The 72,089-nt window shown below is 43.0% G+C and overlaps 1 protein-coding gene and 1 pseudogene across 1 annotated transcript; one reads left to right on the top strand and one right to left on the bottom strand.

Moving 5' to 3' along the window:
* Window positions 1-34,644: 34,644 nt before the first annotated feature.
* LOC144581230 (glycogenin-2-like) lies at window positions 34,645-52,508 on the bottom strand (annotated as a pseudogene).
* A 4,610-nt stretch (window positions 52,509-57,118) lies between these two features.
* LOC100407547 (ATP-dependent RNA helicase DDX3Y) lies at window positions 57,119-70,713 on the top strand. Its single transcript, XM_078364270.1, has 17 exons — window positions 57,119-57,214; window positions 59,243-59,303; window positions 61,563-61,610; window positions 63,796-63,910; window positions 65,156-65,311; window positions 65,392-65,491; window positions 66,129-66,264; window positions 66,996-67,081; window positions 67,311-67,409; window positions 67,494-67,654; window positions 68,100-68,244; window positions 68,349-68,493; window positions 68,727-68,908; window positions 68,983-69,100; window positions 69,386-69,539; window positions 69,899-69,999; window positions 70,216-70,713. The coding sequence occupies exons 1-17, from the start codon at window positions 57,179-57,181 to the stop codon at window positions 70,293-70,295; spliced, it is 1,923 nt and encodes a 640-aa protein (XP_078220396.1). The 5' UTR covers window positions 57,119-57,178; the 3' UTR covers window positions 70,296-70,713.
* The last annotated feature ends 1,376 nt before the right edge of the window (window positions 70,714-72,089 follow it).

Genomic DNA, 72,089 nt, shown 5'->3' with positions numbered 1-72,089 from the left:
TCTTCGCATCCATATTTGCATTATGATCACACAGCAATTTACCTTGATTGTCTGCATAATATAAGGACCACCTCCAAGCTAACAATGTCCTTTGCTTTATTTTGAATCTGCCTTCACCATCTATAATTTTTTGGCATACTATGGCTATTTCGATTAAGCGGATGCTCCTTTTTGCTATCCCATACCAGTATTTTTCTTCCATATTTTTTCCATTTATTTTTTGTTTTGTTGGGAGTCTTCCTCTGTCACCCAGGCTCACTGTCACATCGTCTTACCAATCTCAGGTTATCCTCCCACTTCCGCCTCCCGAATATCTGAGTCCACAGGTGTGTGCCACCATGCCCAGCTAAGTTTTTTGCATTTTCTTGAAGAGATGGTGTTTCACCATGTTGCCCAGGCTGGTCTCAAACTCCTGGGCTCAAGCGATCTTCTTGCATCAGCCTCCCAAAGTTCTGGGATTACAGGCACGAGCTACCATGCCAGGCCTGCATATTTTCATTCAAGCCCTTTCTTTTATTGAAGTGTCCACCCTACTCATGTTGTGTTTGTGCGAATGTGTGTGTGTGTGTGTTGTACTTCCTGCATAAATGTCTTCTCTCTGACCTTATTCTCCTTTCCTGTCTCTGGTACCTCACTCTTGCCCAAAAAACTAGAATTTTGCCATAGAAGTTACATTTTCCCCATAGAAACTAGAATCACTTTATTTTTCAAAGTGGAGCATAGAATTCAGGATCTCTTTACTTCACAACCAGCCATAAGACCTGAAAATATTACTGTAGCTCCCCACTGCCTTTCTGGGTAAAAATTAGCTCATCTCCATATTTCTTTTAAACCCAAATGAACTTGTAGAAGTTGACTCAAGTGCATGGTTACTTTAATATTAATTTGGTAAAATTATGCCTAAGCATTTTCATAGAAACACAACTGATTACAGCAGCAAGTATGCACCTTTCACTCTCCTTAATTACAGTTAGATGTTGCATTTCCATCTTTGTGTATTTGCCGCAAGGAAGTGTAGGCTAGGAAGAGGTGTCACCAGTCATTGACTCTGAGAAAGGTCCCTACAGATGCTGCCTGAAAAGCATTTCAATCAAGAGGACGCTGTATCTGGAATTCCAGTGTAAATTCATGCATCCAACACAATCCAGGGGAACAGAGACCCAGGGAGTTTCTCGGAGCTTCTCGGTGGTATCTCAATACTCTTGTGTATCCAGGTAATCAGGTAGACTGTTTCACTTACTAAATTAGGTCCTCTCGTGTTTGATTTCCCTTACTACTAACTCTGTCTATATGAGGCATTTCTCCAAAATTTTTTTGGTCTTCTTCTTCACTTGCACATCAAACATGCAATAAAACAGAAGATCAGTGATAATAAAACATGAATTGTTTATAGAAATGGCCTTTCTGTTATTCCTCAAAGAGATGATCACTCGTAAGAACATTTGTTTGTCTATATCTATCTATCTATCTATTATCTATCTATCTATCTATCTATCTATCTATCTATCTATCGAGACAGGGGCTCACTCTGTATTCTCTTGCCTCAGCTTCTCAAGTAGCTGAGATTACAGGCTCACCTCACCACGCCTGGCTAATTTTTGCATTTTTAGTAGAGACGATGTTTTGCTATGTTGGCCAGGCTGATCTTGAACTCCTGACCTCAAGTGGTCTGCCCATTTCAGCCTCTGAAAGTGGTGGGATTACAGGTGTGAGCCGCCATGCCCAGCCTGCTCATAAGAACATTTCTTGTGTAGGAAATCTCAACTTGATGGTGGCTTCAACCTGTCAAATGGCACCTGGATAAAAATAAATGAAACCTAAGGTCAAAGTCAAGATCGAAGTATTCTGATGGTCAATAGCAGACTCAGAGTTTTCAAAACAAATATAGAGTCAACAGCAAGGGGCTCAAAAGTAAGGAAGCTCACATGCATACCTGCCCCAATTTGGATCCTCTGAGCTGTACTGTAACATAAGGAGGTGAACGCTTTATTCACAAAAATGTTAATAACTTAATTAAGCAAGATATATACAATGTCTGGCACACAGTAATTATTTAAACATCATCATGGCTAAAAAATAATGTTTTCTTTCCAAAAGAAATAATTCAGAATTTCATTTTTTAAAGTTAACTATCTGCTGCATGCTTTCAATTATATGATGTTCTGGAAAGGACAAAACTTTGGAGACAATAAGATCAGGTGTTGATATGGGTTGGTGGAGGAGGGATATAAATAGGTGGAGCACAGAGGATTTTAGGGAAAGTGAAACTATACTGTGTGATAGTGTAGTGTGGGATGCATGTCATGGATTTGCCAAGACTCTCAGAAGGCACAACACCAACTGTGAACTTCAACTGTCGACTTTGGGTCATGATGACGTGTCAGGCCCATGGATTGTAGCAAATGCACCAGTCTAGTGGGAGATGTTGACTGTGGTGGAGGTTGTGCCTGTCTGAGGGCACCGAGTATGTGGATACTCTCTGTACTTTCCATTCGATTTTGCAGTGAACCTAAAACAGCTCTAAAAGTAAAGGTATATTAAAAATAATAATTTGGTGGTTGGGCACAGTGTCTCACGCCTGTAATCCCAGCACTTTAAGGGGCTGAGGTGAGCAGATCACCTGAGGTCAGGAGTTCAAGATGAGCCTGGCCAACATAGCAAAACCCTGTCTCTACTAAAAATAGAAAAAATTACCCAGCCGGGTGGTGTGCACCTGTAGTCCCAGCTACCTGGGAAGCTGAGACAGAAGAATCACTTGAACCCAGGAGGCATAGGTGGAAGTGAGTGAAGGTCATGCCATTGTACTCCAGTCTGGGTGGCAGAATCACCCTACATCTCAAAATGATAATAAAAATATGGCAGAAACATTGCTTGATGCTCATAGTTCAAGGCCAGCCTTGGCAAGATGACGAGACCCCATCTGTAGAGAAAATAGAAAAATTTGCTGGGCATGGTGAAGTGCACCTGTACTCTCAGCTACTCAGGAAGCTGAGGTGGAAGGATTCCTGGAGCTTAGGAGGTCGAGATTTCAGCGAGTCATGATCACAACACTACACTCCATCCTGGGAAACAAAGCAAAATCTCATCGTGAAAGATAAATTACTACTACTACTACTAATAATAATGAACACCTGTAGGAAGCAGTGTCCATCTGGCTATCTTGAATGCTGTGATAAGCAACCTTGTGGCCTTGTTACTCAAGATCCCGCTTCCCTTATCTATTTTCCACATTCTTCTTAATCACGAGGTAATCACGAGACCCACCTACGCCTCATCTCCATGGTTATCCTCTGACGTCAATACTCCAAGTTTTCCCGCCTTTGCTTGCTTATAAGCTGCTGTTTTGTACCTAATAAACGAGACTTGATCAGATCCCTTGACTTGTCTCCATTCTTCGCGTCTCCTGTCTCTCCCATAATCCCCACTTCCTCCCTAGGGTCCGCGTTGCTCGTCCCGCGGGTCGGGACAAACACCTACATGCTTGATGGAAACTTTGATGTATATTAAAAATTCTTGACCAGGCATGGTGGCTCACGCCTGTAATCCTGGCACTTTAGAAGGCTTAGGCAGACAGATTGCTTGAGCCCATAAGTTCAAGACCAGCCTGGGCTAAATGGCAAAACCTCATCTCTACCAAAAAAAAAAAAAAAACCCTACAAAAAATATTTGTGGGTTGTGGTGGTTGCATGTGCCTGGAGTCCCAGGTACTTTGAAGGCTGAGGTGGGAGGATCAGCTGAGCCTGGGAGGTGGAGCTTGCAGTGATCCAAGATCACACCACTGCCCTCCAACCTGGGTGACAGAGCCAGACCCTGTCTTAAGATAGATAAAAGATATCAGTGTTTTAAATCATATGGCAATCAACACCAGGGATTAACATCATTAATTTCAAATTCTTTGTTGATTCTCTCCACACACTCTTGATGTCTGTTGTATGATATACCAACTCTAAGTGTAATGAATACAAGATTTTAAAAAATCTTCTCAATATTTTCATATGAAAAAGAAAGCTATAAAGTAAGTCAACACCTCTTTAAAAAAATCACTCAAATTTTTGAGTAAATTGCTATTTGTGCAAATTGAGCTGTGCTGGCAGCTCAGTCCTGGCTCACTCAAAGTGATGTGCGTGTGAAACAAAGCCTTCCTATATTTGAATGTGCACACTGCAGTCTGATTGACATGCAGATGATATTGTGAAACAAAGCCTTCTGTTGTGAACTGAACGCGAGCCCGGGAATCTCGTCCAGCGAGAGGGTCCCAAACCTGGAAGAGAGCGCGTGCCGGAAAAAAAGAAGATAGAAAAGGCGAGGTGTGGAGGGCTGCATGCGCTATGCTCATGCAGCAATTTTATTTTTGCAATGTCTTTCATTATATACTTTTTTGAAGTTAAATTTGTTTACACCAGATTAACGTACTTAAGTTACAGTAAGCAAGTTACACCCAGTAAGTAAGTTAAGCACAGTAAGTAGGCTACGCCCTGTAAGTAGGTTACTTCCAGTAAGTAAGTTATGCCCAATAGGTCAAGGTAAGTAGATTACAGTCACACCCTGTAAGCTATGGTAAATAAGTTACAGTTACGTCCTGTAAGCTATGGTAATTAAGTTACAGTTACACCCAGTAAGTTATGGTAAGTAAGTTACCAAGTGTAAATACTTAAGTTAATATTTTACAACGAAGGTAACAAGGGTCCAAAACGAACACAATCAACCAATAAACCATAAGGAGCCAAAAGTAGACACAATGCCTTCCAAGTCCTCGTATCCATAAAGTAATGTCTGTTAATTATTTTGGATAACATATAGTTCCTCTCTCGGTTCCTACTTTCCCTCAGCTCGACTCCCCCAACCAGGGATCTGTGTCTGGGCTCAAGCTCACCTTATGGGGAGGCCCATTTCCCAGGGGCCTCACACGGGAGCGATCCCTACAGATTCCCTCAGCCTTCCTGTATTTGAATGTGTACACTGCAGTCTAATTGACATGCAGATGACATTGTGAAACAAAGCCTTCCTGTATGTGAATGTGCACACTGCAGTCTGATCATGCAGATGACATTGTGAAACAAAGCCTTCCTGTTTGTGAATGTGTACACTGCAGTCTGATTGACATACAGATGATATTGTGAAACAAAACCTTCCTGTATTTGAATGTGCACACTGCAGTCTGATTGACATGCAGATAACATTGTGAAGAACAGTACCCATGATGTAACAGGGTATCTCAGAGGTGCAGGGAGGTGGGAGGTTGCGTGGAGGATCACATGTTCACTGAGCTTTAAAGGTGAGATTAAAGTGCAGGTCTGACTGGCTTGCAAGTCCTGTTGTTTGTAATGCCTCAGATGTCACCAAACTGTTCTTTTCTCAAGGTTGGGTCAAGGTTGGACAAGCAGGAGTCTTAATCCTCTGTCTCGATCCCTGCATGCTCTTGTGAGCCAGAAAGAACTGTGCAGAACCCACAGGCAAGGGCTGCCTTGGGTAGGACTGAAGTCACACAGAGCATCGATGCAGCCAGCAGACTTGCAACGGTGGCTGTCACCTGCTCTCCAGCCTCGTCCCAATCCACAGTGTTGACAGCTTTCACGTTCTTTCTTTAAGATCGAGTGCTAACCTGCAGATTTCTCTTGGATTGGGAGCTCGGGCTGTGACTCCTGGTGCTAAACAGAGCACCTCACTGCTGAGAACGAGGAGCTCTCAGTGTGAGGAATAAGAAAATGAAAATCGAGAGACCCTCTCCTGTATCTGAGAAGGGCTTTGGCTAGCACTGTTTCAGAGGCATGTGGAGAATTTAGGGTCAATAAATTCTGTTATTTATCCTGTTGTCCAGACCATTTATTCTTTCTATTTCTATGTTTTTATGTATGTATGTGTGTATCTATCATCTATGTGTGTATGTATGTATCTATCTGTCATCTACATGTGTATGTATGTATCTATCTATCTATGCATCTCTCTATGCATCTCTCCGTATGTCTGTTTTCAGGCTGCTGATAAAGACATACCTGAGACTGGGTAATTTATATGGGAAAAGGGGCTTATTGGACTTACAGTTCCAGGTGGCTGAGAAAGCCTCACAATCATGGCAGAAGGGAAGGAGTAGCAAGTCCACATCTCATGTCTTACATGAATGGCAGCAGGCAGAGAGAGAGCTTGTGCAGGAAAACTCCCCTTTTTAAAGCCATCAGATCTCATGAGAATTATTGACTATCATGAGAACAGTGCAGGAAAGACCTGCCCCCATAATTCAATCACCTCCCCCTAAGTTCCTCCCACAACACATGGGAATTGTGGAACTTACAATTCAAGATGAGATTTGGGTGAGCACACAGCCAAACCATATCACTATCCAGCTAGCTGTCTACCCACTGAGCTACCTACCTATCCACCCATCCATCCATCAATTTCATCTATGTATTCCATCTATCTAAACATTCATCCATGTATTCCATCTGTTTATCTCTGTACCTAGCTACCATCTATCTATCCACCCATGTAATCATTCTCTTCTTTCTTTCTTCTACCTACCTATGTTATCTATCTATCCATGTATCTATCTCATCTATTTTACTTATCTCATCTATCTGTTAATTATCCATTATCCATCTCATCTATCATCTGTCATTCATTCCTCTATCCATCTATATCTATCTCTACCTCTCTATCTAATTAGGTATTTCACCTATTTGTCATCTCTATCTCATCTATCTATCTCTATATCTATCTATTATCTATGTACCTGTATCCATATCTATCTATCTATCTATCTATCTATCTATCATCTATCATCTATCATCTTCTCTCTCTGTCTCTCTCTCTCTCAACCCCCCACACTCTGTGTCTGTCTGTAAAGTTTCATCACTTTTCTAAGCTACTGCGTGGAAGTGACCACGTGAAACAAAGTGACCACGTGAAACACAGTAACCACTACATTGTCAACAGAAGGCCCTGTGTAGAATGTATTTGCAATGAGTTCCCCTTTGTCTCACTCTGGGAAGTGATTGAAGCCATTTGGCGTTTAAGTCAGTTAAACTGCGATTCCATTTGGACTTAATTAACATTTCCATGTAACTCTGCAAAAACAAGTGGCTCTAGATTTCGTCCACAGTGTCAGAAACTCTGGGATATGCATTAGCTAGAAGCAATGATTAACTTAACATTTGCATGGTATAAATAAAACTTGCCATGGGTCATTGTGTGTTTGTGCGTGTGGATTCCAACTATAGTTGTATCATCAATTTTTAAAATGACTCTATCATGCATTTGGGGATGGTTACTCATTCCGTATGATTATGTGATAGCCATCGGTTAAAAGGTTTTCAATATTTAAACAATTTCCCTTAATATTTTAACTCTATAACTGATGATCAGTGAGCTAGAGAATTTTGATTCTGAGTTGATTCCATTGTTTCAAAAGCACCTATTGGAATTATGCTATTTTAAGTGAAAGTTTATTTTTTCATGTGAGTGGAATCTCCACATGCTTTGAAAAAATAAGCTATGATTCATGAGTTTCCCCAAAGCATATTCCCCAAAATTGAAGCTGGGTGTCCACCAAGTATTTTCAAACCCAGGAAGCCATGATAACCAAGGCTTTATTTAATTTTACCAATAACCAAAATAAGTACAGGTAGATGTATTTCTTTGTACACCAAATCCTGCACAGCATGAGTAAAAGCATGAGTCTGTCTGCTAACATGAAATGAATGTAAATAAATCAGATTCACATAGCATATGAAACAGGGAGTTTCAAAGAAAAATTTTTAAATCCCTTTCCACTAAGGTTACCTTATATTTTCACCTATTCGTTTACTTCTCATATCAGTGTTTCACTCCAAATCTGAGAATTCTTTCCTTTACAAAAAAAAGTGCTTCATTTTCTTTTATCTCTGAACCAGCAAGTTTTGTTTTTCAATGAAAGGAAATCTCGAAAATTACTCTCTGTTCATTTTCCTAGGTTTTCCCACCCAGCTGTTTTCTCCGTTGACGTAGATGTGCACATGGAATTCTCCTTCAAAAATTATATTTCATGTGCTGCTCCTGAAGCATTACAGGTGTCTGGTGAGCTGGCAGGAGGTAGTAAGATTTTAACAGCTTTTTACTTTTTCCCTGAATTCATCCAAGTCTCGAATCACACCCATGATAGTTAATTCCCTACTACTTATTCTAAAGATTCATTGAGCAAATCAGGGGAACTTTTATTTTGCTAAAATACTCAGGGTATTTCAGGAATGATAATTATTCCTCCCTTTTCAGCTCTTAAAAACACACAGAAATCCTGTTTACATCATTGGATGCTGGACAAATATGTCCCATGGAAGCTGTAGTAGGTTGAACGGCAACATTTAAAATATAACTTCACATCTTAACCACAGAACCTGGGAATAGGCCCTTATCTGGGTATTTGCAGACGTAATCAGATGGGATCATCTTGGATTATCTGGGTGGGCCCTAACTCCAATGACCACTTTCCTGCTAAGAGGTATCTTCTTGGGGTCACATGCAAAGCAGACACCTTGTTCTTGGTAAACACAGCACACTTGTTTTTTTTTTTTTTTTTTTTTCCATCTTTGGGCTTCTTCTTATGAGTATAACTTTTATAGCCAAGCATCAAAGTGCCCCGATGGCGGTCAAGCATGGTGACTAGTAACTGTAATTACTTTCAAAATTACCATTTTGAAAGGCCAATGTGGGAGGATTACTTGAGGCCAGAAGTTCAAGCCCAGACTGGACAGCACAGCAAGACTGCATCTCTGTTTTTTAAAAAGAGCTCCACTGGGAAAATTCTTCTCTTTCACTTGCTGCCACCATATCCCTCTCAGATCTTTGGCACTCTCGGCTGCATAGAATATAAGCATGCTCCCCTCTCTCTCTTGCTGTTTCTTTGTGAGAAGATCCTAGAAACCTCGCTCACACCCAAAGCCTCACGTAGATTGCAATGTGCCATCTCTTTCCTCTCTTCTTGTACCTTGTTATTACTTCCTAAAAGGACTACAGATGCTGATTCAAACACTGACTAACAGTATAACCCCATTCACTGAAAATCTCTACATTGTAGTTTGTTTTGTTTTGTTTTTGAAATGGAATTTCTCACTCCATCACCCAGGCTGGAGTGCAATGGCACAATCTCAGCTCACTGCAACCTCTGCCTCCCAGGTCAAGCCATTCTCGTGCCTCAGCCTCCTGAGTAGCTGGAATGACAGGTGTGCATCACTATACCCGGCTAATTTTTCAACCTTTAGTAGAGACAGAGTTTCTCCATGTTGGCCAGGCTGGTCTTGAACTCCTTACCTCAAGTGATCCTCCTCCTTGACTTCTCAAAGTGCTGGGATTACAGGCATAAGCCACTGTGCCCGACCTGAAAGTTACAATTATTAACAAGATAAAATGACAGATAGGTCACAGGTATAAAAATCAAGACAAACTCTCTTTTAGCATCCTCAGGTTTTGGTAGACATGTATTCAACTTTTGGTCAAGCGTGGATGCCTATTTTCAGAAAATATTTGGTTGGAGAGGACATGGAGAAGGTAAAGGGGTTGGCGAATGCAGATGGGAAGAATGTTTAATGTCGCTTGGGGAGAGTGGAGGCAAGGCTTGCGATCTAGTCAAGGGTTTTATGAGAGCATCATTAAGCGATGGCATTGGAATCCTTATTCCCTGTCTCCACAGATGTTGAAAGCTGGGGAGAGAGGAAGCTGCATTGTCTTATTAGAATGGAGGCAGCTACAGAGGCGCTTGAGCGATTTCTTCTATGAAAACCAATCAGCAGTGGGATCTTTAGAGCTCTGTGCAAGCTCCCTTCCAACCGTGTATTTCCACAGACGTGTCCCAGGTTATGAAATCAGCCTCAGGACCAGGGTTCCCAATCCCTCTGAGCCCACTTAGACGTGCATTACAGAAAACAACAGTGGTCCTCAACTCTGTCTTTGAAAAATAAATATGGTCCTAATTATACTAATTACCTTTCCAAGCCAGCAGTTTTATCCATTTCACCTTAAGGTCATGTGTTTGGGAAAGGAAAACCCTACATGTGGAAGCCATTTCTCTACAACTTACTAGGTGACCACCGTCTTCATTTCATCAAACCATTTTTCTACAGTAGCCTCATAAAATTCCCAGAGATACCAGGGTGAGGAGTGACCATTTGCTGCTCGGGTCCTCCCTTGGTTGGTTCCATTATAGCCCTTCAAGAATAGAGCCACCAGGCAGTGGCTCACTCCTGTAATCCCAACACTTTGGGAGGCTGAGGTGGGTGCATCAATTGAAGCCAGAAGTTTGAGACCAGACTGGCCAACATGGCAAAACCCCATTCCCACAAAAGATCGAAAAATCACCTGGACGTGGTGGTGCACACCTGTAATCCCAGCTACTTGGGAGGCTGAAACAGGAGAATTGCTTGAACCCAGGAGGTGAAGGTTGCAGTGAGCCAACATCACGTCTCCAACCTGCGTGACAGGGTGAGACTCTGTATTGAAAAAAAGAAAACAAAAGAATAAAGCAAAAGAAGACCTTCACAGTAATCCAACTTCTTTCTCAGAGATGTTGGTCTGAAACAAGGAAACAAGGATGAATCATAGTAAAGTTGATTTATTGGAGGCTGTGATATGATTTAATCACACATGATTTAATCTTCCTGTCTTGTGCCTAGATTCTAAATAGCTTCTGGACCAGCCTGCATCGTTTCAGCTCGCATAATGCCAGGAGCCAAGTGGAAGCTTTCACCATCTCTTACTTTCTTCACTGCAGCATCCTGCTAACTGGTACTGCCTCGGTTCCCAGCCTTATTCTCCTCTAGTGCAAAATCCTCTTGACACTGTGGAAGATGAGAATGTAGACCTGACTGTAGGGAAGAGGAGATGGTAGACCTGACCGTAGGGAAGAGGAGAATGTAGACCTGACCTTAGGGAAGATGAGAATGTAGACCTGACCGTAGGGAAGATGAGAATGTACACCTGACCGTAGGGAAGATGAGAATGTAGACCTGACCGTAGGGAAGAGGAGATGGTAGACCTGACCGTAGGGAAGAGGAGAATGTAGACCTGACCGTAGGGAAGATGAGAATGTACACCTGACCGTAGGGAAGAGGAGATGGTAGACCTGACCGTAGGGAAGAGGAGAATGTAGACCTGACCGTAGGGAAGATGAGATAGTAGACCTGACCGTAGGGAAGATGAGACTGTAGACCTGACCGTAGGGAAGATGAGAATGTAGACCTGACCGTAGAGAAGATGAGAATGTAGACCTGACCGTAGGGAAGAGGAGATTGTAGACCTGACCATAGGGAAGAGGAGAATGTAGACCTGACCATAGGGAAGATGAGAATGTAGACCTGACCGTAGGGAAGATGAGAATGTAGACCTGACCGTAGGGAAGAGGAGATTGTAGACCTGACCATAGGGAAGAGGAGATGGTAGACCTGTCCGTAGGGAAGATGAGAATGTAGACCTGACCGTAGGGAAGATGAGAATGTAGACCTGACCGTAGGGAAGATGAGAATGTAGACCTGACCGTAGGGAAGAGGAGATTGTAGACTTGACCTTAGGGAAGAGGAGATTGTAGACCTGTAGGGAAGATGAGAATGTAGACCTGACCGTAGGGAAGAGGAGAATGTAGACCTGACCTTAGGGAAGAGGAGATGGTAGACCTGACCGTAGAGAAGATTAGACGGTAGACCTGACCCTTAGGGAAGAGGAGATTGTAGACCTGACTGTAGGGAAGATGAGATTGTAGACCTGACCGTAGGGAAGATGAGATTGTAGACCTGACCGTAGGGAAGATGAGATTGTAGACCTGACCGTAGGGAAGATGAGATTGTAGACCTGACCCTGCTGTGCTCCGAGTAGACCCATGTCATGGTTTTCCACTGTTCCTGGAATAAAGCACAAGCTTCTGATCTTGGACTATGAGGTCTGAACCGTCCGCTACCTCTCCACCTTCAGCGTCTGCCACCATTTACCTTATTCTGTGTCTCCCAGCCACGCAGGGTTTCTTACCACTCTTCAGGGTTGCTTCGCCCATTCTGCTGCTGAGCAATGGGCTTGCCCCTTGACATGCATATAAGCCAATGCTAGGACACTGCTTTGGGGGTTTTGGTTTTTGTTGTTGTCGAGACAGGGTCTCACTCTGTCGCCCGGGCTGGAGTGCAGTGGCATCATCTTGGCTCACCACAGCTTCTGCCACAGACTCAAGTAATCCTCCCATCTTAGCCTCCGGAGTAGCTGCGACCACAGGCACACACACCATGCCTGGTTAATTTTTAGATTTTTTGGTAAAGACAGGGTTTTGCTGTTTCCATGTTGGTCTCCAACTCCTGAGTGCAAGCAATCTGCGTAGCCTCCAAAGCACTTGGATTACAGCTGGGAGCCACCATGCCATGCCGTACAGTATGTTTTTTTTTTTTTAACACTTTATTGTGAGGTCAACTGGCAAGGGGACAGGAGGCAGGGCTGAAATCTGTCTCCCTGATCTGGGAGTTAGCTTAAATGTTTATGGGTTAAGAAGTATGTGACTGGGCACAGTGGTTCATGTCTGTAATGATAGCACTTTGGGAGGCCGAGGCACGAGGACTGCTCAAGGCCAGGACTTCAAGACCAACCTGGGCAACATGGCAAAACCACATTCTACAAAAAATGCAAAAGCTAGCCAGGTATGAGGATGTATGCCTGCCGTCCCAGCTACTCAGGGGGCTGATGTGGGAGGATCAATTCAGCCCGGGAGGTCGAGACTGCAGTGCGCCATGATCGCGCCACTGTAATCCAGCCTGGATGAAAGAGCAAGAAACAAAACAGAAAGAAGTATGTGGAAGTGCTGGTGGGGTCAGTTTGAATTAAAGGGCTTTAAAGTCGGCTATTTATAGCAAGGTGTGGAATAGTGGATTTCAGCACAAGCTTCTGAATAGGTTTCTGCAACCTGGTTACGGTCACGCCCAGGTGTTTTTGGTTCCACGTTGCCCAGGCTGGTCTCCAACTCAGGCTCAAACGATTCTCTCACCTCAGACTCCCAAAGTGCTGAGATTACAGCCATGCGCCACATGCCCAATCAATGAAAGTGTTTCCTATTCCATTTTAAGGGAACGCTCTTTCGTTGAAATGCACTATCTTGCTTATTTTTTTTTCCTTTCTTTTGAGATAGGGTCCCACTCTGTCCCCCAGGCTAGAGTACGGTGGTGTATCCATAGCTCACTGTAGCCTCGACCTCCCAGGCTCAAGCCATCTTCCTGCCTCGGCCTTCTGAGTAGCTGGGCCCACAGGCATGAGCCAGGGTGCCTGACTTTGTTCTTCAAAGAAGTATATACTGGAGCTTTCTTAGCATCAGAGGAGTAAAACAAAAAGCAATGACGACAAAAGAAATGTGTGGGGCCAGACGTGCCTTGAACTAGTAAATTTACATGCTAAAGAAAACCACCCAGTCTAGCTGAAGCCAGGATCCCCTAGTGCCGCTGTCTCACCTCCAGACCGACAGTCTCCTGTCATCCAGCCTTCACCTTCCACTGCCTCGCCGGCATTTCCCCTGAGATAGCTCAGTGGCATCTCCAACGCACAGCTTACAACACATAGCTTCCTCCATCAGCTTTCTGCCAGTGGCACCAGCATTCTTCTAGCAGCTAAAGCAAAAAAAAAAAAAAAAAAAAAAGAGAGGCTCATACTTATGACCTATGGCCCCAGCTACTCTGCAGGCTGAGGCAGGTGAGGTACACCTATAGTCTTAGCTATTTGGGAGGCTGAGGTGGGTGAATCGCTTGAGCCCAGGAGGTTAAGGCTGCAGTGAGCTATGATGGTGCCACTGCCCTCCAGTTTGGGTGATAGAGTGGGAACCTGTCTCTAAAAGAAATAAATAATAAAGATAAATAAGTAAAATAAATTTAACAGTTTAATTGAGTAAAGAATGATTCACAAATTGGATAACCCACTGAACCAGAGCAGGTTCAGAGAGACGCCGGCACTGTCTTACGGTGAGAGGAGGTTTCTGGACAAGAAAAGGAAAGTGACAGAAACAGCCACGTTCGTCGCAGCGCACCACTGGCCTTGTCTGAGCATGGTTTGGACAGTTGACTTCCTTCGGACAAAGCTTTGTGATTGGTACAAGAGGAGGTTCCTGCTTACACATCCAGTTAGGTTAGAAACCTTTAGGCAAACCTTAAAATATGTCAGGAGGCAGCTTTAGGCTAAGCTTAATTCAACACATCTTTTGGCGCTCAGCTTAAATAGAGCTCGTACCTTAAACATGACCAGTCGAAGAACAGGGCTGTGCCTGTGTAGTCAGACCTGAAACTTCAGCCGTGTTTTGGAAAACCAGTGACATTTGCCCCGAGTTACCGTGAAGCCTGCAGCTGTGGTCTGGGGTGATATTATCCATGTTCAGGGTGACCTTCATGATGCAGGAGCTCCACTGTTGCACAAGGCCCTGTCATCAGAGAGACCAAAATATATGCCCCTTTAGCAACTAAAACAGGCCCGAGGTTACGGAAAGAAAAGTTATCTACGGCTGAGAGTTCACAGAGAGACTTGCGTGCCAACTTCCTCAATTCCTATGGCTGTAAGAAAAATCTCACTTTCTCTAAACTCCCTAAGAAGTGGAGCTACCAGGCAAATTATCAGACCCTTCTAACTCTTTTGTTTTAAACAGGGTCTCGCTCTATAGCCCAAGCTGGAGTGCAGTGGTGTGATCATGGCTCACTGCAGCCTCGACCTCCTGGGCTCAAGTGATCCTCCCGGGTCAGCCTCCTGAGTACCTGGGACCACAGGTTCATGTCACATGCTCAACTAATTTTTTCATGTGTATTTTTTGTAGAGATGGAGTTTCACCATGTTGCCCAGGCTGTTCTCAAACTCCTGTATTCAAGCGATTTGCCCGCCTCAGACTCCCAAAGTGCTGGGATTACAAGCATAATCTACTGTGCCCGGCACCTTCTAACGCTTGACAACCCAGACCACTATTCCCACAGGGGACCAGCCTTACACACGTTCTTTCCTGATAAGCAACTGCAGCCCTTACTTCAGGTTCAGCAGCGCATAGAGGCTTCACACAAACTGTCTTCACACACGGAGCCAATTTTTTTTTTCTTTTTGGATACGCAGTCCCACTTTGTCACCCAGGCTGGAGTGCAATGGTGGAGTCATAGCTTATCGCAGCCTCGACCTCCCGGGCTCAACCGATTCACCTACCTCAGCCTCCCAAATAGTTGTTACCACGGGCGCGTGCCACCATGCCCAGCTTATTCTTTTATTTTTATTTGTTGTACAGATGAGGTTTCACCCTGTTGCCCAGGCTGGTCTCAAACTCCTGAGCTCAAGTGATCCACCTGCCTTGGCCTCCCAAAGTGCTAGGATTACACAGGCATGAGCCACCATACCCTACTTCATTCTAACGCAAAAACATAGCCCTAAAGTGGACATGGGACATATGTTATGTATATGTTTACCCATCAGGCATGCAGTCAGCTCCCCTCATAAATATGTATAGTTCCCCCCAAACCTGCTGAATATACATGACTCCATTGTGTAATATGATCCCTATGAGGCATGAGGCCCCAGCCACTTCCCTCTTCAGCGAGAGAGAGCACCTTCTGTCTATGCCAGGGACTCTAACTTCGCAGTTTGCAACCTGACCTCACCAATTCAACTCTCCTTTCTATTACACTCTTCGGTCATCCTGGTGGTCTTCTGCAAGACAGCTCTAAACTTTGCTTAAAGCTGCTGTAGGAGAGCAGAATAGGTCACCCCAAAAGATATCACTTTGACACAAGGGTTATTTTGAGCTGAAGACAATTGAGAAACAAGATCTGCTAAAAGAAAACAAAATAAAATCTCGTGGGGGTTTCTTATACAGATTATCATCACCCAGGCGTTATGCTTAGAACCTGTGAAACGGTAATATATACTGGGGGCCCTGGGAACTGCTTAGGGCCAACCTGCCTCCCATTCTATTCAAAGTCACCCCTCTGCTCACTGAGATAGACGCATATGTGATTGCCTCCTTTGGAAAGGCTCATCAGAAACTCATTAGAATGCAACTGTTCCTCTGGGACCGGGAAACCCTCTCCCAGCTTCGAATCTTCCTGCTTTTGCTTGGGTCTCCCAGCCTTTCTAGACCAAACCAATGTACTTCTTACATATATTGATTGATATCTCATGTCTCCCTAAATGCATAAGATGAAGCTGTGCTGAGACCACCTTAGGAACATGTGGTCAGGACTTCCTGAGGCTGTGTCACGGGCACGTCCTCAACCTTTGCAAAACTTTCTAAGTTCACTGAGACCCGTCTCAGACGTTCTGGATTCACATACCCATTAGCTGTTTTCCCTGATGCTCTCCCTCCTCCCACCCTCCACCTTCCCAATGGCCCCCGTGTGTGTTGTTCCCCTCTTCGAGTCCATGCGTTCTTATCATTCAGCTCCCACATATAAGTGAGAACATGCAGTATTTGGTTTTCTGTTCTTGCGCTAGTTTGCTGAGGATAATGGCCTCCAGCTCTATCTGTGTTCTTGCAAAGGACATGATCTCATGCTTTTTTTACTCAAAACAATATAAGCAAGTCAGCTAAGGGAGTGGAAAAAAAATCCCAAAATTCTCTGCACTCTTCTATTTGCCTAAAAGTAAGCTTAGACTGTTAATTACCAGAGACATAGGCCTAGAGAAATCTACATATAAGAAAGCTTACTCAATTTCCCTTTATTTTCCATTCATTTCCCTCCTGTATTTATCTTCCCCAAATTTGCAGCTGCTAGGAGCTTAAAAGGCCTTTTTCCTTCTTGACAAAGGTATTCTTGGGTGATTTGTTCTATGCCCTCCAAGCTCTAACCACGTTTTTGAGTTACTCGTCACTGAGTTTCACCCCATGTGGATATGCACGGCATGTCTGAATAAACTGTTTTTCTTTTGTTCTTTTGTCAGTTTAATTTCCAGGGCGGTAGCTGGAGAATTGAGAAGGCAGAGGAAACAGTTGCTATTGTTGTTGTTTTTCCTTCTGCTCTGCTGGCACCCTGTGGAAATTCTTAAACATTTTGGAACAGGGAGCTGTTAAAAGAAAACTTGAGACAAATGAAAATTGATGGAGTTTCATTGAGCAAGGAAGAGAAATGATTGAATTGGGCAGCCTCCAGAATCACAGCAGATTCAGAGAGACTCCAGGGGTGCCTCGTGGTCAGAACAAATCCATAAACAAAAAAAGTAAAGTGACGGACAAGAACCAGAAGTGCGGTACAGAAACAGTGAGTTTGCTTCCAGCTTGGCGTTGGCACTTGCCTGATTTGAACACGGTTTGAGCACTCAGCGGTCTATCAGTGGTTGAAGTACGGCTGCTGGGATTGGCCAACACTCAGCTATCGTTACAGATGCATACCATTAGGTTAGGTTTTCAATTTGGTCTGCCTATTAAGCTAGGATACCCGTTGTCCGCAAGGACTCAAATATAGAAGTATGGAGTCCTTCTCAGGCCGTATTTAGTTTGCTTTAGCAGAACTAAACATTTTATTTTTATTTTTACCTGTTTCCCCAAGAGCTGAGCATTTTCATTTTGCACTTGGCCTTGCAAACCATATACCTGCTTCTATCCACAAAGGAAAGGTGCCGAGAACTGAGGTTGCTTAAGTCATTATTACTCATATTGATAGCAAGAGTGAGTTTCTGCAAACGTTTGCTCTTAAATGTGCATATTTCCTGAGTCTACACTATTGATAGCATTTCTTTGGCAGGGACCTAAATTTGGCTCTTGGGGTTAAAATGAGGAAATCTGGATTGCTGGTCAAAATTCTGCTTAGAAGAAATAAGAATAGATAGGCTAGGCATGGTGCCTCATGGCTGTAATTCCGGCACTTTGGGAGGCCAAGGTGGGTGGATGGCTTGAGCCCAGGAATTTGAGACCAGCCTGGGCAACATAGTGAGACCTCATCTCTACAAAGTATACAAAAGTTAGGCGGGAGTGGTGGCTCGTACCTGTGGTCCCAAGTACTTGGGATGCTGAGGCAGGAGGACACTTGAGCTTGGGAGGTCGAGGCTGCAGTGAACTATGATTGCAGCACTGCACTGCAGCCCGGGTGACAGAGCAAGACCTTGTCTCAGAAAAGAAAGAAAGAAGGAAGGAAGGGAGGGAGGAAGGAACGGAAGAAGGAAGGGGGGAGTCTTTACTGTTTAAACAATGGATACAGGGAGGAGATGTGGGTGGATATTTGGCATTTCCAAGCAGGAGTTTCACTTGAATGTCATCTAAATGAATGAAAGATCCAATAAGCCATACTGGAAGAGGCAGGGTTTTTCTGAATCAGAAGCCAAGCTTTCGATTCTGCAGAATCCGACTGTCATCCTGCCATCTGCTGCTGGAACATGTGCATTGCTCAATTACCATCACCAAGAGGTGGCCGGGCAACTAACCATCACCTCATAACGTCACCCCAAGGTATCCACCCACACAGACTGTGCTTCCACGCAATGTGTACTTCCTGTATCTCCCGCTGTTTTTTACAACAGTGCAAGGAGACCTGCTCTAGCCAGAGGCAGGGCTGCTGAGGCCACGTGCAGACCTGAGTAAGGAAAACTGTCTAACCCTAACCCTAGGAGTCTTTACCACTTGTGGGTCCATCTAATTCGGGATTTGCTCTCTAATCCCCGTACTACCCAAGTCAAATTTCGTAAAAGATTCAGATTTTCACAAATCATTCCAAGAAGGCTCCTAAATACACTACCTCCTAACCTACATTATATTTAAGATCTGAGGTGTGAGTGCTGGCTTCAGCCAAGCCTTTTGAGATGATTTAGCGTTGGCCCATCTCAACTGTAATTCACATTGCTTTTCTCATCCTCCGAACATGGTCTTGAGACAGAAGAAATCACGTATCTTTTCAACAACTTTAGACCGGTGCCTGGATTGTTGTAGGTTCTCCATTTATGTTCACCCTCTGAGGGTTGAATGAATAGCATGGATCACCAATACTCGTTGTAATTAAAATATATGTACTTAAAAAAATCCAGATGATAAATGATGCACTTCGATACATCTGTCTGTATCTCTCCCCCGCTACCCTGCTGTCTGTCCTTCTTTCCCTAATTTTTGCTTTCTGCTATTCCTATCTGAAACTTTAGGAAATGCATTCCATTCCTTCAACGCTATGAAGGATTTCAGGAGCTTATGTAAAGCACTGACCACCTCAGATGGATAAAGTAGGTGGAGGTGAATTTCTGGAAGCAATCAAACAGTATGGGTTGAAAAGGGTGTTTTTCCTTTGCAAATTCATCTTCTAAGAATGAAGTTTAAATGTATGCTATCTTCACAAAAATGAAATAAATGTACACATTTATCCTATTAGGAATTTTGAGCTGGCGGTGCAGACAGCGGTATCAGCACGCCACCTAGTGTTTAAATTCATCTAGTGATTAAAAACACGCATTGCTCAGGCTCGTGTTGCTCCATGGAAAGGAAAGAACATCAATTATTTAAAGAATAATTCAGAATAAGGAAAGAATAGAAATTACTTCAGTAACTATATTTGTAGGGTTAATTTTATAATTTATCTTTCTATTTAGGGAAAATGGTTAATTAAGGGCTTAGGGGACATGTGGAAAACATCGATCTCAGATAGACAAGGTTGGTGAAGGCAATTTTCTCAATGCAGTGGGTCATGATAGGTTAATGAAGCATTGAGTCTGGAGTGCTTAGACCAATGGGAAAGGACTGTCTCATTTTGAAAGATGGCATCTTTTCTATTTTAATTTTACGGTATTTTCAAAATAACCACTAGAAAAGGAAATATAATATTTGTTTGGGCCTGTGGGCTGTGTGCTAAGTCTTTTTCAGATATTATCTTTGTTAATCTTTGTTAAGTCTCATAATATACTTTTTAGTTGCATTTCACAGATGGAACAGCTGAAGTAGAGATAGGTTAGGGAATGTGTCCAAAGATACATAGCTGGCAAGAAGAACAATTCCCATTTGCCCACTGTGTCAAACCCTAGACAACATTCTTTCCACCTCTGTGAACACCACTGTGTGGAAAAGAACGTATCTCCTTGGTTGTAAATCACTTGCTTTTACCTACTACCTTCTCCCTGGCATGTGCTTACAGAAAATGGAAGGACAGGAGCTGGGGAGGGAGAAGGACCTTGCATTTGGGGTTGATAACCTGGGGTCCGGACCTCATGGTCCTGCTCCCTTTACGGTGTAGACTCACCAAAGCCTCTTCATGTCTCCACACTCCGTGTTCTTCATCTGCAAAACTAAGAGCATTTGAGAAGATGATTTCAGAAGTTATTTCTCAGGTGAAGATCCTAAGATTCTGTTCTAGGGCATTTAAATTCAAGATGAGCTTCGTTCTGAGAGTCATGAGAACATAAGCATGTCTTAGAGATCTTAAAACAAGGATTAGCAGAGGAACTGCTCAGTCTTTGTAAGGAATTCTTTTGCGGACAAGTAAGTCTAATCTGGTTTCCCCAGATCACTCAGGAAAAAGATACCCTTGTTTCATAGCTAACATTAAAGACAGCTATTTGTATTTCACTTAGCACTTTCATATTACTCCTTAGTAAAGACAGTGCGACAGTATAGGTCCATTGAAATAAGTCAAACATGCATAATTTTTTATTTTTATTTTTTTTTTTAGTTCCATAGGCTTTGAAGGAACAGGTGGTGTTTGGTCACATGAGGAAGTTCTTCAGCGGTGATCTGTGAGACTCTGGTGCAGCCGTCACCGGAGCAGTGTCAACTGCACTCAGTTTGTGGCCTTTTATCCCTCAGCCCCTTCCCACCCTTTCTTCCCCCAGAGTCCCCAGAATCCATTGTGCCATTCTTCTGCCTTTGCATCCGCACAGCTTAGCTCCCACTTATGAGTGAGAACATACGACGTTTGATTTTCCATTCCTGAGTGACTTCACTTAGTCTCTAAACCCATTCAGAATATTTGAGAGACGTTATGCAGAAAAATAGCTACTCATCACTTCCCCTGTGTAAAATAATATTCGCCATTCATTGATGCAATTGATAGATTTTGTAACACGTCTTCATCATGTATTTACATATATGATAAAACAAACATAATTATTTCTTAGTGATAAATACTCAGATATAGACTTCAACAGAAATTCCCTTTGCAGGACACTGTCATTTGGCTAAAAGTACAACTATAGTAAGCAATTTCAAAAGAAGCAAAGAAAAAGAATCCCAATTATCTAATTACATTAAGGCTACAATGTTATAGCTGTTTTTAACTGTAACACATTTCAGTGTTTGTATTTCATTACCAAGGAATTACACTGTATATATTATATGTGTGTATATGCAACGTACAGTACTATGTATATATATATACAAAACATAACGTGTATATACATATAAACCATATGGCGTGTGTGTGTGTGTGTGTGTGTGTATATATATGTATATAACATATGGTAAGTGTGTATAGTTTAACTCATATTAAATCTGGCTATAGTATTATGCATAAAAGTGATCTGTAATTTATACCATGCAAATAAAATAACTGTAACTGGGTGAGTATGTATATATACACCCACATACACACATCCCACAGCAAAGATTACATTAATCAATACAGAGCTTTGCTTTAGTTCAACAAGCTTAAAAAGAGGTTTGATGTCAGGGATTAGTTGCCTTTAAGCCCTTAAGGTTTTCCTGTTAATACATTCCTTCTTTTCTCCCGGTTTCTGCTTAAATGCCTTCCTGGTAGCACTGACTTTCCTTGGATTCTTTTTTTTTTTTTTTTTTTTTTGAGACAGGCTCTCACTCTGTTGCCCAGGCTGGAGTGCCGTGGTGCAATCTCGGCTCACTGCAACCTCCACCTCCCAGGCTCAGGCGATCTTCTCAGCTCAGCCTCTTAAGTAGCTGGAACTACAAGGCGTGTGCAGGACTCCATGCCTGATTAATGTTTGTATGTTTTTGTAGAGACAGAGTCTTGCTGTGTTGCCCAGGCTGATCACAACCTCCTGGGATCAAGCAATCCTCCCACCTCAACCTCCAAAAGTTCTGGGACTGCAGGCATGAGTCTCCACTCCCTGTGCCTCTTTCTATTCTATCTCCTCTTTGAGATTAAATATAGATGGTAAATATTACCATGGTTTCTAGAATGTTAGGTAAACATAACATAGTGGAAATACAACAGAGAAATTTGGCTGGGCACGGTGGCTTCCACCTGTAATCTCAGCACTTTGGGTGGCCGAGGCAGGCGGATCACAAAGTCAGAAGTTTGAGATCAGCCTAACATGGTGAAACCCCGTCTCTTCTAAAAATACAAAAATTAGCCGGGTGTGGTGGGGGATGCCTGTAGTCCCAGCTACTCAGGAGGCTGAGGCAGGAGAATCACTTGAATCCAGGAGGTGGAGGTTACAGTGAGCCAAGATCGCACCATTGCATTCCAGCCTGTGAGACAGAGAGAGACTGTCTCAAAAAGAAAGAAAGAAAGAAAGAAAGAAAGAAAGAAAGAAAGAAAGAAAGAAAGAGAGAAAGAAAGAGAGAGAGAGAGAAAGAAAGAAAGAAAGAAAGAAAGAAAGAAAGAAAGAAAGAAAGAAAGAAAGAAAGAAAGAAAGAAACTTATCCCATGACGAGATCCCCCACTTTGTCCTACCTGGCAGCACTAGTTCTTCAGTCATTTTAACTAGTATTTTATAGCTCACTTAGATTGTGTTTTCCAGAGAAAAAAGTTATTTATAATAAAAGTTGATTGATTAACACCCCGTAAATGCATTTAAATTAAGCTCTGTTTCTTTCAAAGGCACTCACTATAAATAGACAGAGGCAACTGATAACTGGGTGACTGTTAGTTTAAACAGTTTGGCAGGGCACAGTTTTCATGGAGGTAGGGGGGATGCAGTTCAAACAGCGCCGTTATTCAATAGTGCAGAATGCATGCAGCGACTCTTCCCACCTGCTCGTTATTACCCTTAGTATTTCTTTCTATTGCCCACCATGCCTTAGTTGGGCTAAACTCTCACCCCAAATTTCTATGTATTTTCTCTAAAATCGACTACTCTGAATAGTGGTTCCTTTTATATCCATAAAAATAACCAGGAACTGAAATTACAATATTCTTTTTTTTTTTCAGTCTGTCGCCCAGGCTGGAGTGCAGTGGTGCAATCTCGGCTCACTGCAACCTCCACACCCTGGATCCAAGCGATTCTCCTGCCTCAGCCTCCTGAGTAGCTGGGACCACAGGCCCGCATAATCACGCCCGGCTAATTTTTGTATTTTTAGTAGAGACGGGGTTTCACCATGTTGACCAGGTCTAGAACTCCTGACCTCAAGTGACCTGCCCTCCAAGGCCTCTCAACGTGCTGGGATTACAGGTGTGAGCCACTGTGTGCCTGGCCAGGAATGACAGTATTCTTTACAGTGCAACTTTATCTCGCCAATGAGTTTTTCTGAAAAGTGGCTGTCTTTATCTTAAAGATGGGAAAACGTATATTTACAAACTGTGACACTTAACTTGGGGAATACATTTTACTGGTATTGATGAGCAACTAAAAGCCAGCTTTTAATTCAATTCAGGGATGAAACAAATACTTATTAGGGATCTATGCTATGCGAGGGCCTGGACATTATCTGTAGCCCACACTTGAGATAGTTACAGTGGCGTCACGGAATACTTACCCACCATCCAATCCATTTCTTCCACATTATCCCCGTACCTGCCATATTTACTGTGCCCAACAAACTTCTCTTTGGAGATGAGTGGAGTATGTACGTGCAGAAAGGAAAAAAAGAGGAGAAAAGGTTCCCGTTTGTACCTAAGGGGTAGAAAGTTAGCAAAATTACCTTCACAGATCAAGTCGTTTCCGCCATTTAAATGTGATTCTGCATTGATGAAAAGATCTGATAGCAGTTAGTGGAGGTTTTCTATGTACTTTAGATGACAATACCACTCCTGTACGTCGACAATGCCACAAGATTTCTGTTGAAAGGATATGAGGAGGAATGACAGATAACAGAACATCTGTGTTCCCAGGAAAATGTGTAATGTAGCCAGGCACACTGGCTCATGCCTATATTCTTAACACTTTGGGAGGTTGAGGCAGGAGGATTGCATGAGCCCAGGAGTTCAGGACCAGACTGGGCAACATAGCAAGACCCCATCTCTACAAAAAATACAAAAATACAGCTGTGCATAATGGCACACCTGTGATCCCAGCTACTCAGGAGGCTGAGGCAAGGGAGTCACTTTAGCCTGGGAGGTGGAGGCTGCAGTAAACTCTTAACACATCACTGCACTCCAGCCTGGGCCACACAGTGAGACTCTGTCTTAACAAAAAAAAATGTTTAATGCAGTTCATTTTATATTCTCTTGGGTCCAGTTTAGCTTCTGACATAAAGTAGCAGCTTAACACATCTTTTCATCTTTGTTGAATGGGTTAAAACATATGAATTCTCCTCATCTATTATCTCAAAGCATTCTTTAGTTATAAGTTTAGAGGAATCATATCTTAGCGACACACCCAGATGTGCCTCAGTAAGGATTTGATGCTCCTTATTCTCCATTTTCCCCTCTTTTTTTCTTCCACCTCCTTCATGGTTCCCAGAACATAAGTCTGATGGCTGGAGCTTTGGCATTCACTTTGGGCCATGAAGCGGCTCACACTGGATGGCAGAGAACAAGATAAAGCTAAGGTGTGAATAACCTCACTGTATCTATAGCCTGCCTACCACAAGAGAGAAATCAATTCACCTCACGTACATCTTGCTTTTTGTGCTCTGCATTTTATGTATTTATTTATTTTGAGACAAGGTCTCACTCTGTTTCCCAAGCTGGAGTGTAGTGATACAATCACAGCTCACTGCAGCCTCGACCTCCTGGGCTCAAGTGATCCTCCCACCTCATCTTCCCCAGGAGCTGAGACCACACGTACACACCACTAAGCTTGCATACTTTTTAAAATTTTGTGTAGACATGGGAGCTCACTATATTGCCCAAGCTGGTCTCAAACTCGTGGGCTCAAGCAATCCTCCTGCCTCAGCCTCCCAAAGTGCTGGGATTACAGGCATGAGCCACCATGGCTGACCTTGCGTTCTGCTTTTTAATGTCACATGCAGTCATTCTAAAGCTATTCCTTAACACATTTTAACAACCGGCATAGAAAGAAGGGAGGGAGATGGAGATTGAATATATTCACACAAAGATAGCCCAAGCAAGTGGGTTGGGATGGGAGGGGCAGGTAAGATGAACGGAGAGCTGGTTGGGTGGCTACATCACCGTTCTTGGGGTTGTGTTGTAATAAATCACCTGATGTGCACAGGGATATATGAGTGAAGGATATTCCCCTGTGTGCCCTTCAGCCCGGTAGAGTAACAATATGTCCTTCCCTCCCTGTCTGCCCCAGTAAGGAAGGTGACAAACAGTGTCAATGAAACTCTACACAAACAATTTGAATGTGCCTCTGATTTGTAATCTAGGCTGGCATAGCGGCTCATGCCTGTAATCCCAGCATTTTGGGTGGTCAAGGCAGGAGGATTGCTAGAGCCAAGAAGTTTGAGACCAGCCTGAGCAACAGAGTAAGACCCTGTCTCTACGAAAAAATAATTTTATAAAATTAACTGGGTGTGGTCATGTGAGCCTGTGGTCCCAGCTACTCAGGAGGCTGAGGTGAGAGGATTACTGGAGTCCAGGAGTTTGAGGCTACAGTGAACTATGATTGCACCACTGCACTCCAGCCTGAGTGACAGAGTGAGACCCTGTCTCCAAATAATATTAATGATAATTTGTAATGTAGAAGCGAGCTGGTATGGGATGATGAGGGCTCATTACAGTCATGCCTGCAAAGCTTGTATTGAACATAGAAAAGTTAAAACCAGGTTTCTACAAACACAGAGCCACTTCCCAAAAGTTCATGGACAGAGAGCTCTTCCAGCTGTGTCTGAGACAGAGGAAAAAATATTCACCCTCCCAAGTTTAATCAATTTAGATAGAAATCCACGCTGAAGCAATGTAGATTGAAATATGTAACTCCAGGTTTTTGTTCTTGTTGTTGTTTTGGGTTTTCTTTGGTTTTGTTTCTGACACGGAGTCTCACTCTGTAGCCCAGACTGGAGTGCAGTGACGTGACCTCAGCTCACTGCAACCTCCGCCTCCTGGGTCCTGGTTCAAGCGATTCTTCTGCCTCAGCGTCCGGAGTAGCTGGGATTACAGACACGAGCCATCACGCCCAGCTAATTTTTGTTTTTTAATAGAGATGGGGTTTCACCATGTTGGCCAGGCTGGTCTTGAACTCCTGACCTTGTGATCTGCCTGCCTCAGACTCCCAAAGTGCTGGGATTACAGGTGTGAGCCACTGCACCTGGCCTAGATTTTTGTTTTTAAAAAGGGGTAAGTGGCCAGGCACAGTGTAATCCCAGCACTTTGGGAAGCTGAGGTGGGCAGATCACTTGAGCCCAGGAGTTTGAGACCAGCGTGGGCAACATGACAAAACCCCGTTTCTACAAAAAAAAAAAAAAAAACAACAGAAATTAGCCAGACATAGTGTGTGAGCCTGTAGTCCCAGCTACTCCGGAGGCTGAGGTGGGAGGATCACTTGAGCCTAGGAGTGGAGGCTGCTGTGAGCCAAGTTCACACCACTGCACTCTAGCCTGGGTGGCAGAGTGAGATCCTGTCCCAAAAAGTAAAAATATTAAAAATGGAAAAGTGAGCAAAAAATTGTTTTTTTGCCTTTTGAGCATTCAAAATTTGCAGGAAATTTAACTGTTTTATTCAACCTAAGAGGAGATTCAAGTCTACCATAAACGTCGCCTAAAATGTTTTTTCCTCAGCTTTTATCTTAGACACAGGAGGTGCATGCGCAGGTCTGTTACATGGTATACTGAGCTCAGATAGTGAGCATAGCACCCAATAGGTAATCTCCAACCCATGTCTACCTGTCTTCCTCTCTCCTCTAGAAGTTTGCAGGCGTCTATTATTTCCGTGTTTACATCCATGGAGGCTGAATGTTTAGCTCCCATTATATCCCATGAAATACTACACAGCCATGAAAAAGAATGAGAACATGTCGTTTGCAGCAACATGGATGCAGCTGGTGGCCATTATTCTAAGCAAATTAATGCAGGAACAGAAAACCAAATATCACACATTCTGTCCAAAAGATTTTTAAAGGCCTGTGTTATCAAGGTGTGATGTGACATCCTGCTAGGAAATAAAATAAAATTTCCATGCAGGAAATCAGGCAAGAAATGACTAAATACCTTTCAATGAAAGCAAGCGCCTCCTTCAGCAGGAGGGAAGCTACTTTCTCCTCTTTCATCGGCTGCTGGATAATTTCATGGTTCCGCATAAGGATGCAATTCCAACGCCGAACAAATCCATAACTTGAGTACCAGGAAGTGAAAAACAGAAAGGCGAGGAGAGCGGAGAAAAAGATGACCTTCCACGGCACCGAGAACCAGCGGGCAAGCTTGAGAATGAGAAGCAGCAAAGGAACGAGGCCAGTGAGTGCCGTGGAGATCCACAGTTTGATCCTGAGCCAGCGGTGCAGTTCTGGCTTCCCGGATGCCTGGCAGTCGCTTAAAAGTCCGAAAGGCATCCCGTAAAAGTAGTGAAAACCATGGTTGAGCGGGTGGTAGCAGTGATCGTTCCGAGAGGCGCAGCTCAAGCCCAGGTGCCATTTGCCTAAGAGTAAAACAAAATCGTAGCAAGGCTGATCGGTCTCTGGAATGTGGGCTTCCCTTTGAAAAAGTCGAACATAACTCTCACTCTGTTGTCATCACGGATTTTTCTGGGTATTCCCAATGACTTCCCTGGTATGGACATGCCGCCAACAGGCTTCTCCCTACCGTACGCCTCTTTCAGACAAAACCGCGCAGCAGGAACCTCTTTGCTACAAGGAGAGGAGCCTGGTGTTGGATTCAGAAGAAGCCTTTTGCTTCATACCAAACAACCTCATGAGCAGCCAGGTATCTGGAGGCTGCTAGGACGCCAGAGGCGATGTCTTGCTTGTCTGGTGCGGACAACAGCAAGGATTTCCGGCGCACCTTGCACACTCGTGCTTTTATCTAGCGGTGCCTTCCGACCCTCTCATTCCATCTCACTGAAACGTGATTGAGATTTTATAGATGGAACACCTCTTCTAGGTCCCCAAGCTGGGGATGGCAAACTAGCCAAAGAATTTCATCAAGACCCAAATGATTACAATGGTGCAACTAAGTCCTTTGATCAAGCACAACGCGAGGGGCCAGGGCATGCTCTGATTTGTCTGCACACATTATTGTGTTCAACATTCCCAGACCCTTTACTATGAATAGAAAACACATTATAGAGATTTTTTTTTTAAGAGACAAGGTCTTGCTCTGTTGCCCAGGCTGGAGTGCAGTGGCATGATTTTAGCTCACTGCAGACTCGAACTCCTGGGCTCAAGCGATCCTCCCACCTCAGCCTCCTGAGTAGCTGGGACTATAGACGTGTTCTACCACACCCAGCTAATTTTAAAATGTTGTTTTTGTAGACCCAAGGTCTTGCTATGGTGGCCCGGGCTGGTCTTGAACTCCTGGCCTCAAGCAATTCTTCTGTCTCAGCCTCCCAAAGTGCTGGGATTACAGATCTGAGGCTCTGCACCCAGCTTATCTAGATTTATTCAGAAGCCTGAGTTGCATTAATTGTGGTAGAGTCGGATCTGAACCCCATGCTCCGACAATGTGAGAACACTGCAAAGCTAATCTAGAGAATTATTGACAGGACACTGGTGGGGTTTACATGGGAATACATGCCCTATTGATGGAAACGTTTTCTTAGCTGAGGATATCTCAGAGCTGTGGCTTATAATTCACATTAAAAATCCTCAAAAATAGGGCCAGATGTGGTGGCTCATACCTGTAATCCCAGCACTTTGGGAGGCGAAGGCGGGCAGATCACCTGAGGTCAGGAGATTGAGAACAGCCTGACCAGCATGGAAAAACCCTGTCTCTACTAAAAATGCAAAATTAGCTGAGCATGGTGGCAAATATCTGTAATCCCAGCTACTTGGGAGGCTGAGGCAGGAGAATCGCTCGAACCCGGGAGGCAGAGGTGGTGGTGAGCCGAGATCGTGCCGTTGCACTCCAGCCTGGGCAACAAGAGTGAAACTCTATCTCAAAAAAAAAAAAAAAAAAAAAAAAAATCCTCCAAAACAGTGAACCATACAATGCTTTTGGGTAGCATTTTTCAAAAAGATTTGGTCACAAAAGTTATTCAGAGGAATATCTTCTAAGCTTGTAATTCTACAAACAAGCTTATTTTTTGGTGAAAGGCTCCCTCACAAGCTCATGTCCACCCCGCTCCAAAAGGGCATAGAATATTATGTGATCTAAATCGACCAGCAATTGCCTCCATTTGACAACTCTTCATGCTTTAAGTTCTCAATTTCAACAGTAGTTCTCTACAAATTTACTAGTTTTTCTGCTGCTAATGGTATCACAAACGTTGTATCCCTCTAACACAATATTTCATTTTAGGGGCAACTTTGGGTACACTTGTTTGTTTTCTGTTCTCATTGTTTTTCCAAGATTATGCCCTGGATTCTAGACATCTTCAATGTGTGATCAATTTCTTCTTCAAGTGCCTTATCTCAAAGAGAAGTCAGTGAACTGTCACACATAGAGCCAACATCCCCAGAAACACCTTACACACTATGACAGGGAGGCTGCAGGATCACGTTTCTATTGGCAGAGTTCCAGCCTTACCTATGAGTCCCATGCAGTAGCCACGGTGCTGCAGTAGCTCGGCAAAAGTCGTTTCATTGGTAGGAAGACCACCTGATCCACCAAGCCACGTGAGGGCACGATTCAGGTTGCAGGGAGACACCATCCCTAAATTCACAGATGGCAATGGGTTAGCACCATAGTCTTTGCTAATAGCAGATTCATTGCAACATGCTTAAAATTCTCTCCTCCTGCACCTCCTCAAAGCCATTCTTCCCCAAGTTTTCTCTTGCCTTTCTGGCTATATGTCCTTGACTCTCCTTTTCCCACTTGCTAAATGCAAACTTTACCTTGGAATTACAGTTGCCAGAATAAATATGGGACACTCAGTTACATTCATATGAATTTCAGACTAACAACAAACAACCTTCATTAGCTTTTCATGTAGAGGCTGATAACCTTCAATGCTTCAATAGCATCTGAGGATACCACTGCATTTTAGCTGGATATAAATACTCGGGTAATTAGCTGGATATAAATATATTTTTTAATGTATCATTGAGAATCTGAAATGAAGAAGTGTGACAATGTCTTTATATATATATACGTATATTTGAGATGGAGTTTCACTCTGTCACCAAGGCAGGATTGCAGTGGCACAACCTTGGCTCACTGCAAACTTCGCCTTCCAGGTTCAAGCAATTCTTGTGCCTCAGCCTCCCGAGGAACTGGAATTACAGATGTGTGCCACACACCTGGCTATTTTTGTTTTTTAGTAGAAACAGGGTTTCATCATGTTGGCCAGGCTGGTCTCTAACTCCTGGCCTCAAGTGATTCACCCACCTTGGCCTCCCTAAGTGCTAGGATTACAGGTGTAAGCCACCATGCCTGGCCTCCATATTGTTTTATGTAGATTTATACTGGTAGACGAATTTACACACCTATAGTTTAAACGGAATTTACAAGAAAACCACAAGTGAAGATCAACAAGAAATAAATAAATGATAATTTCAGACAGGGCTTGGTGGCTTATGCCTGTAATCCCAGAATTTTGGGAGGCAAAGGTGGATGGATCACCTGAGGTCAGGAGACCAGCCTGGCCAACATGATGAAACCCCATCTCTACCAAAAATACAAAAACTAACCGGGCCTGGTGGCAGGTGCCTATAATCCCAGCTACTCAGGAGACTGAGGCAGGAGAATTGATTAAACATGGGAGGCAGAGCACTCCAGCCTGGGCAACAAGTATGAAACTCCATCTCAAAAGAAAAAAAGTATTTCAGGGTCTTACCTTGGAAGAAGAAGAAAGTAGACTCTACATAGTGTCATTGATAGGAAAGAGGAACAGTTTCACTAAGGGTTTCATTAGACTATTATATTGGTGTTGAACTGTTTTGCTGAAATTTTTGATAAGTAGAATGAATTAAACTGAACAGTTGGTATCAAATGATTAAAAATATACACATGACAATGACCACCAATCACTTAATTTTGTTCTTAATTTTAAAAAATAAATTTTATTTCACTGTAATCAATACTTAGAAATTATGCCAGGCATGATAACCTACTCCTGTAATCCCAACAGTTTGGGTGGGCCAAGGTAGTTGGATTATATGAGGCCAGGAGTTTGGGACCAGCCTGGCCAACATGGTGAAACCCCATCTCTACTAAAAATACAAAAATTAGCCAGGTGTGGTGGTGCATGCCTGTAATCCCAGTGACTTGGGTATTGAGGCAGAAGAATCACTTGAACCAGGGAGGTGGAGATTGCAGTGAGCTGAGATCACACCATTGCACTCCAGGCTGGACAATAGAGCAAGAGTCTATCTCAGAAAAAAAATTCTGAAGTTGTAAGTGTGATGTTTTTGGAAACTTATACAGATTCATATCTTTATCCCTTTCCATACATGGTACTGTGTTATACAGAGACTGCTTATCTAGAAACCAAACTGTTTTGAACAAAATGGAAAACCTTGAATTATGAAAGAAGGTCATTAGGCAACAAAAATAGATAATAATATAACAATATTTATGAGACAAAAACTTTCAATATTTACTCTTACTTTTACTATAATTCTAATTAACCTAATTAGTTCATTCTTGAAGTGTATTGGGTGAAAACTACTACTTGGAAGAAAATTCATACAGAAAAATTTTTCACTGAAAAATTAAACTGTGAGGGCAAGTATAGTAAAATTATGACAAACAAATACTAGAATTAAATAAAATACAAAAGTATGGGGCAGTATTTCACATAGAGGATGATAACCATGAATACTTCAATAGTGTCTAAGGTCACCTCTATATTTTAGCTGGGTATAAAAATTGTTGTTCATAATATTGATTTTGAGTGAATATTTGTAGGTATTGATTCTCAGCTAAGTTGCAAAGAAAAACATTTAATTGTCATTATATCAATTTGGCAAGTCTAAATCTTGAAATTATGGGGTCAAGTAAGAGAATATGTAAAAGTGTCATTTCATGTTTGTTTTCTCAGTTATACTTTTTTCCCAATTGTGTCTAGTTTTCCAATCTCATTCTCAGAGATGGATTATATCCACTTACCTCAGAACCACTGCACAATCTCCGCTAGCTTAAAGACATTGGAGCCTCTTGGGAAATCTTAGCACAAAAGTACTTGAAAATGGGAGTGTTCACCATAAGTTGGCAAATTGCCCCCAAGAGGCCTAAACTCTGTCACTATATGCACAGAGATGGGCAGGTGTGGTTGTACCCAGTGAGAGGCACACCTGTTAAAGCTGTCCAAGGGATAACATCCCCCTTTGAATTTAGATTCCTAATACTCTGAGTGACCATTTGGGAATTCTTACAAAAATTTGCAAAAACTAATCATTATAATACATTCTGGTGATACTGAAATGTTGCTGCCTTTTTATTGCCTCACCTGATCTGATGGGGTACCGGCCGGTCAGGAAGGCAGCCTGACTTGGGGTGCACATGGAAACAGCTGCAAGATGCTGCATGAGCATCACTCCCTCACTTGCCAGGCAGTCAATGTTACGTGTGCTGCAGACCGAAGAAAAGTTCAGCAGGTGAGTTTCTAAAAATTCTCAATACAATGATTCAGGCTCAAAGCTATTCTATTTTGGGAAAATTGACTCTATTTCTGGTAAAACTGAAATCCATCTTTTTAAAACTTTAATCTGGTTACTTCCTTCGATTTCTGGTAAACCTAAAATCCATCTTTTTAAATCTTTAATCTGATTCCTTCCTTAGATGCACTGATGGTTAGAAGCAAATGGAAATGTAAGTATAAAATATATCTTCAGTCAAAACTATTACAAATGAATACAGGTCACTGTGTATATAGTTTTGTGAGTCTAAGACCAAAATGCATTTCAATGGAAAAGTCAGCCAATTTGTTCTTATCAAGGACCTAAAATTAATAGTTAATTTAGATTAAGTAAAATTTTAATGTGTTTCATATTTTTTTAAGAGACAGGCTCTTGCTCTTCTGCCCAGGGTGGAGTACAGTGGTGCAATCATAGCTCACTGCAAGCTGGAATTCCCTGGGCTCAAGTGATCCTCCCACCTCAGCCTCTCAGGTAGCTAGGTCCACAGGTGTGCACCACCATGACTTACTAATTTATTTAAATTTTTATTTTATTTAGACAGAGTCTTACTCTGTTGCCCAGGCTGGAGTGCAGTAGTGTGATCCCGGCTCACTGCAACCTCCGTCTCCTGGGTTCAAGTGATCCTCCTGCCTCAGCCTCTTGAGTAGCTGGGGTTACAGGTCTGAGCCACCACACCAGCTAATTTTTGTATTTTTAGTAGAGATGAGGTGTCACCATGTTGGCCAAAGTAGTCATGAACTCCTGACCTCAAGTGATCTGCTTGCCCCAGGCTCCCAGATTTCTGGGATTACAGGTGTCAGCCACCATGCCTGGTCTTAAAATTTTATGCAGAGATATGGGGTCTTGCTATTTTACCCAGGCTGGTTTCAAACTCCTGGCCTCAAATGATCCTCCCACCTCAGCCTCCCGTTAATGTATATCTTATGGTAAAATTGACCTATTTTATAACCAAATTGTGACATTTTGGAGTTTATTTCCCATTTAGTTTGTCTAATATTTTAAGGTCTTCAAAATGTTGTAAAAATTTTGTAAAACTTATAGAATTCTACAGGTTAAGAAAAAAAGATAGATGTACCTGTTTTCCCATAAGCTAAACCATACCCAATCTTCATCCCATGTGTACGACTTTTTTTTCCATAATCCCACAGAAAGATGATAATAAAGGCTGGGCGTGGTGGCTCATGCTTATAATCCCAGCACTTTGGGAGGCCAAGAGGGGCTGAACACTTGAGTTCAGGAGTTCAAGACCAGGGTAGGCAATATGGCAAAACCCCACCTCTGCAAAAAGAAACATAAAAAATCAGGTGGGTGTGGGGGCTCATGCCTGTAATCCCAGCTATTCAGGAGGCTGAAGAGGGAGGATCACTTGAACCTGGGAGGTCAAGGCTGCAGTGAGCCAAGATCCTGCCACTGCACTCCAGTCTGCCTGACAGAGTGAGATCCTGCCTCAAAAAAAAGAAAAAGAAAGAGAAAGGAGAAAAGAAAGAAAGAAAGAAAACAATAAGAAGGAGACCAATGACTTCATAGCTCACTGCAGCTTTGAAGTCCTCAGCTCAGGTGCTGCTAACAACTCAGCCTCCCAGGGAGTACAGAAAACAGGTGCCATCATCACATTCAGCTTATTCTTGTAATTTTTGTAGAGATGGGGTCTTGCCGTGTTGCCTAGGCTTGTCTTGAACTCCTGGCCTCAAGCAATCTGTCTGCCCTGGCCTCCCAAAGTGCTGGGATTATAGGCATCAGCCACCAGGCCCAACCCAAGTTCAACACCAAGTACAGTCACACAAAAAAATGCTGGCCATACATATGACAGTGGGCCCGTAGGAGTTTATCCTGCATTTTCACTAGAGCTTTGTGAGGCTTGGATATGTTGAGAACCACAGATACTTCCCACTATGTGACAGCTGCCTGCAGCATTCCGTGCAGTCACATGCTCTATGGGTGTGTAGCCTAGGAGCCGCAGGCTCTACCATCCGGCCTGGGTATCCGGGAGGCTGCATCATCTAGTGGCGGGATGTTCACACAATGACACAATCTCCTAACAACTCATTTCTCAGACCGCATTCCCGTTGTTAAGTGAGGCGTGGTTGTCTGCTCAATGGCTGACGTCGGGCAACACCTGCAGAGCTGAGTGTGTGCAACAGAGACCATAAGGTGGGCAACTCTGAAAATAGCTACCATCCAGACCTTTACAGAAGGACTTGCTCCCCTGATTTATATGCCTGGATTGTCGAGCTGTTCTTTGTACTTAGCAAGGATATTTCCAATGGTTCTCTCAACTGCATGTTTCCTTGTGCACTTCCTGACGTCTTCCTATACCCCTGACTGGCCGTATTCTTCAATTCCCACCTCGATCTTCAGGCAGCCATTCCCAGATAAGGGGAAATGCGGGGAGGCTGCAATGTGGCTACAGGCAGCAGTCCCGTCCTCCTCCTCAAATGTCCAGGCTGCCCTGGCTTACTGTCAAAGCTGCCGTGTTCCACAGCGTGCTGCAGCAGGAGTTTATGCGTGTGGAGTGAAGGCTGGAAGACAAACACCCCGCTATTGAAGCAATCCGGCCATCCTGGGTCTGGGGCTGCAGAAAACTCTCCCCGGTCAAACAGCTCATCCACATTGGACAGCACCTGGTGAAGCAACCATGGAGAACCTGCCACAATGCTTCTTTTTTTCTTTTTCTTCTTTTATTTTGAGTGGAGTTTTGCTCTGTCACCAAGGCTGCAGTGCAGTGGTGTGCTGTTGGCTCACTGCAGCCTCCACCTTCCCAGTTCAAGCAGTGGCCCCACTTCAGCCTCTTGAGTAGCTAGGATTACAGGCACCTACCACCACACCCAGCTAATTTTCTTATTTTTACTAGAGATAGGGTTTCACAAGTTGGCCAGGCTGGTCTCAAACTCCTGGCCTCAAGTGATCTGCCCACCTCGACTTCCCAAAGTGCTGGGATTACAGGCACTAGCCAGTGTGACTGGCCAATGCTTCTTTCTGCAAAGGCAGATTGAGTTTACAAAATAATACAGTAGGAACTTTAGGATGGGCCTGGAAATGCTTGATGGTTGGAAACCTGCGTCCAGTTTTTGTTTTTTGTTTTTTTTTGAGTGACTCTTAAGACTTTCACACTTATGCTCAAAAGAAAAACATTTGTGAGAAAGACTGTTCTGTGGTTGATTTCAAGTGGTTGAAGTGACACTGTCTAAAATTATTTCCTCAAGGTTCTTAAAATCCTCCATGAAATTCTCTTAATTGTATATCCTCAACACACGCAAATGTCAGCAATGACATTACAGAAACTCATAAGCAGAGAGGTTTGAAAGTCAACATAATGTAATTAATTGCCTTATAGAGCTTGACAATTAATTTCAGTTCTTCTTTACCTGGTGGTCCCCAAGATTTTTGGCAATAGGGACCAGTTTCCTGGAAGACAACGGTGGTGGGAGATGGTTCCAGGATGATTCAAGCACATGACACTGATCGTGCACTTTATTTCTATTCTCATTGCATTGTAATACGTAATGAAATAATTCTACAACTCAACATCATGTAGCATTGGTGGGAGCCCTGAGCTTGCTTTCCTGTGAGTAGAAAGTCCCATCTGGGGCTGATGGGAGACAGTGACAGACCATCAGGCCTTAGATTCTCATAAGGTGCGTGCAGCTCAGATCCATCGCACGCGCAGTTCATGATAGGCTTCTCATCTCTATGAGAATCTAATGCCAGGGCTGGGAGTGGTGGCTCATGCCTATAATCCCAACACTTTGGGAGGCCGAGACAGGTGGATCACGAGGTCAAGAGATCGAGACCATCCTGGTCAACATGGTGAAACCCCGTCTCTACTAAAAATACAAAAAATAGGCTGGGCACGGTGGTGCGTGCCTGTAATCCCAGCTACTCAGAAGGCTGAGGCAGGAGAATTGCCTGAACCCAGGAAGTGGAGGTTGCGGTGAGCCGAGATCGCGCCATTGCACTTCAGCCTGGGTAACAAGAGTGAAACTCCGTCTCAAAAAAGAAAAAGAATCTAATGCCGCCGCTGGTCTGACAGGAGACAGAGCTCAGGTGGTGATGCCAGTGATGGGAGTGACTGTAAATACAGACGAAGCTGGCTCGCCTGCCCTTCACTCACCTCCTGTTGCGTGCCTTGCTTTCCAGCAGACTGGTGCCTGTCTATGGCCCCAGAGGTTGGGGAACCCCTGCTTTAACACATGTGGATTTTCTAAACTAGGCAACACTGTTCTGATTATCATTCTTGGTTTCTTCTTTCTCCAGACCTGATTTTACTTAACCAAGACAATCCAGAACTGACTTCTAACACTCCACCTTCATTTCCCATTTTGATATTCCAATTGATGTTTTTGAAAGTGCCCACTGTGTAGGTGACTAGCCCACATAGTGATTAGGAGATGCCACAGCTTAAAGGGCCCGGTGTACCAGTCCACACAGGACCACATAATTCAATATACAATCATGGTGACAGGTTTTTTCTTTTTCTTTTCTTTTCTTTTTTTTCTGAAACAGGGTCTTGCTACGTTGCCAAGGCTGGAGTGCAGTCACATGACCTTAGCTCACTACAACCTCTAACTCCCAAGTTCAAGAGATTCTCATGCCTCAGCCTCCCAAGTAGCTGGGATTACAGGTGTCCATCAGCACACCTGGCTAACTTTTGTATTTTTTGTAGAGACAGGGGTTCACCAGTTACCCAGGCTGTTCTCAAACTCCTGGCCTCAAGTGATCTGCCTACCTCAGCCTCTCAAAGTGCCAGGGTGGCAGGCATGAGCCACTGCACCCAGCCACAGGTTTTTCTTTCCTAATGGTTCTATTTTGCTTGTGTAAAATATTGTGGTTATAATTCATTCCTGGGGTAGGAACATGTCTTCCAACTCCTCATTCTCTTCAGCAGGGTCTAGCACAGTGCCAGGGGTATGTCTGATTGTAATACACTGAATACTCTGTTAGAAATAGAAATGCACATGACCTCACAGGCATCTGCCAGTGAGAGGTGACAGCTTGGCCAGCATGTTGAAACCCTGTCTCTAAAAAAATTAGCAGGGAATGATGGCGGGTGCCTGTCATCGCAGCCACTCAGGAGGCTGAGGCAGGAAAATCACATGAACTGGGGAGGCGGAAGGTGCAGTGAGCAGAGATTGCACCACTGCTCTCCAGCCTGGGAGACAGAGCAATTCGGTGGCTCACACCTGTAATCCCAGCACTTTGGGAGGCCGAGGCGGGTGGATCACAAGGTCAAGAGATCGAGACCATCCTGGTCAACATGGTGAAACCCCGTCTCTACTAAAAATACAAAAAATTAGCAGGGCGTGGTGGCACGTGCCTGTAATCCCAGGTACTCGGGAGGCTGAGGCAGGAGAATTGCCTGAACCCAGGAGGTGGAGGTTGCGGTGAGCCGAGATCGCGCCATTGCACTCCACCCTGGTAACAAGAGCGGAACTCCGTCTCAAAAAAAAAAAAAAGAGTTGACAGCCTGCTTAAGAATGGAGAGATGAGGTCTTGGAGGTTTCTTATCAAGTAGGGAATCTTCACTCACCAGAGTGTCTGCGTCCAGGAAGACACACTTGTTGTAGTGAGTGAGAGTCCAACAGTGAAGCTTGGTGAGGGTGACCCCAAGCTCAGGTCTCTTCAGAAAGGCCAGGTGGATGTAGTCTGCACTATCGATTAGATTCACTTCAATCATTTCATCGAACACCTTGGATGTTCATGGAACACATGTCTGTGCCAATTAGGAGGACAGTGGGTGAATATTTAGCACAGAGCTGCCTCTTCCTTTGGGAGGGTGCTGCTTTGCTGCTCACAAACGTGGAACAGAGAGATTTCCCCACTGGCCTCCTTGCGATCTCCATGTTCAGAGCTCATTTCCATGGATGGCTCATACTTGAATGCAAACGTCAATGGTGTGAAATGCCACCGTACTGGAAGAATCAACCTACTACTTTAGTAATGTACCTGAGCTAAATGACTGAAGCTTTAGGGGTGCATAGAAACCACCACAATTCGTAGGACATTTTGAAATGATTTAAATATTTTTGAACATGCTTCTTTGATAGCCAGTGTTATATTTTTCAATCAACACAAAGCACAATGATTGCTCTAAGTTCAATATTTTCATATTCATATATTTAAATCCATGCAAGGCCTGGCGTGCGGTGGCTCATGCCTGTAATTCCAGCACCTTCAGAGGCCAAGGTGGGCGGATCACTTGAAGTCAGGGGTTGGAGATCAGACTGGCCAGCATAGCGAAACCCTGTCTGTACTAAAAATGCAAAAATTAGCCAGTCATGGTGGTGTATGCTGAGGCACGAGAATTGCTTGAACCTGGGAGGCAGAGCTGGTGGTGAGCCAAGATCACACCATTGAACTCCAGCCTGGGAAATAGAGCAAGACTCTGTCTCAAAAAAAAAAAAAAAAAAAAGCAAAAAAAACAAAAACAAAAACTGAAGAGCAATCTATAAAATAATTGACAGTTACCTAGATTGGATAGTGGAACAGAATCATATCAAATGCATCCATTTATTTTTAACTTTTTGTTTCCTTGTTTGTAATTAAGCTGCCTCTTGCGCTACTGTATGTCTGGGTTTTATGTTTATTTTTCCATTCAGAAAGTCTATCTTTTTTAAAAGGAAGTTTAATCCATTCATGTTTATTATGATCACTGTTATATTTGGATTGAGTCCCGCAATTTTGTTTCATGTTATTTTCCCTTTTTTACATGTATCAGATGTTCTACTTCTTTGGTGTAATTCTCTTCCTCCCACCTCTGATTGTGTGAATCGGGTTTTCTTCAATCCACGCATTTCCCATTAAGGCTCTGAAAGGTGTACAAATGTTTTCTAGTTTTCTGGTGGTGACCACCTTTCAACTGCCTAAGCTGATATTTTCTACCAAATATAAAGATAGTCATTATCTATGTCTTCTTCCCAGATGAAGCAAAAACGTGAACATATGCTCATTCTCTCTTTCTTCATTGCTCTTTGAATTGCCTCCCATGTGAAATGTTAATTCCAGATTATTTTCATAATTATGCATTAACACATTCAGACTTAACTGTGTTTTATACATTTATTTATTCATCACTGCTTCCTGTGTGCACTGTTATTATTATTATTATTTTGAGACAGGGTCTTGCTCTATCATCCAGGCTGGAGTGCAGTGGTGTAATCAATCATAGCTCACTGCAGCTTCAATCTCCTGGGCTCAAGTGATCCTCCCTCTTCAGCCTCCTGAGTAGCTGGGACTATAGGCATGCACCACGACACTCAGCAATTAACAAAATTTTTAGTAGAGACGAGATCTCACTATGTTGTCCTGCTGGTGTTGAACTCCTGGACTCAAGTGATCCTCCCACCTCAGCCTCCCAAAATGCTGTGGTTACAGGCATGAGCCACTGCACTTGGCTCCTCTCACCTTTCTTGGATTCACATTCCATTTTGCTGGAGTCACTCAACTAACTTTTTCCTCAAAGGTCTTTGAGCGATACAATTTTTGTGCATCTGCATATTTGAAAAGTATTTGTTTTGCTTTCAAATTACGGTACTAAAGCTGAATACAGAACTTTTATTTCAAAGTTATCTTGCACCAGAATTTTGAGACATCAATTGTCTCAACTGATAGAGAAAGGCATTTAGGATTTTTCTTCATTTTTTCTGCTCTGAAATTGTACCACTTTGTGGTAAAACTTGAGCTTTCTTCATTCACTGTGCTCAGCATCTGGAACACTCTCAATCTAAACATTTTTCTCAGAGCTGAGATATAAGAGTAGTTACTTCTCTCTTTCTCTCTCTCTTTCTTTCTCTGTCTCTCTTTATTTTTCTTATCTGTCCTTCCTTCCTTCCTTCCTTCCTTCCTTCCTTCCTTCCTTCCTTCCTTCCTTCCTTCCTTCCTTCCTCCCTCCCTCCCTCCCTCCCTCCCTCTCTTTCTTTCTTTCTTTTTCTCTCCTATTTGACAGATGTTGAAGTTCTCCAGCCTTTTATATCTTAGCATTTCTCTTGGACTCTACATTTATTTGTAGGATTTCACTGCACAGTATTCAAGGTAACTGTTTCTCTGAAAAAGTACCCATCTTTCAGCAAATCTTCCTCTGCTTTTGGCCCAGTTATTTATGGAATTTATGGCATCTTCACCACAGTTGCATAAAGATCCGGGCGGGGGGAGGGCAAGAGAAGCAGCACTCCACCTCACTACATATGGCACTGTCATTTATGTCCTTACATCCTTTTGTTCAGCTCTGCTCATTTCCCTATGATAAAAACTCCTGGAAGCAGAATTACATTTCATGAGTACGGTTAGTTCAAAGCTATAAACGCAGGCTCGTGGCACGGTTTCCCTACAAAGAGATCGCTCCACAACATGCTGGTAGCACACAGCCTGAGTGAAGGGCCATCTCCCACCACCCACAGCCCTAGTCATTGCTCACGGCCCATCTTCTACTCCCTGACCACTACAGAGCACCATCCCTCAATTCTCCCCATGACTGTGAAATACACAGGAAAAGGTCGTACAAAACCTCGACCCAGTCTGCAACACTAAACCCTTCCCACCATTTCTGTCATGTTGTTTCAGACTATTTGAAGTTCCTCTTGAGTAGATCTTAAGTCCACCTCGATAAAGGCAGGCAATAAGCGATAATCACATGATGGAGAATGCAATATCCATCCCCTCAAGCATTTATCCTTTGTGACACAAACAATTCAATTATATGCTATAACGTCATTTTTCTATCCCTTCCCCCAGCTGGGAAAATAACACAGGGAATCTGCTGGTGTATTTTTGAACCTCAACATAGTCAGGTTTTTGTTTTTGACCAAGTCTTGCTCTGTTGCCCAGGCTGGAGTGCAGTGGTGTAATCTCACCTTACTGCAACCTCTACCTCCCGGTTCAAGTGATTCTCCTGCCTCAGCCTTCTGAGTAGCTGGAATTATAGGCACCACCATGCCCAGCTAATATGTTTTCTATTTTTAGTAGAGACGGGTTTCACCATGTTGGTCAGGCTGGTCTCAAACTCCTGACCTCAAGTGATTCACCTGTCTTGGCCTCCCAAAGTGCTAGGACTATAGGCGTGAGCCAGCATGCCCGGCCCTACTTTCTTTTTTTAATTTTAAAAATATTTAACACTGGATACAACGGCTCACGCCTGTAATCCCAGCACTTTGGGAGACCGAGGTAGGCAGATCACTCGAGGTCAGGAGCTCAAGACCAGCCTGGCCAACATGCTGAAACCCTGTCTCTACTAAAACTACAAAAATTAGCCGGTCGTGATGTTGGGTGCCTGTAATCCCAGCTACTTGGGAGGCTGAGGCAGGAGAATCAACTGAACCCAGGAAGTGGAGGTTGCAGTGATCCAAGATTGCGCCACTCCACTCCAGCCTGGGAGACAGAGCAAGACTCTGTCTCAAAATATTTATATCCTATATATATATATTTGAAGTGGATGATTTCTTTATGATGGTACCACTTTAGCTACTGCCTTTGCTTTGTGTAGGTAGCACTCACATTGCAATGATTTTCTGAAATAGTACGTAATTCAAGCTTTCATTTGTACCTGGATTGAGTTGTTTAGGAGAGCACTTCTAATTTAAAATGTCTGAGGACACGTGGGTTGGTTTTTTCTTTGTTTTTTCTCTTTTTAGTTTAGCTATTAACATCTAGATTTATTATTTCATTGTCAAAGAACGTGACATTCAGTGCCTGCTGCAACTGCCATATTAAATGCCTCCTCGTCCCATTTGTATATAATCAGTTTTTCTAAGCGGTCCATGGTTGGTGTAAGAAAATAATTATTGCTGACATAATGTATGACACTTAAGAGAAGCCTGTGCTTTATTCACGAGACACATTGTTTATGTATTTGCTTTATTTGTGAATTAAAGACAAAGTGGATTATAAAAGGACATTATAAAAACAAAAAGACTCCTTGGCAGGGCGCTGTGGCTCATGCCTGTAATCCCAGCACTTTGGGAGGTCAAGGCAGATGGATTGAGTGAGTCTAGGAGTTCAAGATCAGCCTGGACAATGTGGTGAAACCCTGTCTCTAGTAAAAATACCAAAAAATAAAGATGAAAAATCAGCCGGGCATGGGGGTGCATACTTGTGGTCCCAGCTACTTAGAAGGCTGAGGAGGGAAGATCACAGTGAGCTGGGATAGCACCACTGCACTCCAGCCTGGGCAACAGAACGAGACCCTGTCTCAAAAACAAACATGCTAAAGGAATTGAGTTTTCAATTTCCATGGTTGTGAGAATGAACAGTAACCATACCCAGTATTGTTTTTTAAAGTACTGTGAAGCTGATCCCACACATGTTTTCACATGATTCAAAGATTCATTACAAATGTCAGAGGCCCATTGTGATTGCCTGCCAGCCAGGCCTGTGAAGAAGGTGGTCAGTCATCAGAATAACTCCGGGGACCTCTAGTGGGAGAGGTGACCCTCTTTCCACAGGACCCAGCTGGGCACAGGCCGCATCTCTAAGCCTTACCTGAGCAGGCTGGACACCTGAGGAGTAATCAACACCATGAGCTTCCTCGTCAACCTGTGTCTCCTCAGTGACTGACCCAGGACCAGGGCACCCTGGCAGTAGATGTCATTGGTGGCCAGTGTGACAAAAGCCTGATAAGTCACTGTGAAAATCAACAAAAACACCAGAGTTACACTCGTGAGGCATGGCAGGGGTGATGGTCCCATAGTCACCTCCTCTCCTCTCCCGAGCATCATGGCTGGGACCCAGCCGGAGGCTCACACGTCATCCCAGCACTGCGGGAGGCCAAGTCGGGTGAATTGCTTGAGCTCAGGAGTTAGAGACCAGCCTGGGCAACATAATGAAACTCCATCTCTACGAAACATACAAAAATTAGCTGGACGTGGTAGCATGCTTGTAGTTACAGCTACTTGGGAGGCTGACGTGGGAGGATACTTGAGCCTGGGAGTTCGAGGCTGCAGTGGGCCATGATTGTTCCACTGCACTCCAGCCTGGGCGACAGACTGAGACCCTGACACAAAATAAAATCACGACTTGTGGTGAGTAGTCAGTGCTCTAATTCACATATACATTTCCGTTCATTCTAAACAAAAGAAAACACAGAAGGAGTGTGAAGAAACCTCAAACATGAGGCAAAGTCAACCCAACTGCTATGGCCATTTCCTCATGCTGCAATGCCAGGGAAGCTCACAGCTACAATCTACATGAGTTCCAGTCCTTTCATTTATATTGTTTCACTCTTGAAAACTCAGCCAAAGTGTTTAGATCTTAGGTGAAAACAAAAGGCAAAAAGTGGAAGCAATGGCTTGATTACCTGAGTTACAGCAAAGATGTAATCCACCTCAGTCAAAACAACTGTGCTCTGCGCTAGTGCAGTGGCTCATGCCTGCAATCCCAGTGTCACAGGAGGCCAAGGAAGGAGGATCGTTTGGGCCCAGGAGTTTGAGACCAGCCTCCCAGCAAGACCTCATCTCTACTGAAAACAAACAAAAAAAAATTAGCCGGCCTGGGCTGGTGGCTCACACCTGTAATCCCAGCTCTTTCAGAGGACAATGCAGGTGAATCACCTGAAGTCAAGAGTTTGAGACCAGCCTGATCAACATAGTGAAACCCCATCTCTACTAAACATACAAAATTAGCCAAGTGTGGTGGTGCATGACTGTAATCCCAGCTACTCGGGAGGCTGAGGCAGCAGAATCTCTTGAACCCACAAAGTGGAGGTTGTGGGGAGCCGAGATCATGCCATTGCACTCCAGCCTGGGCAACAAACGAGAAACTCCATCTCAAAAAAAAAAAGGCCAGGTGAGGTGCTGCATCACTGTAGACCCAGCTACTTGGGAGGCTGAGGAAGGAGGATCGCTTGGGCACAAGAGGTCGAGGCTGCAATGAACCAGGATTGCACCACTGAACTCCAGCCTTGGCAATAGAGTGAGTGCCTGTCTCAAAATAAAATAAAATAATTGTAAAAAAAGAAAGAAAGAAAAGAAAAAAATCGTGCTTTGTAAAGAACAGCCAAATGTTATTTAAATTCTGGACAGATTGTTTCTTAAAAAGATTTCAACTCAGGGATGTATGAGGCAGGAGAGGTGACATAAAGGAAAGTATATTGATTCATTAGGTAGAATGTGCTCAGCTTCCTAATGCCTCAGTAGGAGAGGAAGGAACTCTCACAGCAGATATAATTTATGGCAGTTTTAAGTCTCTGCGCATAAGACTGATGTGAACTTCTGTAATGACTTTCGAACCACTTGATTCTTGGGCACTCAAGCCCCTGTTGCCAGGAGGAAGACAACAGTCAGGAGGGCAGCCAGCAATGCCAAGTCCCACACAGTGTCTACCCCAATATACTGTCTATGGAAATTAAAATTCTCAGCATGCAGGCGACCATGGCGCCTTCCCCGGAAGCAACACTCCGAGCAAAGCCAGCCCGCAATTCGCACTAAATATAACAAACACAAGTGTCCCAGGGCTGCCTTCTCGACCTTCACATTCCGATGGGGTGAATTCCAAAATGAGCCTGTTACAGCTGCTCCTGTAGACAACTCCTCCCCACCCTTGCACGAAGAAGGAAAGAGAATTCCCGACATCCCCATTACAGACAGCAAACTTTACAACTGAATTCTGCAGAACAAAAGATACCTATCTGTCATCAATCTATATCTAGCTATCCATCATCCACCCATCCATCCATCTATCCATCCATCTATCCTCTGTCTATCCATCCATCCGTCTACCATCTATCATCTATTTATCCATCTACCTATCATCTGTCTACCCATCTATCCATTTATCTTTCATCTATCTATCCATCCATCCATCCATCCATCCATCATCTATCAATCTTTTATTTATCCATCTATCATCTATCATCCATCCATCTGTCTGTCATCTAACAGTTCTCTGCACATCTATTGTTATCTATCTATCATCTATCTCTATCTATTGATCCATCTGTCATCCATCCATCATTTATCTATCCATATATTCATCCATCCATCATCTACCAATTCTCTGTACATATATTTATTATCTTATAGAATCTATCTGTCTCTATCATCTATCAATCCATCCACCTATCTATCTCTATCATCTATGCATCTATCCATCTGTCATCTGCCAATTCTGAGTACACTTATTTACTATCTATCTTACTATAATCTGTGTCTATCATCTATCTGTGCAGTCTTGCACCCATCCATCTATCTATCTCTATCATCTATTCACCTATCTGTCATCTATCCATCCATTCACCTATCGTCTATCTATCCATCTACCTATCACATGCCTATCCATCCATCCATCATCTACCTATCGTCTACCAATTCTCTTCACATCTATTATTTATTATCTAGCTTACTATCATGTACCTCTGTTATCTATCTATCTACCTATCTATCTAATCCATCTATCTCTAACATCTATTTATCATATATCATCTGTATCTATTTATCTATTATTTATGGATCTATCATCTTTCTATCATCCATCTATCTATCTCCATCATCTTTCTACCTATCACCTCTCTATAATCCATCCACCTATCTATATCTATTATCCACCTATCATATATGTGTCCTCTATGCCCTCTAGGTGTCTACTTATCTATGTCTATCAATATTTCCATCATCCACCTATCATGTATGTGTCCTCTATGCCCTCTATGTATCTACTTATTTATGTCTATCAATATTTCTAGCATCTACCTAATTATTTCTACCACCATCATCTACCATCTATCTCTAGTTCTCTTAATTACTAGCTTTAAAATGATAATAATGGTGATTACTACTCCTTTAGACATTTCCAAAGGCCTGAGCTCTGATCAAAATTACCTCCCAAGAACAGGCATAGCTGTCATGAACCTGTTGAGTCGTCTGTTAGGCTCTTTTGTCTCTAAGCAGAGGAAAGAGATGGGAGAGAAAGCAGACACTGGGGGCTGGTAGGTACAGAGCCCAGAGCTCGCCAAGGTAAAGGTGCTGTGTGAACTTCACCCACAGACCTCAAAAATCAGATAATGCATAAAACAGAGCCAGAGATCCAATCCCCTACCCCATCCTCACCAAGGTTTCTCTGATCCATATCTTGAAAGAGTGTGGAGGCAGAAAGAACTACCAAGTTGAAGCCCCAGTGTTGAGCCCTAAGTGTGAACACATTTCTAAGCAGCATAATGGGTATCCCCAAATCTAAACATATAACCTGCTTAGAGCTTCACCTTTCCATTAAAACTCTCAGAATATTAATGGGAAATTAACACAACATAAAACGAACCATTTTAAAGTGCACAGGTTACTGGTATTTACTCCATACACAATGTGCAGCCACTACCATCAGGTAATCCAAGGACATTCTCATGTCCTCCAAAAGGAGGCCCTGTACCCATTATGCAGTTACTCCCCACTCCCTCTTTCCAGCCCTGACAACCACAAATCCACTTTCTATCTCTATATTCCTATTTTGGATATTTCCTACAAATGGACTCATACACTACGTAGTCTTTTTTTTATTTTTCTTTTTATTTATCACAATAAACTTTACATGACATAAAATTCACCATTGTAAAGAGCACAATTCATCACAATGTTGTACACTCACCACCTCTGTCATCACCCCAAAAAGAAGCCCTACATTCATTCAGGAGTCTATCCCCATTCTCCCTTCCCCAGCTCCAGACAACCACCAATTCACTTTTTATCTCTGTGGATTTGCCTGTTTGGTACATTTCATGTCAATGGAATCAAACACCATATGGCCTTTTGTGTCTCACTTCTTTCCATCAGCATGATGTTTTCAAGATCCATTCATTTTCACCAATTCAACCATGTCACTAAAAGTGTAAACCGGGAATCTTCCAAGCAAAGATGGTGGACAGAAAGCTCCTAGTTTCTCTTTCTTTCCTTCTGAGATAAAAGGAGAACACACTAAAAAGTGTGCTATGAACCGCCAAGTGTGAACCCCAAGCCAACAAGGAGGCAAAAAAAAACCATCAGCCAATAACAGAAACTGGAGAAGTCACCGAAATTCTGCAAAATTCTCAGAAGCCCAATATACCCATCACCAGGGGAAAGTCAGATAAGAGGATCTACTCTAAAGGAAACAAAAATCTCCCCCCAAAAATATTTACCACCACATAAAAGTGGAATTCCTAACCTGTAACATAACCTTGACAAATTCAGACAAGTCAGGAACCCTTGGAAATGGGCACAGCTCAACTTACATTCCTCATTTTTATACATGTGGATATAGAGCATTAACACAAATTTGAAAAACACCTTCACCAAAAAAGAGAGAATTGAAAAGTTATGGGGTGGAGTGTGAAGAACCCCACAAATACCAGGCAGTCCATGAAATAGAAATTCAAGGACAGACAGACATAAAAATTCTGACTGCACTAATTAGTTTTATTTCAAAAGATTAGGGGGAGAGGTATACAACTATAAACCAAGAATCAAATGCTACAGAAAAGATCACTCCAAGGAGAAGAAATAGTTCTTAGAAGTTTAAAACATGATTTGCTGGAATCAAAACTGCATGGAGATACCATCTCACACCAGTTAGAATGGCGATCATTACAAAGTCTGGAGACAACAGATGCTGGAGAGGATGTGGAGAAATAGGAACACTTTTACACTGTTGGTGGGAGTGTAAATTAGTTCAACCATTGTGGAAGACAGTGTGGCAATTCCTCAAGGACCTCGACATAGAAATTCCATTTGACCCAGCAATCCCATGACTGGGTATATATCCAAAGGACTATAAATCATTCTACTATGAGGACACATGTACACAAATGTTCATAGAAGCACTGTTTACAATAGCAAAGACCTGGAACCAACCCAAATGCCCATTGATGATAGACTGGACAGGGAAAATGTGGCACATATACACCATGGAATATTATGCAGCCATCAAAAACGATGAGTTTGTGTCCTTTGTAGGGACATGGATGAAGCTGGAGACCATCATTTTCAGCAAACTGACACAAGAACAGAAAATGAAATTCTGCATGTTCTCACTCACAGGTGGGTGTTGAACAATGAGAACACATGAAAACAGGGAGGGGAGCACTACACACTGGGGTCTGCTGGGGGACATAGGGGACAGACAGTGGGGGGTGACGAGTTGGGGAGAGAGAGCATGGGGAGAAATGCCAGATATAGGTGATGGGGAGGAAGGCAGCAAATCACACTACCACATGTGTACCTATGCAACTATCTTGCATGTTCTTCACATGTACCCCAAAACCTAAAATGCAATTTAAAAAAAAGAAAAAATATATAACTTGCTGGAGTGAAAATGGAGTAACAGAAGGTTTGGAAAGTGTCATTGAGGAAATCTCTCAGAAAGTAGAACAAAGGGACAATGGAAAATTTCAAAAAGCTAGAAGCCTACAGGAGCGATTCAAAAGGTTCACCAACATACGTTTCAGAAGATGAGAATAGAAATAAAAAATAGAAAGAAGAAAAGTTTTCAAAGAAATTAAACAGAAAATTTTCTCAACAGCAGAAAATCAGTCTTCAGATGTAAAAATCCCAGAAAGGATGCAGCAAGAAAAAGAAAACCAAGAAAGAAAAAGGGAATAGAAGGAAGGAAGGAAGGAAGGAAGGAAGGAAGGAGAAGGGGAGGGAAGCGGAGGGGAATGGGAAGGTGAAGAAGGGAGGGAGGGGAGAAGGGGGAGGGGAGAGAAGGAGAGTGGAGGGGAGGAGAGCAGAGGGGAGGGGAGGGGAGGAGAGAGGAGGGGAGAGAAGAGGGGAAGGAAGAAGGGGAGAGGGAGAGAGAGAGAGAGAAAGAAAATCAACAGCCCTTATCCTGACAATATGTTTCTGCAATTTAAAAACACCAAGGACAAGGAGAACATCTTGAAAATGCCAAGAAAATAAAAGCAAAATAAAAATATACATCAATCCTACAAAGGATGAGACTTAGACTTCGTATCATGAATAGTAGACACTAAAACAGAGCACCATATCTAAACTCTGAGTGCAATGGTCCTCAACCTAAAATTCTATACCCAGACCAAATAGCTAAAATTCTATACCCAGGGCAATTAGTACATCTGCTGCACATTTAACTACCATGTACCATTTCTCTGGCAAGTATTGGAGTATGTGTTTCATACTGAGAATGGACTTGTATTCATTTAATTCACAAATAGATTTTTGGCACATGCCCGTAGTCCCAGCTACTTGGGAAGCTGAGACAGCAGGGTTGCTTGAGTCCAGAAATTAGAGGCCGCAGTGAGAAACAGTTGTGCCACTGAACTCCAGCTTGGGTGACAGAACAGAACCCTGTCTTTAAAAAGAAAATGTGTGTGTGTGTGTGTGTGTGTGTGTGTGTATTTAATTGCAAAGCAGATGGCAAAGTAAAAAAAATATAAATCAAATCATACATACTATGAAAAGAATCATCAGCAAAGTAATGTCAAACTGAAAACAAAGTGCCATTTACAATTTTTAGTCTTTCATTGGCTATATTAAGATTTATTTGTAATCTCCAATGTACAGATTATGGAAATCTGAGGAACCATGTTTAAGGACCATGTGAATTGAAGAATAGAAAGGAAAAAGGATTGCATTGTTTAGGAACTACGATGACAAAGGTAAGACAACCCCCGATAGGGGGGCATTCTTTTGAGATTTTCTCCTGAGCTGACTTCTGTCCACCTTCGAGATGCTCAGAGGCATTGATTCCCCTCTGAACTTCACCAATGAATCTGAGAATGGGGGCTAAATCACACTCCAAAGGCCAGACTTTGGGATTTTCCTTCAGAAATAGATGATTGAGGTTAGACCTTGCTATTTAGATGCCTGGTCCTGCAAGAACAAGCTTTGCAGAATATTTGCCATGCCAACTCCTATACCCAGTAAGGAAGAGTCCACTGTCTCCAATCCCACATACTGACCTGCACTCTTGAGGAGCAGAGAGGAAGAACAGATAATGTGTAAAATGAAACTTGGCATCATCTGACCTGGGTCATGAGCTCCTGAACTGGCAGATTCAGATTCCTATTACCTACCTCCTAGGTCTCCCTAAGAACCCCAGAAGCCTCCTCTGTGCAGAGCATTTATGACATGAATTCTATGGTAAGGAGAAGTCCACTTGCCTCCAGTCCCATATTCTACTCTTGTATAACTAACCTGAGATCTTAAGAGAGAGGCACCACAGAAAATGTTGGGGTTTTTGTTTATTTTGCTGTGGTGGTGGTTTTGGAGACAAGGTCTCCCTCTGTTGTCCAGGCTGGAGTGCAATGGTATGATTTCAGCTTACTGCAGCCTCAACTTCCTGGGAGCAAGCAATCCTCCCACCTCAGCCTCCTGACTAGCTGGACCACAAGTGCACACCACTACGTCCAGCTATTTTTTATATTTTTTGTAGAGACAGATGATGTTGCCGAGGCTGGTCTCAAATTCCTGGGCTCAGGTGATCTGTCCACCTCGGTCTCCCAAAGTGCTGGGACTGCAGGTGTGCCCCTGTGCCTGGCTTTTTTTTTTTTTTTTGAGACAGAGTTTCACTCTTGTTACCCTGGCTGGAGTACAATGGTGTGATCTGGCCTTACCGCAACCTCCGCCTCCTGGGTTCAGGCAATTCTCCTACCTCAGCCTCCAGAGTAGCTGGGATTACAAGCATGCACCACCGTGCCCAGCTAATTTTTTGTATTTTTGGTAGAGATGGGGTTTCACCATGTTGACCAGAATGGTCTCAATCTCTTGACCTCGTGATCCACCCGCCTTGGCCTCCTAAAGTGGTGGGATTACAGGCGTGAGCCACCATGCCTGGCCCTTTTTTTTTTTTTTATCAGGGTGTTGCTCTGTCTGTTACCTAGGCTGAAGAGCAGCAGCATCACAGCTCACTGCAGCCTAGAGCTCCTGGGCTCAAGCCATCCTCCTGCCTCGGCCTCCTGAGTAGCTGGGACTACAGCTGCTCACCACTGCACCTGGCTAAATTTTAATTTTTCTGTAGAGGTGGGTTCTCTTGCTCTGTCACCCAGGCTGATCTCAAATTCCTGGCCTCTAGTGATCCTCTGGTCCTGGCCTGCCAAAGTGCTAGGATTATAGGTGTGAGCCACTGCGTTAGACTAGAAAACATTTAAAGTGGGTCTCACATCAACCACCCTGAGTGACAACTTTCCTCCTTTGCATTCTGTGCTCTACCATGTAGATTCTGCTCCCAGTTATCTGTCTCCTCAGTCCTTAAAACCACATCTTCGCCAGGCACAGTGGCTCACGCTTGTAATCCCAGCACTTTCAGAGGCCAAGGCGGGTGGATCACAAGTCAAGAGATCGAGGCCATCCTGGTCAACATGGTGAAACTCCATCTCTACTAAAAATACAAGAAATTAGCTGGGCAAGGTAGTGCGTGCCTGTAATCCCAGCTACTCAGGAGGCTGAGGCAGGAGAATTGCCTGAACCCAGGAGGCGGAGGTTGTGGTGAGCCGAGATCGTGCCATTGCACTCCGGCCTGGGTAATAAGAGCGAAACTCCGTCTCAAAAAAAAAAAATAAACAACACATCTTCTCCCCCAACATACAGTGAAAGTCATCAGCTGCCCTGGAAGCCAACCCAATGACAATGGTTTCCCCACTGTCTGCAAAGTAAGCCGGGTCCATACTGCTGGTCATCACATCCCTCGTGCTCAGTCCCCACATCCACCTGAACCCCTCCAGGTCTTCAAGCATATCCTATGAGTTGAAACCATGGGCTACTGTCACTCCCTTAACTCACCTGGAATTCCCTCTTCTCCCAGGCACATGGTGACAATAGTAAAGACCATCCATCCCTCGGAGATCTTCCTGCAAACCTTGCTCCCTAAGACAGCCCTTCTCATCACAGTCCCTCACCTCCCATGAGGCAGGACCCTTCATCCATCTTACCTACTGCACTCATCTTGCTTACCAGTGGGCTCATCACTGACTCCTTTCCCTAGCAAACTCATGAATGAGTTTCCTGGGGCTGCTGTGAGAAAGTACCACAAACTGGGAGGCTTCAACAACACACATGCACTCTCTTATGGTTCTGAAGGCCAGGATTCCAAAACCAAACTGTAGGGGAGGGTCCTTCCTGCCTCTTCCATCTCCTGGTGGCTCCAGATGTCCCTGGCTTGTGACCACATCACTCATGTCTGCCTCCATCTCCACGTGGCCTCCTCTGTGTCCGTGTCCCTTCTTCTATCTCTTAGAAGGACACTTGTCATTAGTTTTAGGGCCCACCCAAGTAGTCCAGGATAATCTTATCTTGAGATGCTTAACTAATGACATCTGCCAAGACCCTATTTCCAAATAAGGTCTGTAAACCTAAACTAAAATTCTAGTCCTCCCAACTATGTAAATGGCCAATGGCACTCCAAAGTTAACCTGGAAAATGAGAGCAGGCCATACTAAGAAGGGATGGTCAGACTTGCCTCATCATACCGTCCTCCCTTTAGGAATTCAGGAAAAACTGACCACAATGAACATCAGCACAGACCTCAAGTCTGATAAGACCCATTTACAGTCTATTGTCTCTGAAGACTGCTACCTGGAAGCTTCATCTGCACGATGAAACCCTGGTCTCTACAACCTCTTCCCATAACCCATTTTCAAATCTACCTATGATCTCACGCCACCCCCAGCAACTCTCTTGCTTCAAGTAGTCCCACCTTTCAGATCAAACCAATGTACATCTTACATGTATTAACTGATGTCTCATGTCTCTCTGAAATGCGTAAAAGCGAGCTATGCCCCCACCACTTTTGGCCCAAGTTGTCAGGACCTCCTGACGCTGTGTCATGAGCATGTTCTTAACCTTGGCAAAATAAACTTTCTAAATTGATGGAGACCGGTCTCAGACACTTTTGGTTCACAGGTCCCATTCACAACTTCTGGGGGAATGTGAATTTTAGGGGGGGACACTGCTTAGCCCAGTCCACATTGCTGTGCACATAAGCTGCCCATACAAGAGCATCTGCTTAGAGAAAGAGGAAAGGATTGAAGCTGGAGGCAGAAGACAAAGAAGGTGAAGAGGCAGAAGATGTCTATGTGGACCTAAGGACCTGTTCTCAGTGCATTACACGTTCATTGTGAATTCAAGTTCCAGGCAATTCCCACGCATGAGACTCTGCTAGGTACTGGGCCCAGCAGCTGACAAAGTGCAAGCTCTGTCCTCAGGCACCTGCAGCTCCATGAGAAACATCAGCCCTAAGAAATGAGTGTTTTATTGCTGCAAGCCAAGTCCTGTGGCTGGCAGCAGTTTTTGAAAGGGCACCGTATAGGCTCAGGGATAAATGATCAGGAAGAACTTATCTAGGAATCAGTGGATCAATAACCAAGAATGAATACAGCTCCCGTCCATCCAGGGTCTAGACGAGGGGTACCTATGTACTATCATTAATTCCCTTTGCAACACAGAAATGTGCTTCAAAAATGAGAAAACCAGGCTTCAATGATTAATTAAACGTCTCAGGTCACCTCTGACTCCAACACCCACAAAAGCCCTCAAAGGAGCTACTGTGTCCTGCCTCCAATAAGAAACTGAATTAAAAATAAGGCAAAGATGGAAGAGGTGAAAAAAGCCAAAGCCAGAGGTGGAGATGATAGGTTACATCAGCATTCCTGGAGGACGAATCCTCAGTGTAGCAGCAGTGGCCGGAGAACAAGGACCAACGGGGAGGTGGGTGAGAGGGCCCGGACTATGAAGGTGATATGCAGCATTTCTATTATGCTCAGGCGTATGAGGAGCCATTTGAGGGTGCCAAGTCCTGTAAGAAGGTCTCATCTCCATTGCCAGGGAGGGCCCTCTGGCTGTCTAGACAGGATGATGGAAATGAATTGGCCCAAAGCAGGGTGCAGAGGACAGTGAAGAGAAATGGGGAAATGATCAGCAATTGATCCCCACCTGTGCTGGTTTTACAGCTCTTCATGAGGACACCAGTGACAACTAAGAGAAATGGCAAACTGATCAATGGCGGGTAACCAGATGCACTGGTTTTTTGCCTCTTCGTGAGGATCTCAGTGACAGTGAAAAGAAATGACAGAGTGAGCAGTGATTGATAACCATGTGCGTGGGCTTTTTATCTCTTCATCAGGACGTGAGTGATGACTAAGAGAACCAGCAAAGTGATCGATGATTGGTAACCACGTGCTCAGGTGTTTTGATCTCCTCACGAGGATCTCAGCGACAACTATGAGAAATGGTGGAGGGCTCACTGATTGAAAAGCACCTGTGCTGGTTTATAGCTCTTCATGGAGACCTCAGGGAAAACGTTAGGATTAATGGTTGTTACAGACGGGTGGTAACCTATTCTGAAATGCCTATGAGAAAACCCTAAGCCACAGGACCTCAGAAACTGTCTGTGTTTGAAGATGAGGATGGTAAGGTGACTGAGGTCAAATGAGGTCACTAAGGTGGATCCAGCAGCACTGCTGTCCTCCCAGTGAGAGACGAGGACACAGACACACACTGAGGGATGACTTTGTGAGGATACAGAGAAAGATGACATCTCCAAGCCCAGCAGAGAGGCCTCAGGAGGAGCCAGCCCTGCCCACACCTGGACCTCAGACTTCCAGCCTCCAGGACTGTGGGAGAGTCAAGGTCTGCTGTTTAAACCCCCCAGTCTGTGGGACTTTGTTATGGCGGCCCCAGCAGGCAAACACAGCAGGATTCAAATGAATGAGTTATCCAATTATGGGCTGAATTGTGCACCTCCAAAATTCATATATGAATGTTGTAACCTCCAGGCCCTCAAAATGCGACTGCATTTGGATATAGGGTCTTTAAAGAAGATATTAAGGTAAATGAGGTCACTAGGGTGGGCTCTGGTCCAATAGGATTGGTGTTCTTATAAGAAGAGGAGATTAAGCCGGGCGCGGTGGCTCACACCTGTAATCCCAGCACTTTGGGAGGCCGAGCCAGGTGGATCACCAGAGGTCAGGAGTTCAAGAACAGCCTGGACAACATGGTGAAGCCCCACCTCTACTAAAAATACAAAAATTAGCCAGGTGCGGTGGTGGATGCCTGTAATTCCAGCTATTCAGGAGGCTGAGACAGGAAAATCGCTTGAACCTGTGAGCTGGAGGTTGCAATGAGCTGACATTGTGCCACTGCCCTGCAGCCTGGGGGACAAGAGTGAAAATCCATCTTAAAAAATAAAAGGAGAATAGGACACAGACACACACCAAGGGAAGACTCTGTGAGGACCAAGCCTACAAGAGAGGCTTCAGGAGGAAGCAGCCCTGTCCACACCTACCTTGATCTCAAACCCAAAATACAGCACAGACATGGCTACATTTAGAGTAAGAGTTTTATGGAAATACTGGACGCTCTGTTTCTCTCTTTGGTTTAACATGGGTGAACACTGACCACAGTCACATAACGACAAGACAACACCAGCTGGCACAAGAGCTCTCTCCAGGAACAAGGGATCTGACACTCGGACTTTTCCTCTGGAACAAAATCGTGCGCCTCCTGAAGGTCAGCCACTTCCCACGCAGGACACTGTAAAAACCCATCTAAAGTGAGAAGACAGATCAGCAGATCGCCATAGAACAGAGAAGAAACAGTGATTGACAGGCGCTTAGCTTCCACATCGCCATGCCTCAAAGAAACGATTGGAGATCAAGTCCTGGTGCGGTGCTGGAGAACAGCCAGTTATCCAATGCTGTGTTGAAGGAGGCACTTTCAGCAGCAGCACGGAGTAGAAACACAGCAAGAAAATCACTTTTCGGAAGTAAAACACCTAACTGAAATCTACTTGAGCTCACAATAATATACTTCGGTGAGTTTGGACAATTTAAAAGCTGACAATGAATTTAGTAAGTTTATCTCAGAATTACAAATTTAAAGGTTCAGATTGAACTTTTACTTTCTTAGCCAAGCATCCCTGCTCGGACTCTGGGGAAATTGGAAAGAAACTGTGTGAGACCATGACAGCCCATGTACAGGAGACCGGACGGTGGCCGTAGCGTTAAAGGTGGTGTTTACTGCGATATTCTCCTAGGGTAGTGGGCCGCACGCAATGGCGGCTTCTGTGCGTGCATGAGCAGTCCGGCGGAGATGCGCATGTGCGACCACTGACGGATTAGTCAAGAGGGGCGGGGAAGGGGGCGGTTCGCAAAAAAAGGGACTTTTTTTTTTTCCAGTCTAGCGGTTAGGCCTTCACCAGGCGCCCGTGACATATGCACAGAAGTGTCGTTTAGGCAGAAAATGCATTCAGGCCACCCAGTCAGTGTGTGTAGTGAGGAGAAAGAGTATGGTGTTGGCTCTGGCGAGTGGCCACAGTCTTTGTATGCGGTTGTATGAGTTTAGTAGCGCTGTGGTCCTTGCAGGGGCCGGGCCTATGGAATTCTTGAAGGCGAGTGTCTATAAAGCCCAGGGAAACAAGTGTTCTGTATCTTGTTTTGCCCGCTTCCCTTACGGATGTAGCAACCACTGACCGGATGCTGAGCGTGCCGAAACCGCATTTCCGGTGTGGCAGTTTTGTGACGTAGAAGAACCTGAAACGCACAGTGGGGAGGGGAGGGAGAATGGTCGCCACCTGGTTCTCTTGACCTGCGTTAGAAAGAATGGAAAGCAGACGCCAGCGGGAAGACACCTTGAAGGTTAGGGATCCAGGATTGTGCTACACCCCTTTCTTAACTCGGAGAGCCACTGGATAGCCGGCTAGCAGAAAACTGTGCGCCTTTTGTGTAGTATTGTGCCTTTGTGTTAGGCGATACGGGAAGAAGTCGGCCTGTAGGAGATTAACCGGTTGATTAGCGGGACAGGTTATTTGTGGTTTACTCTCTTTTTACCGCAGAAGGAATGTTGATATAGGTCTAACTCTGTTTTCATTAAGGACAGATCCTTTACCTTTGAAGTCTGGGCGAGGAGGGGGCAGGATATGTGGTGTACGTGTTAGATCAGGCTCCTATGCCGTGTCAGGAACCTACTGCATTTTGCACTGCAGTGCTTTGGACCCTTATGCCTGCATTTTTGCCTCCCATGACTGGGGGAGAGAATGAATAAAGGATAAAGCTTAGGTGCGGTTTGAGGGATTTAACGGTCTGCCTTTTGAGATAGTTTTTCACTGCGACGTATTAACGCCTGCAATTTACTGATTCTTAATATGTTAAATAGACCGTAGAAACAGAGAACTAAGGAATAGAGAATTTGGCAGTACGAGTTTATAATGTTTTCTATGTAACTGGCAAACAGTTAACTCTTGATAAAGCGTGCTGTCTACTTCGCTAGAATTAAGTAGTAACCAGATTCAGATGGCGAATTTTTAAAATATAGTATCTTAATCGATGATGCATTTAATTTGATAGTATCTTGAACTTTCAATATATATGTAAGCGTGTTATGGCATAGAAGGTTTTTTCAGAGAGGTGACAGAGTTGCTCTTGGCGTTGCACTTGTTTGTTGAAACCTATTTTGACGTAGGTGATTGTTCCCCTCCCCCCACCCCCCACCCCCCACCCCCCGCCGCTTCTGCGTAGTTCTTGGTAAAGTATTATGTTGCAAGCCCATAAAGCGAAATCACCTTTTTCCCCTATAGTTTTAAAATCTATCAGTATAAGGAGGCAGGAGTTAAGATTGGGTATGTCATTTTAGAAGCATTAAAGAAAAGAAGTGTCGCTTTTTAACTTTGTCACCAAAGACCTCTGAAGTTGATGTTTAAAATGGGAGAAATGGGGCCGGGCGTTGTGGCTCAAGCCTGTAATCCCAGCACTTTGGGAGGCCGAGGAGGGTGGATTATGAGGTCAAGAGATCGAGACCATCCTGGTCAACATGGTGAGACCCCGTCTCTATGAAAAATACAAAAAAGTAGCTGGGCATGGTGGCGTGTGCCTGTAATCCCAGCTACTCGGGAGGCTGAGGCAGGAGAATTGCCTGAACCCAGGAGGCGGAGGTTGTGGCGAGCCGAGACTGTGCCATTGCACTCCAGCCTGGGTAACAAGAGTGAAACTCCACCTCAAAAAAAAAAAAAAGAGTGAAACTCGGTCTCAAAAAAAAATAATAAATAAATAAAATAAAATGGGAGAAATGAATACTACCACCTTCATACCTTCATAGAGCGTCAAACATGAAATGACAGCTGTGTAAAGCTGCACAGTACTCAAAACATAGTGAAGTTGGTTTATTATTTTAACTTTTGATGTCTAGGAATTTATCTGCCTTAAAAATAGTTGCACAGTCTTTGGGGCCAGTCGACCATAAGGAATCTTCAAATGTTCCGGTGTCCATTTATTTTTAGGTTTAGGATATCAAGAAAACCACTGTCTTTGGGAACATTTTACTATTATGACTGTAGCTAAATCGAATGTTTAATTTACTGAGAAATGGATGGTAGATTTTTTCTAGTTTGGAAAGCTTTTACCATGGTAAATTGTTTAAGAAAATTTGTTCGCAGTGAATGAATTTGAACTCCATTAGTATGAAAGTGCCGGTACTCAGGTGGTCCATTTGCATTTATCATGGTTGATAGACTTAAGCATCTTTAAAATCTTGTCGGGTAATGCCAGGCAGTCACAGCAGCCAAGTGTATGGTACAGGATAAGATTGGAATCCAGGTCTTCTTATTAGTTGCTTGTGATCTTATCTGTTCCTGTGTGTCAGCATGTGAGCTATTGATACCTCTTTTCTAGCTTGCTGATCTGGACCTGAACTCCTCTGAGAAACAGAGTGGAGGAGCAAGTACAGCAAGCAGTAAGTAAAACCTTTGTTTTTGGCAGAGCCTCGCTCTGTAGCCGAGGCTAGAGTGCAGAGATGCCATCTCGGCTCCCTGCAGCCTCCGCCTCCCTGGTTCAAGCGATTGTGCTGCCTCATCATCCCGAGTAGCTTGGATTACAGGCGCGCCACGCCTGGCTAATATTATTAGGAGAGAGACGGGGTTTCTCCACATTAACCAGGATGGCCTGGATCTCATCTCCTGACCTGCCCACGTCGGCCTACCAGACTACTGGGATTAGAGGGTGAGCCCATCCCGCCCGGCTGGAAAACTCTTTTTTAAAAATGGAGCCTTGGGCTGGGCTCAGTGGCTCAGGCGTGTAATCACAGCACTTGGGAAGGACGAGGCGGGTAGAGCCTGAGGTCAGGAGATTGAGACCAGCCTGGCCAAGACGGTGAAACGCCGGCTCTACTAAAAATACAAAAAATTAGCCTGGCGTGGTGGCTCGTCTCTGCACTCCCAGCTCCTTCGGAGGTTGAGGCAGGAGAATCCCTTGACCTGGGTGAGGTGGAGATTGCAGTGAGTCGAGATGACACCACTGCACTCCAGCCCGAAGGAGAGTGAGAACCCGTCTGAAACACACACACACACACACACACACACACACACACACACACACAATGGCATCTTTATCAGAGCTTAATGTTAATATCTTACTGGACTTTTAAATGTTAAATTTACATTGTTTTCTCTTCAATTTGACTGTATGAAAATATGAGATATTTTTCTGTGTCTAGGTATGTAGCATACCCCAAACGGTGTATCTTATTAATACACTGTTTTGTTATTGTTAAGGGAATTTAAGAAAAACCTTAGTGGGCGGGGTGTGGTGGTTCCTGCCTCTTAATTCCAGCATTTTGGGAGGCCAAGGCAGGTGGATCCCTGAGCGCAGCGGTTTGAGACCAGCTTTGGCAACACGGGAAAACGTGTCTTTACTAAAACTACAAAAAATTAGCCTGGTGCGGTGGTACCTGCTTGCAGTCCCAGCTACTTGGGAGGCTGAGATGGGAGAATTTGCTTGATCCTAGGAGGCTGGAGGCTTCAGTGAGCCAAGATTAGGCCACTGCACTCCAGTGTGGGTGACAGAGACCCTGTCTCAAAAACAAAAAACCAAGGACATTAATATAATACACATTATTTTTAGAAAAGTAGTATCATTCACTCCTGGCCCAGCATGGGCTATAAGCCCATCTTTGTGAACCGATCTGCATTGTGTTAACCCTAATAAAGGAACCCCATACATTTACGTGCTATACCTGCTGCTGGTGCCCATGAAGAAGCTGACTAACACTGAATAATAAAACCAAGCTCATCTGATTTTGTGGTGGTGGGTTAGCTGTGTTCTTTTGACAGGAGATTAGTTATAAAGGTGTTCTTTTGAAACCGTTGGTCTTGTTTTTGGAAGATTTCTTGAGGGTGGTATTTATAGGAGGGAAGGTTGGTGGTTATTTGGCAGTAGCTCTGGTTTGAGTCCAGGTTTCTTCCTGTTCAACAGGGAAAGCAATTGGTACATTCTGCAAAAACAAACAAACAAACAAAAATAAACCACTTTTAAGTCTTATAGATTATTTCAAACTTTGTCATTGTTGGAACATTATAGAGATTTAACTGGTAGAGACAGTTTTGGATGTTTAGTTAAATCCAAAAGTAGATTTAGATAAGGTCTGGATTTTGGGGTAATAAAATCAGATAATCGGTTAACTAAAGTAGACTTTCTTCTACTTTATAAGTTAATTTATTTTGCTTCTTAATCATAGAGTGGGCTGTTGTTTTAAATTAAAACACTTGATTGGTTTTCCAGAAAATTTTCACCCTCCAACTTCTCATGTGTTTTTATGGTATCTCCACTTTAATCTTTAGACGTTTTTTAAAAGCCTCTTCCTGAGTAGATGATTTAGTATAGCACATAGAACCTTTTGTGATTTTCCCTACCACACTGTTACGTTGGAGTCATGGCCGCGTGTAATGATCAGTGGTGATTTCATGTAGCAGTTATCTGAAATAGAGCCTTTTAAAACATGATTATTAAGTAACCACTACCAGCTACTGAAATCTATTTGGTTCGCAGCATATTTTCAAGTAAGCATTTTTTTCCCTTCATCTTGCAAAGTAGTTTCCTGTATAAAATACAGGTTTTAGAAGTTTGTTTTCCAGGACCTATCTTTTAATAGACGTTTTCTAAATAGGCAGCGTCGTGGTGAAGTCATAGGCTTCTAATTTTACGTTTTCTCTTTTAGAAGGACGCTATATACCTCCTCACTTAAGGAACAGAGAAGCATCTAAAGGTATGTATTTAAGGCAAGTTTGTAGATCTAACCTTTAGCAGCTCATCAAAGTCTAGGGAAAAAGAGTAACTTTAGGAAGTCTGTGAACACTTTTTGTCCCCTCCTGTGCCTCTTTTGGACTGTCTTTAGGAACTAGCACTTTCTGTCCTCGGAAAAGTTCCTCAAATGTTGAATGATGGATACTTCTTTGTGTCCTTTGGCAGACTGAGCCCAAAGACTTTGGGTTTTGTGTAGGTTAACTGTGGTACTGTATCTGTTGGTAACATTTATGACGTGGTTTGAATTTGAAAGTAGCGTATTTGTGCGAATGCCTTATGTCCAAGAAACTGTCTAGTGGTAAAGTTTCTGCTTGCTACTGTCTTGAAAAGTTGCCACAGTGAAGTGCTGTTTTGTTTTGTTTTGTTTTTTCAGACTAGTTAACGGTTGTAAGATTATCACTTTGGGCCACATTCAATGAGCTGGTGATAGTGTCTGTTTCAACCCAAACAACTTCATTGGAAAGGTGTTGTATGAAATGCATTAAAACACCTAGGGTTGTTTCCTATTAAATTTGTAAGGTAGAAGAATACATTAGAAAAGTTTAATTGGGGTGATGTTTTGAGTGCCGCATACACATCGAAAAATTTCTAGGAGAAGGAAATGTCAGGAAAAACATTTAAAACCAAAAGGAAAGAAGCTAATGATAAAGGGGTGTGGAGTGGGTAGAGTACTTGCGGTTGACTTCGTTTTTCTTTGTTTATTCTGTACCCTGTTTTTAAGTCTGTATGTGTTTATCAGAAGACCACTTTGCTAACGATTGTTTTCTTTTTTCAGAGTAACTGCAGAGTTTCTTTTATCACAAGCGTGCTAAGTGTTGTATCTGGCTGGAATTGCACCCAAAGTGTCCTAAGTGCCTTAAGGAGAGTTGGCAATATTTTAGTATTTGCGGGGGATGGAAGAGATGTTAACCATCTAACTTCCTTGATGTAGGAAGTACTATTGGTCATTTGTCTAATACTGGATTTTTAAAAGCAGGGGAAAATTAAAAGTTACAACTTTATAAATTTGTAAATTTAAACATTTAACGTTTGGATTAGGGAAGCCCTCCAGCAAGTTTGCGGTTGTGGAGGGAGTTTACTCTTGTCATTCCTTTGTCAGTTTGTAGACAATGAAAGTAGATAATAATGAGGGTTTCTTTAAACTCCAGTATACGTTTATTCTCACTGAGGGTATTAAGATGACACAATTACATTTGGACTCTTGGTAGGCCAGTAGTGTGTGTATGAGCGTAGCACACAGTGATGTTTATAGCAACTTAGTTTTAGTTGTTAATACTAACATAGAAAGTCTTGACCATCCCTGAATGCGAGATTGTGTTAAAATAACTTTATGTGAATAGTTTGAGAAACGTTGTTTTTAGGTAGTAGGATGTCATAGTGACTTAAGAAATGGGTTATGATGTTCAAATTTAGAGCTATGTCAATGGGAAAACCTAATTTGCTGTATCTTTACTGTCCCGTGCCTGAAATTTTCAAAGAGTAATTAGAAATTCTCTGTCTTAATAGATCTGACATATTTTTATCTGATTATGTAGATCTCTTCTCTTAGTTCAAAGTTTTCTCTAGGTAACCCACAGTCCCTGAGGTAGTCTTTAGCTGGGCCTTCCCAAAATGTGTATTATACATAGCTTACGTTAAATGTTTAGGTTTAACACCTTTTGCGTTACGTTATTAAGGATTTGTCAAAGATGGATCATAACTAGGAAACTAACAGAAGCATAGCTTACCCTAGCTACAAGTTGGGCTTAAAAATGAGGGAGTTGGAATCCCTCCTAATCAGTCATAGCTTAAAAAAAGATGTCGTAAATAATTGCACTGGAGTAGGTTTACGTTTTGGACACATAACATTTATAATTACAAGGCGAATGAAAACAATCACTATTGTGGTGATAGTATAGTATTAGTATCATAGCTGTGCGACATGCAGGCTACGTTGTTCTCAGGTCATGAGATTACTTTGCCTCATTTAATCATCTCTGGTAGAAGAACACATTAACGCTTGTAAAAATTCTGCTTATGGGACCTGTTGACCTTTGTTCCCACAAGGATAAGATAAAGGAAGACTACATGTGAAGGACTTCATATTTGGGAAGATGGAAATCGTGTAAAAGTCTCATCAGTTTTCAATGTTTGCTTTTTTATTGAAGGACTCTCTGATAAAGACAGTTCAGGTTGGAGTTGCAGCAGAGATAAAGATGCATATAGCAGTTTTGGGTCTCGAGAATCAAGAAGAAGGTCTGGTTGTTTCAGTGATCGTGGAAGGTAAATCCCAGCTTGTGTGTTTATACAGTAGCAGTTTAGGAATCTTAATTTGGCAAGTTCTCATTCTTCATACTTACACTGGTCCTTGAGCATGTCTTTGAGAGACTACTCATGGATTTAAAGCAGAATGATGGTTTATCATTGTTCTGTTAGCACTGAGAGTTCTTTACTAAAAGTAGTTTATTAATTTAGATGAATATACTATTTGACACAATGAAGTCTGTTTCAACTTAAATGATACAGTCTGTGACAGCTTTAAATGCTTTATGTGTGTGTGTGTGTGTGTGTGTGTTTCTTGAGACAGAGTCTTGCTCTGCTGCCCAGGCTGGAGTGCAGTGGCATGATCTGGGCTCGTTGTAGCCTCCACCTCCTGGGTTCAAGTGATTCTCCTGCATCAGCCTCCCAAGTACCTGGGACTACAGGCGCCCACCACCTGGCCGGCTAATTATTCTTTTCTTAGTAGAGATGGGACCGGGTGGGTTGGCTTATGCCTGTAATCACAGCACTTCGGGAGGGCGAGGTGGCAGGATCACAAAGTCAGGGGTTCGAGACCAGCTTGACCAACATGGTGAAACCCCATCTCTACTAAAAATAGAATGATTGGATGGGTATGGCGGAATGTGCCTGTAGTCCCAGCTACTCAGGAGGCTGAGGTAGGAGAGTCACTTGAACCCAGGAGGCAAAGGCTGCTCTGAGTTGAGACGGCACCACTGCACTCCAGCCTGGGTGGCAGAGCAAGACTCCATCTCAAAACAAACAAACAAACAAACCCTAATAATTGAATTTAATCCTGTCTTCTGTTTTTCACAAATAGGAATAAAACTCTAAAAAATGTTCTCTTATCACATGTCTTCTACTTTTTTATATCTAAAAATTTTATATCTAAAAAATTTCATGTGTTATTCCTACTTTCCTACCAGTAAATATATTTAGATGGTACTATCTTCAATGAGGATGTAAAGTATGTACTAGTTATAAGTATCTAAACCTAAGTCTTAGCATGCGAGGTCTAAGCTGTGTAATTTTATAAAAATTTTTATAATTTTCTTAAGAACGAAGACATAGATTACACATAAGCGCTGGTTAATTAGAGGGGCTTATTTCACATGAGATAAACACTGAGTTGCTGACATCGTTTAAGGGTGGTTGTGTTCAGTAAGTCAGCTGATACCCAAGGACATTTCTAGAGAGGTGATAATCCGATATCGGCTAAATCGTGTATTTTTGATTGCTCGTGCCATTCAGATTTGATGATCGTGGATGGAGTGAATATGATGGTATTGGCAGTCGTGACAGAACTGGCTTTGGTAGATACGAACGGAGTGGACACAGTCGTTGGTGTGGCAAGTCGGATGAAGATGATTGGTCAAAACCACTTCCACCAAGTGAATGCTTAGAGCGGTAAGTTTTTGAACAACATGTTATACTAAGCCATAAGTTTCATAACAATTAATATACATGCAATAATTGTTTGATTTCAGGGAACTGTTTTCTGGAGGAAACACGGGGATTAACTTTGAGAAATACGATCATGTACCAGTAGAGGCAACCGGCAGTAACTGTCCTCCACATATTGAAAACGTAAGTTTTTGTTTGACTCTTAAAGTTCTTAATGCAAACCCGTTGGATTATGAAACATTAATGTCACTATTAAGAATAGTCTCGGAATTGGCCGGGCACAATGGCTGATGCCTGTAATCCCAGCACTTTGGGAGGCTGAGGCAGGCAGATCATGAGGTTAGGAGATAGAGGCCATTTTGGCCAACGTGGTGAAACCCCGTCTTTACTAAAAACACTCAAATGAGCTGGGCATAGTGCCACGCACCTGTAATCTGAGCTATGCAGGAGGCTGAGGCAGGAGAATCCCTTCAACCCAGGCATCGGAGGTTACGGTGAGCCAAGATTGTGCCCCTGCACTCCAGCCTGGCCACAGAGTGAGATTCTGTCTGAAAAAGAAGAAAGACGGCAGGCACGAGTCACCACGCCTGCCTCCAAACGCTTTTTCAATTTTTTAAACCCAGGAGTCCATTTTCTTAAAAAATGCCGCGATTCTTTAACTGAAATCATAGCATCTGTAAACCAAATCACAGACAGTTTGGTTACTTCCATTAATATGTTAGTGTAAAACAGAAATTGCAAAAGATACAGCATTTTATATCTGTCATGTTTACTTCTATATTTACTTGTATTTGATTAACCTGGCTACATTTCCTGACAGTTCAGTGATATTGACATGGGAGAAATTATCATGGGGAACATTGAGCTTACTCGCTATACTCGTCCTACTCCAGTGCAAAAACATGCCATTCCTATCATTAAGGGAAAAAGAGACTTAATGGCTTGTGCCCAGACAGGTAAGCTTAGTTGATAAAAAGCAAAAGTTAAGAATATCTAATTGGGCTTACTTTAAAAGTAGTATGTTCCGAAGGGATGTCTGAGTCCTGTGTTTAGCATTTGAGAGAGCTTGGGGATGTGCCTTTTTGTCTGTACCTCTGGATCCTTGGGATGTATCTGGGCATCTTGAGGAAGCGCATGGCAAATTGTCAGCTTGAATACCTTCTTTAAGAAACAGAATTGCATCTTTTTCAGTTAACTCCACTGGAGTTAGCAGACTGCAGCCTGATCTGAAACCTAGCACTTGTTTATTTTTCAACAGCTATATTCAAATATAAATACCCATTTGTTATGTCTGTGCTATAGAGGTTAGCCAGAGATTTGGCACAGTTAAAAAGTGTTCTCTTGTAAAGACTGGCCTGCAAGAGCCATTTACTGTTAGCTCTTTACAGAAAGTTTACTGATTCCTGCTTTACCTTCCAACACTATAGAGCCACTACAAAGAAATGTTGCACTGAAAGTTGTTGCCACTTTTCAGACAAAATGGTTGTGTTTTGTGCAAATTAAAATGTACTGTTTGAAAATAGAGCACAGAAGTCACTTTACTTCTTAGGTTTGCCATATAAATTTACTGTACGTCCTAGAAAATTGGAAATAGAGTAAGAAAATTTTCCTATCATTCTCGAGAGCATCGAGAGCACTTTATCAACGATTAATATTCAGAAATGATAAGTCGGTGTTTTGTCTTCAGGTTCTGGAAAAACGGCAGCATTTCTTTTGCCCATACTGAGTCAGATGTATACAGATGGTCCAGGAGAAGCTTTGAAGGCTGTGAAGGTAAACGTATTGCTGTAAAATCAGACATTTTTGTTTTAAAAAGGCTTTGTAAATGCCTGTCGACTTTTCTAAACAAGGCCAGCTACACCTTATTTTTATTTTTTCACCCCATTCACCCAATGAAAATAAGTTTGTAGGTGTAATCTGCACATTATAAAAGGAAACTGGTAAGTTTTTAAAAAGAATTACAGTTTTTGGCCAGAAAGTTTAAATTATTTTCATTTTTTAGGGAAACGGAAGGTATGGGCACAGCAAGCAATATCCAATTTCCTTGGTTTTAGCCCCAACGAGAGAATTGGCTGTACAGATCTATGAGGAAGCCAGAAAAGTAAAGTACTCATTTTAGCGATTGTTGCTCTTCTCATTGATCAAACGATGTTTTTATGGCCACTGACATGTTCTTTGCTTATAGTTTTCATACCGATCTAGAGTTCGTCCTTGTGTAGTCTATGGTGGTGCTAATATTGGTCAGCAGATTGGAGACTTAGAACATGGATGCCACTTGTTAGTAGCCACTCCAGGACGTCTAGTGGATATGATGGAAAGAAGAAAGATTGCATTAGACTTCTGCAAGTACGTCAGTTTTTACATATGGGATGCACCTATTTTTGTATTAGAAGTTGATTACTTCTGTAGTATTTGTACTAGGGCTGCCTGAGCTTCGATAATTTAATTTTCCACATAGTTTTGAAAATTGCAGTTAACCTTTTTGTTTAAAGAGTAAGTGAAATTTTAATTGAGGCTCTAAGTTTTATTTTAACAATCAACATGTGGCTAATTTGGTTGTACTCTTGAGCCATTTTTTCTGTGTGTGTGTGTGTGTGTGTCTGCACGCACGCGCGAGCGCATGTGTGCATGCATGCGTGTGTGTATCTGTTTGTTGCATATGTATCAAATTGTGGCACTGGAATATTCCCTTATGGAGGGACTACATTAGTGTAATTAGTTACGCAACACACTGAGTAATTAGTGTGTCAGATCTAATGATCCAGGATCAAATGAGGGTTTTTCATAACAGGTACTTAGTGTTGGATGAAGCTGACAGGATGTTGGATATGGGATTTGAACCTCAGATACGTCGCATCGTTGAACAAGATTGCATGCCACCAAAGGGCGTTCGTCACACCATGATGTTTAGTGCTACTTTTCCCAAAAAAATACAGGTATTGTTTGATGTTTTTGTTTTTGATTAGAGCATTTGTGTTTATTATATTTAGATAATTTGTGTACTAAAGTAGGCAATTGAGTATTTTTCTCACTTTTTCAGATGCTTGCTCGTGACTTTTTGGATGAATATATCTTTTTGGCTGTAGGCAGAGTAGGCTCTACCTCCGAGAACATCACACAGAAAGTAGTTTGGGTGGAAGACTTAGATAAACGGTCGTTTCTTCTTGATCTGTTGGGGGCAACAGGTAAAATTATGAATAATATTAATAGTGTCAGTTACATGTAAGGAGAATCTCTTTACATCTCTTCTGTCCCTTCCCCCTGTTTTTTCTCCTCATTCTAAACATGGTTAGAACAATGTTTACATTAATTGGGTCTGTTTGCATTGCTTCCAAGATTTATTCTAGCACAAGGACTAGAAATAACCCAGTTAATATTTAGATTCATTATGAGTAAACAAAGCCTTCTGATTTTTCAGGGAGGGATTCACTGATTTTAGTGTTTGTAGTGACCAAAAAGGAAGTGGATTCCCTGGAGGAGTTCTTGTACCATGAAGGATATGCTTGTACTAGTATTCACGGAGACCGATCACAGAGAGCTCGAGAGGAGGCCCTTCGCCAGTTTCGCTCGGGGAAAAGCCCAATACTTGTGGCTACAGCTGTATGTAAAACTTATTATTTTTTAATTAATCATGTTTGTATAGTGCTTTTTTTAAAATAAAAGTTATTTTTCAGGTGGCAGCACGAGGCCTAGACATTTCAAATGTGAGACACGTTATCAATTTTGATTTGCCGAGTGATATTGAAGAATATGTGCATCGTATTGGCCGTACAGGACGTGCAGGAAACCTGGGTAAGAATTTTGTTAGGGAGTTTTATTTATTTTTGTTTTATTATTGTGATGCACCCAGCAAAGATTTGACAAAGGATCTTAAAAATAGAACGTTTATATCTGAGGAAAAATTTTAGATTAATCAGCCAACTAAACTTTTCTTTCCGTCCCTTTGATTTGGTTATACTACAAATCACAATGTCACGTTTTACTTTTGGACTTACAATATTTTACATAGGAATATAGGAATGTAAGAACAGCATGCTGCTTTATGGAAACTTCATGTACTTTTTTTGATCTATGTAGGCCTTGCCACCTCATTCTTTAATGAAAAAAATGTGAACATTGCAAAGGATTTGTTGGATCTTCTTGTAGAAGCTAAACAAGAAGTGCCTTCTTGGTTGGAAAGTGTGGCTTACAAACACCACTACAAGGGTGGCAATCGTGGACAATCTAAAAGGTACGCACTGTTGTGAGCCTTCACTCTTGGTATTACTTATTGGGGGCAGTGAGTTTTCAGAGTTAGCTTTTCCCCAAGTAACGGGTGTTAACAGTTATTTTCAACTATAATACATAAACGTTTGGGCAAGGGGTAATTATTAGAAAGGTTGACATGGAATTAGGTGTCAGTTCTTCACTACTGAGTGCTTTAGAAACTCTGTTAGAACACAAGGGACATTAATGGTATAGTTCCCGTTAGAACATAATGGAACTGAACTGAAAACTTAAATTGGGAATTGTGAAGTTGAAGCAGGAATTTGCTGTTTAATCCAACTTTGGACTTACAGTGCCATGCTATATTTTTGCTTACAATAATAGATTCAGCGGAGGATTTGGTGCTAGAGACTGTCGACTGAGTAGTGGCTCCAGCAGTTCTGGCTTCAGTAGTAGTCGTGCAGGCAGCAGCCGCAGTGGTGGAGGTAATGTTAATTTTTCCTTGAGGAAGGGCTTTTTCTTTTTCTTGTGAGTCCTCTTTTTCATACCATAATTCATTGGGGAAATTTAATTTCTGAGGGACACAAACTCTAACACTAGATTTCTTTTATTGGGTTTACGTTAGAGTACTTGAGAAAAAAAAAAGAAAAGGTATTAATGGGTGACTTAATGTTTCTCTCTTTAAACATTTTTCTTGATAGGTGGCTATGGAGGCTTCTACAATAGTGATGGATATGGAGGAAATTATGACTTCCAGGGGGTTGACTGGTGGGGCAACTGAATCGGCTTCGCAGCAAAGTCACCATTACAAACAAGCTAATATGGAAACCACATGTAACTTAGCCAGACTGTGTCGTGTAGCCTCAAGAACTTGCAGTATGTTACCAGCAGTGATTGTCCTGAAAATTCAAGGGAGCTCAAAGTCACAAGAAGAAAAATGAAAGAAATAAAACAGCAGCCCTAATCAGAAATTGGTTTGAAGACTTAATTGCTGTGATTTGGATTTAACTCTCCCCTCCTGCTTTAGTCCCACCCCAAACTGCATTTATAAGTTCGTGGCTAAGGATCGTTTTGTTTGTTAACATACTGTGACTTTAACTTTAGACAGCTTCCTACTTTGATGTCCTGTTGGATCAGTCATGCTCACGATACCCACTGTTTTGACAAAATAAATTTACTAACCTCGGCCTAAAAGCAAACCGTGGCACACAGGTGTGATACAACCTCAACAGGAATCATCAATTCATCCATGAATATAAACGGGGAAAAAACAAAACAAAACAAAAAATCTTCAGACAGTAGCCTGCATTCAGACAGCTTGATTCTTGCAGACTTGGGGGTTGGGGGATCATCTTAAAGCATTAAAGCATAGTTTTGTTTTGTTTTTTAATGTGGCCAATCTGTACTAAGTTCTGATTTTCTCAGTGTGTCCTGGAGGGGCACTTAGAAACTTACCCTCTTTCAGTAAGCCATTCCAGTGGTGAGGAGGTGGAAGGTATCACCACACCCATTCATATTTTTGAAAGAGCTCTTAAAGTTAACTGAAGTAAATAGAGCAGTTTCTCTTTTAACATCTGAGAAGTTTATTCTAAGCTAGGCAAATGTGGCACTATTATGCAGCCATCAAAAATGATGAGTTCGTGTCCTTTGTTGGGACATGGAGGAAACTGGAGACCATCATTCTCGGCAAACTGACACAAGAACAGAAAATGAAATGCTGCATGTTCTCACCCATAGGCGGGTGTTGAACAATGAGAACACCTGGTCACAGGGAGGGGAGCACTACACACTGGGGTCTGTTTCGGGGAATAGGGGAGGGACGGTGGTGGGGGTGGGGAATTGGGGAGAGATAGCATGGGAAAACATGCCAGATATAGGTGAAGGGGAGGAAGGCAGCAAATCACACTGCCACGTGTGTTCCTATGCAACTATCTTGCATGTTTTTCAAATGTACCTCAAAACCTAAAATGCAATGAAAAATATTTAAAAATTAAAAAAATTATTTTGGAACCACAAGTGTAATCATCATGTCCTCAAAAAACACGCAAAAAAAAAAAGGATAAATTCCTGGACACTTGCATTTTCCCAAGCCTAAACTAGGAAAACGTTGAAACCATGAATAGAGCAATAACGGAGGTTGCAGTGAGCAGAGATTGCGCCATTGCACTCCAGCTTGGGTGACAGAGCAAGACTGTCTCAAAATTTAAAAACTCACAAACTGTCCCTTCGTCTCAACACCATAACTTTCTCAAAAGACAGATATACCAAGAAGATCCCATGGTTTTATCAACTGGACATTCGACAACAATTTTTCTTTTTTTTGAGTTGGAGTCTCGCTGTGTCTCCCAGGCTGGAGTGCAGTGGCATGATCTCAGCTCACTACAACCTCTTCCTCCTGGGTTCAACTGATTCTTCCAACAGACTCCCCAGTAGCTAAGATTACAGGCACCCACCACCATGCCCAGCTGATTTTTGTATTTTTAATAGAGACAGGGTTTCACCATGTTGGCCGGGCTGGTCTTGAACTCCTGACCTCGCAATCTGCCCATCTTAGCACCTATTCTTGTAACAATCG

This window comes from Callithrix jacchus, chromosome X, assembly GCF_049354715.1.
Source record: "Callithrix jacchus isolate 240 chromosome X, calJac240_pri, whole genome shotgun sequence".
NCBI lineage: Eukaryota > Metazoa > Chordata > Mammalia > Primates > Cebidae > Callithrix > Callithrix jacchus.
This window is presented reverse-complemented; position numbering and strand designations above follow the sequence as displayed.

What these genes read in the sequence shown, in the direction of transcription:
- LOC100407547 (XM_078364270.1), top strand. Translation starts at nt 57,179, where the DNA reads ATGGAAAGCAGACGCCAGCGGGAAGACACCTTGAAG. An exon ending in TCTATGAGGAAGCCAGAAAA is followed by an intron (nt 67,410 to 67,493) that starts GTAAAGTACTCA and finishes CTTTGCTTATAG; the next exon opens with TTTTCATACCGATCTAGAGT. An exon ending in AGGACGTGCAGGAAACCTGG is followed by an intron (nt 69,101 to 69,385) that starts GTAAGAATTTTG and finishes TGATCTATGTAG; the next exon opens with GCCTTGCCACCTCATTCTTT.